The sequence below is a fragment of the Elgaria multicarinata genome, chromosome 13 (assembly GCF_023053635.1).
Source record: "Elgaria multicarinata webbii isolate HBS135686 ecotype San Diego chromosome 13, rElgMul1.1.pri, whole genome shotgun sequence".
NCBI lineage: Eukaryota > Metazoa > Chordata > Lepidosauria > Squamata > Anguidae > Elgaria > Elgaria multicarinata.
The window spans coordinates 23,186,389-23,255,477 of record NC_086183.1 but is presented as its reverse complement, the minus strand read 5'-3'; the positions used below and the strand labels follow the sequence as shown (position 1 = coordinate 23,255,477).

The 69,089-nt window shown below is 44.5% G+C and overlaps 6 protein-coding genes across 8 annotated transcripts in view; all 6 read left to right on the top strand.

The window, feature by feature from the left end:
• Positions 1–5,436, top strand: part of LOC134408489 (sulfotransferase 2B1-like) — a 9,853-nt gene extending 4,417 nt beyond the window's left edge. Inside the window, exons 2-7 of the mRNA XM_063140790.1 lie at positions 1–98; positions 1,732–1,940; positions 2,296–2,422; positions 3,161–3,255; positions 4,055–4,235; positions 5,034–5,436. The exon at positions 1–98 is cut by the window's left edge and continues 115 nt beyond it. Of these exons, the coding sequence (XP_062996860.1) occupies positions 1–98; positions 1,732–1,940; positions 2,296–2,422; positions 3,161–3,255; positions 4,055–4,235; positions 5,034–5,143 (820 nt within the window). The 3' untranslated portion in view covers positions 5,144–5,436. The remainder of the gene's footprint in view (positions 99–1,731; positions 1,941–2,295; positions 2,423–3,160; positions 3,256–4,054; positions 4,236–5,033) is intronic.
• A 10,805-nt stretch (positions 5,437–16,241) lies between these two features.
• Positions 16,242–20,682, top strand: LOC134408364 (sulfotransferase 2B1-like). Its single transcript, XM_063140623.1, has 5 exons — positions 16,242–16,337; positions 16,434–16,560; positions 17,344–17,438; positions 18,862–19,042; positions 20,482–20,682. Exons 1-5 carry the CDS (start codon positions 16,242–16,244, stop codon positions 20,589–20,591), a joined length of 609 nt encoding a protein of 202 aa, XP_062996693.1. The 3' UTR covers positions 20,592–20,682.
• A 1,620-nt stretch (positions 20,683–22,302) lies between these two features.
• LOC134408488 (sulfotransferase 2B1-like) lies at positions 22,303–29,830 on the top strand. Of its 2 annotated transcripts, XM_063140789.1 has the most exons (7): positions 22,310–22,419; positions 23,063–23,218; positions 25,959–26,167; positions 26,536–26,662; positions 27,447–27,541; positions 28,656–28,836; positions 29,532–29,830. In XM_063140789.1, the coding sequence occupies exons 2-7, from the start codon at positions 23,080–23,082 to the stop codon at positions 29,639–29,641; spliced, it is 861 nt and encodes a 286-aa protein (XP_062996859.1). In that variant the 5' UTR covers positions 22,310–22,419; positions 23,063–23,079; the 3' UTR covers positions 29,642–29,830. The 2 variants fall into 2 exon arrangements, with proteins under 2 accessions (XP_062996858.1, XP_062996859.1); XM_063140788.1 differs by lacking the exon at positions 29,532–29,830 and having other exon boundaries at positions 22,303–22,419; positions 28,656–28,983.
• A 2,857-nt stretch (positions 29,831–32,687) lies between these two features.
• LOC134408021 (sulfotransferase 2B1-like) lies at positions 32,688–46,138 on the top strand. The gene is made up of 7 exons (XM_063140083.1): positions 32,688–32,880; positions 33,520–33,675; positions 36,383–36,591; positions 36,961–37,087; positions 43,432–43,526; positions 44,637–44,817; positions 45,960–46,138. The coding sequence occupies exons 2-7, from the start codon at positions 33,537–33,539 to the stop codon at positions 46,067–46,069; spliced, it is 861 nt and encodes a 286-aa protein (XP_062996153.1). The 5' UTR covers positions 32,688–32,880; positions 33,520–33,536; the 3' UTR covers positions 46,070–46,138.
• A 3,793-nt stretch (positions 46,139–49,931) lies between these two features.
• On the top strand, positions 49,932–58,731 carry LOC134408019 (sulfotransferase 2B1-like). Of its 2 annotated transcripts, none has more exons than XM_063140080.1 (7): positions 49,932–50,073; positions 50,713–50,868; positions 54,194–54,402; positions 54,499–54,625; positions 55,464–55,558; positions 56,986–57,166; positions 58,622–58,731. In XM_063140080.1, the coding sequence occupies exons 2-7, from the start codon at positions 50,730–50,732 to the stop codon at positions 58,729–58,731; spliced, it is 861 nt and encodes a 286-aa protein (XP_062996150.1). In that variant the 5' UTR covers positions 49,932–50,073; positions 50,713–50,729. The 2 variants fall into 2 exon arrangements, with proteins under 2 accessions (XP_062996150.1, XP_062996151.1); XM_063140081.1 differs by lacking the exon at positions 58,622–58,731 and adding an exon at positions 57,522–57,672 and having other exon boundaries at positions 49,933–50,073.
• A 1,712-nt stretch (positions 58,732–60,443) lies between these two features.
• Positions 60,444–68,721, top strand: LOC134408363 (sulfotransferase 2B1-like). Its single transcript, XM_063140622.1, has 7 exons — positions 60,444–60,560; positions 61,202–61,357; positions 64,067–64,275; positions 64,645–64,771; positions 65,917–66,011; positions 67,129–67,363; positions 68,612–68,721. The coding sequence occupies exons 2-7, from the start codon at positions 61,219–61,221 to the stop codon at positions 68,719–68,721; spliced, it is 915 nt and encodes a 304-aa protein (XP_062996692.1). The 5' UTR covers positions 60,444–60,560; positions 61,202–61,218.
• The last annotated feature ends 368 nt before the right edge of the window (positions 68,722–69,089 follow it).

Here is a 69,089-nt window from a genome sequence, read left to right as displayed (position 1 = left end):
CCCCAATATTGGATACGATGTGGAAACAATCAAGTTTGTGGAAAATGAATTCCAACTGTTGGACGACGATGTACTAAACGTCACTTATCCTAAGTCAGGTCAGTGGTGCTATTAAGTTCCTGGACTAGTAGTCCTACATGGGCCCTGGCTTGGAAGATTATGTGCATTATTACACCTATGTCAAATGTGAAGCACCCAATAAACTTTGAACAACAAGATATTTGACCTCCTCCAACCCACTCCATGATTTACAGCGGTCATTCCTTATATCCCAATATCAGAGGCCACAAGCCTATATGCACCAGTTGTTGGGGGACATGGTGGAAAGGGTGCTGCTGCATCCATGTCCTGCTTGAAGGTTGCTTGATGGACCCTTGGTCTGATCCAGCATGGTTATTCTTATGTTCTATTCATGGGTGAAAAGGCTACTACTCATGATAACTGTATATTACCCATAGTCATAGAGACAGGTATGCTTCTGAATATCACTTTCTAGGCAGCACACCTGGAAGGGTGTTTACATTTGTGACTTTCCCATTGAGGAATCTGGTTGGACAATGGAACAGAATGCTACACTAGATAGGTCTTTGCTCTGATCCAGCAATACTCTTCTGTTCTTATGACCACCAATGGACCATAGTCATCTGTATTTTTTTTTTCTAGATCTGGATTTGCTTCTACAGCTAATGTATGTCAACCCACTCCCTCCCAGAACTTAATTTCTCTCCCCCTTTCAGGCTTGCTTCTTTACATACAAAGTTCTGTGCACAAAGCGAACTAAGTGCTGAACGTTAACAAAACCAAGAGCGAAATGAGGGAATTTGTTCTCAAACGTCCAGCATGAGGCCCAGTTTCTGGTGATGCTGTGTATCTGTATGTATGGGCAGTATCCAGTAGTACCCCTGCACAGAATAGACACATGGGCCTAGTTTACATAGGACTACCATTGGCTATTGCCCTATGTTTTATTTATTATTTTATTTTATTTATTATTTATTACGTTTTTATACCACCCGCTAACTGAAGCTCTCTGGGTTTTCTTGTACAATGACCCTAAGAACATACAGTAGGAGGCAGCAGAAGAAAATCAGTAGAGCCCTGATGGATCAGGCGAAAAGCTGATACAGACCAGCATTTTTCCCTATGGAAGCCAACCAGATTCCTTTGAGAAAACCACAGGAAGACATCACCCTCTTGCTTGCATTCCCTCGGAAATGGGATTCAAAGGCATGATGTCTCAGATACTGAATGTTGCATTCCTGAGAATACTCAATGAATTTATGCAATCTTCAAAGGTTTTAACTGTTTAAAAGAATCAGGAGGATGCTGAGAGATGCTGAACAAAAGTCAGCCATCTTTGGAAAGAAACATGGTCATGTCAGCAGGGGTTTTATTCAAGGACAGCCATCTCTGAATGTTGATTGCATGATAGAAAAAGATGAGCATCTGTTTGGTACTCTGGTCTCCTTGCTAACATCTTTCCTTGCCCCCAGTGAGAAAGGTATATGCTGAGTTAGACATGGCCTTGTTAATGAGGCATGAATTTAGGGAATCCTGACTTTGTAGAGTTTACAGTAGCTCCTAGCCCTTAACAGAAATTCATTCCAGTTCTTATGATTTTCCATAGACAGGGAATTATGAATGGGCAGTGGAAGGGAAGGTGAAAGTGGGTAAGTGAAAAGGGTATAGGGGAAGAAGAGGCAACCGTATGATTATTGGACTTCCTTCCAGGTACCAATTGGATGACGGAGATCTTGAGCTTAATCTGGCACAATGGGGACCCATCATGGGTTCGCAGCTCATTTGCGTGGAAACGGTCACCATGGCTGGCGTCTAGTAATGGTATGAAGGCTGTATTGGCACATCTTCCACCCAGACTCATGGTTTCTCACTTGCCATTTCAGCTTTTCCCCAAATCGTTCCTCAGTTCCAAGGCTAAGGTAAGACAGAAACAATTCTCACATCAAGCCCACTTTCACTTCCTGCCAGTCTGCAACTCAGCTATATGGGGAGTTCTGAGTCGACTCCCCTTCCATTGATAGGAAGCAAGGAATTTTTATAGAAACCATTTATAGGAGGCAAATACGTTCTATGGATCCATTGCCTCTGCCACTGTTTAACAGTACTCCTGACAGCTTTTTGGCTATGTCTTCCAGGGGAAAAAAAACTTGATCCAGGGCCTTAGGGTAAAACAATAATGCACACGACATGTTCCAGATGAAGTGCATTTGGAGCTTCTTTGTAACAGGGGCGAAATGCTGCCCACTCACAATGTCACCCCTGCCTCTCCTACAGGTGATCTATACTCTGCGTAATCCCAAGGATGTGCTGGTCTCATTTTACCACCTCTCCAAGTTCTACAAGGGAGTCAAAGACCCTGGTACTGTGGAAGAGTTCTTGGAGGAATTCCTGAGTGGGAACGGTATGCAAAGAGTCCAATCAACCATCTTCCTCCATTTGGCTTGTAGGACTCCTCCCCGCCCAAGAGACTCACTGAGAAATATAACCACTGAACTCCACTGCCCTGCAGAAGTTCAGACTTGTAGCTGCAACAGTGTCTTTCATTTGATTATCCTGACTTCTCTGAAGAAATCTCGTACATTTGTCAGAGTGGTGAACTGGACCTGTTATTGTATTTATCCTGCCCTCCACAAGGCTACAAGACTGGGTAGAAGAGTGGAGGAGTTGTCCCATGCTACCCCTCATAATCGTGGTGTGAGCTTAAAGGTAGAAAGGTAGAAATATTGACTGCCACAGACTAGGCCAAAGCCACTCTGTGTATCTCATGACTGAGTGAAGATGGGAAATCCAGTCTCCCCTGGGCTGGTCCAACATGCTATGCCCCACAACATGATGGCTTTCTTCTTACCCCATCCTCATAACCTTATCACAGAACTGTAATTCCCAACAGGGCAAAAGGGAAGGAAGGGGAAATGTGCCACATTAATTAAACTGGTTTCCATTTTTAAAATATAAATAAATGCCATTCACAGGTGGATATGAATCACCTTAAGATGTGGAGGGTGGAGATGGTGAAGCCACAGTTCCACTGTTCTGAGATGATAATGCATATCTGTCTCTGAAGGCAGGAAGTGTAACCTTCCTGCCCCCCCCCCCGGACTGTTGACATGCCACTTGTGGCTGTGCTTTGCTGTTCCAGTGATATTTGGTTCCTGGTTTGACCATGTGAAAAGTTGGCTGGAGGTGAAGGGGAAACCCAATGTCTTCTTCAACAGTTATGAAGAGATGCACCAGGTATGGTTTGACCTTCAGCTATATACACACCCATCCTGGCATACGTTGTTTCTTCAATTCTGCAAGTGAAGGTTTTTTAAAATGGGAAGCTCTTGAGTGCAGAGAGTCTCTAGGAACATAAGATAAGAAGAACTTTGCTGGATCCGGTCAAGTGTCCATCTGGTCCAGCATTCTGTTCACACAGTGGCCAAGCATTTGCTCATGGGAAACCCACAGGCTGGACATGAGTGGAGCAGCACCCCCCTGCCCCTGTTCCCCAGCAACTAGTGTACATAGACATACAATCTGATACAGTACACAGCTCTAGGGTAGTAGCCATTGATAGCCTTTCCCCTTGCTTGCACTGTCAGCTGTCCTCCAAGGTTCCAATTAAAAGCTGCCGTTTCACCTTTTTATGTTAAGCATCAGCAGTCGGGTTTTATTCTGGTTCAAATACAGCCCATCTCTCTTGTACAGGCCCAGCTTGTCCCAAAACATTTTCCAGCACCCTATAAATTTGATACATTCTTCTCTACACCACCATCTCACCCACATATTGAAACTCCTCAATTTTGCCTGCTTAGATGGCCCTGTATTTAGGACAGGGAGCATTTAAGAGAAAGCCACCTTGGCAGTACTGTCCTCCTACCTCACAGACTTATTGTGGTCTCTAGGACCCCCTGTCATGGGAACCATCATAAGCCACCACTACTGACTCCACCTCAGCAATGTCTACAAAGCTATGTAGATGGTGTGTGATGTCCACAAGCCCTGCAGCAGGCAGGAAGTTTCCCAGGCCATCTGCTTGTCTCTCTGCCAGGACCTGCGAGGCAGTGTGGAGAAGATCTGCCATTTCCTTGGGAAGGAGCTGAATAGCCAGCAAATTGATTCTGTGGTGGAAAATGCCTCCTTCCAGAAGATGAAGGACAACCCGAAGTCCAACCTCACCACAGTGCCGGATCATTTTTTCGACCACAAGAAAGGGAAGTTCTTGAGGAAAGGTAAAAGCAGAGCCTCTTGGGTATCTGGTATTGTCACGTGTGCATTTGCTGGAGGTCAGGTGGCAGCCACTGACCAAGGCCGGATCGACACTACTGCTTTAAAGCGCTTTATAACAGTTTTATAGCACTTTAAAGCGCTTTATAACTGTTATAAAGTGCTTTAAAGCAGTAGTGTAGATCCTGCCCAAGAGAGATGGGCGGCAGGGAAGATGTCCCACTGCCTTGAGCTTCCTCACATGTTTCTCTCAACTAGAATTAATGGCGAAGGGTTGCCTTTTCCTGTGCCTGTGGTGGGAGGGGCATTTGTGTGAGATTGGCATTCCTACAGCCCAATCAGCTGTCTTCTGACTTATAAGATCCTGCTCTAATGACAGGTGGCCTTTTGTGAAAAAACCCAACTGGAAATAATTTTGTTTCCATTAAGAGGTTTTAAAATGGAGGTAAATGGCGACCTTGTTGTTGTTGCCTGAGTAGTCTGTGATTCTGCCTGCTTAATCAAGCTTTCCCAAATGGTGCTCTGTGAGTGCAGTTGGGAGAAAGCTATGATCCTACATCCAGCTGGCCCAGGTCATTAAAGAACACAAAAACACCAGCACGAATGGGGCTGGCTCAAAAGAACATCATAGTACGTACGGGAACAGCCAGGTTGGAAGGCTGCCCCTGCTGCCCACCATTATCCCCATCCTAAAGCGGCTTCCTCACACTGCCTAATGGTAGGGCCAACCTTTAAAGCGACACTCATTTCTGTGTGCCAGCTCAACTTCTTTGCATTTATTGCTCCTTCTTGTGGTCTTCCAGGGATCGTCGGGGACTGGAAGAACCACCTGACAGTGGCACAGAGTGAACGCTTTGACCGCGTTTATCAGGAGAAGATGCAGGGAGTGAATGTGACCTTCCCATGGGACTGAAGAAGGCCAGACTGCTGCTTCTGCTGTTCTATTTACTTCCTGTCTTTGCCTCATGTGGCTCACGTTCCTTCTAATAAATCATCTGGCTGTATTAGCAGGGTAGTGTTATTTCTCCAGGTGTGAAGGAAGCTGAGCAGGAATTTCACAGTCCAAACAGGGGAGAAGTGCAAACAGGCCCAAAGCTGCATGAATACATTATACAATTCTAGGCTCACGCCAAGGTTAGCCTTGCTTGCCCCTCAGCTGTCTGGGTGAAGTCACAGACTGAAAATACATTTCTTTTGAAAAACTGACCGCCTTTTGTCATAATTTTTGCATAGTTCCCTAACCTCACTACTCCTCACTGTCCAGAGATTCACAGAGACTAAAGTAGAATACATTCCGAGTAGATTTCCTTGTAGGGTGTGAACTGCGTTACGCAAGCACTAATTCCTACATGGTAACAACCTTTAGGCAGGATCTTTTATGTCTTAATCTTGTTTTTTATTGTCACATTTCTATACATGGAGTTGGGCCCAGACATAATTGGGTCCAGGCTCTGATTTCACTAGAGGCAGTGGTATCAGTTAGTCTGCTCCCATTGTCTTCTTCAATGTCACGAGTCAAGGACATTTGGATAACAACCATTCAGTACAAGAGTAAGAGGAAATGCTTTCATTTGTGGCAGAGCACAGGTTCATGTTATATAATTTGTGACTCTGGACTTGTCTTATGAAGTAGCCTATTTATTTATTTATTTATTTCATTTATGTACCTTCCAATGGCTGAAGCTCTCTGGGTGGTTCACAAAAATCAAAACCGCAAAATGCAGCACAGAATACAAACACAGCCATGTTGTATCAGTTCAGCTGTCATCCAGGCATCCAAAATGTCCCTTCTTCACCATCGCCCTGCTATTCCATATTTCAGAATTGCTTCTGCATGACTGATACTAAAAGGTAAAAAGCAAAAAACAAAGAACCAAGACAAAACATCCAATTGCAAATTTTGATTGAAAAGAAGAAGAAAATACTCCAAAGCGTGTGAAGTTTTGCAATTTAAACTCACTTAGCAAGAATAAAACGGAGTTTGCTTCTGCTGCCCTGTTTCAAATGCAGCCACACCTTGGATGCATTGGCATAATCCAAACTGGTGGCGAACAAGCATGAATGACAACAGCCTGTTCTTTATGGTCCTTTATGGCTCAGTTTGCAAACCAGCAAAAGGTGATAAAAAGGGCTTGGTAGGACCAAGGCCAGCATCAAAGGTAAGTATAGTTGGGCACTTGCCCAGGGCTCCAAACCCCAAAAAGGGCCTACTGACAAATACTAGGGCTGTGCAAAGTGGGTCTTTTTCACCTTGAAGTTCGAGCCAGAGCTCTGTTGAGGTGATTCTCTGCCCCGATTTTGGAGCGGCTCCCCTTATTTCGCCCTGCCAGATGACCCATCGGAGAACCTCCCATTTTCAAATATCTGCTCTAGTCAATGAAATTAGTCAATTGCTTAAAGAGCCTTCATTTTTAAAGATAAAGAGATGAAACTTGGCTCACAAAAATTGAATTAGATCAGTTCATGCTTTGATTTTTAGGAATTTTTAAAATGAAAGTTAACAACTGGATATATCTGCGTAATTTTAAAATATAAAGAGATGAAACTGGGCATGGAGTTAGCTCTTAAGGAATGCTTTTGGTATGCCAAGTTTGTAGCAGATCCATTCTTGCCGATGTTTTAGGAATTTATATTTTCCCCCAAACCATTATCCCCCTTAAACACACACACACACACTAATCCACCCCTGCACATTTATGGAAGGAGCTTTTATCATTTGGTTTGCTGATGCAGAGCTCCACTGCTGATGTCGGAAGTTTTTACCCCAGCCTTCTCCAACCTAGTGCCCTCCAGATCTATTGGGTAAAGCTTTCCCCTGCACTGGAAGCCCAGCCAGCCAACAGGAGTAATAGTTTAACTGAAATAAAGAGCCTGCCTGTACCTGACTCAGGTGTAGAAGCTTTCTCATTCACAATGCTAGCCAGCCCAGCAGCACTTTCACACTGTGGAATTGTGGATGATTGACTTATATGAGTCTGAGCAGAAACATGCTCTCTCTCCTCCTCCATGGCTAGAACCAGCAGCCAATTAGTGCTTCCCACTCTCCTGAAGACTGCGATTGGAGGAGAACGTGGTCATGGACAGCACTGTGGCAATTCCTAATTGGTTAGCCACAGATGTCAATATCAAAGCTACCTGTCACCTCACTCAGCGTCTTCCAAATAGAGAGATATTCAATTCACACACACACACACACACACACACACACACACACACACACACACAAAGAGTATTGACACCTGAAAAACTATCGGATAATTTCGGAGATGCTAGAAGCTCTGATTGGGCACATATTCATTCTGATATGAATTGATGGGTTTGGAAGTGGTCAATTTCCACCCTGGAAGATCGAGTGCTCCATGGATGTTCATGGTTACCAGATAATTCTAGGGTGGAGAGCACACGCCTAACAAACACTCTCTGGAGTTGCTTCTCCTCTTCACTGTTGCAACCTGTTTGCTCACCTGCTTCTTTCTTTGGCCCAGAAAGCAGTGGTGGTGAGAAGGAAGAAGAGTTGCCCTCCTCTAGCATGAGGACCCTCCCATGCCATCCTCTGTGTTACAGGCTTCACGAGCTCTTGCCCTTTAGAGCTGCTCTGTCCTTCTTCACTGTTGCATCCCCAGACTCTGTTGTCACTTCCAACTTCCCCCCCACCTGACTAGATTCACACCACAGGAAAGACTCCCTTTCTTCCCGGCATCAGCTTTTACCGCTCTCCTCCCCTCCCTCACCAACTCTCCAGTCTCTCCTGTTTAACTGTCCAACCTTCTAATTTCCTTAGCAACGGTTGCTGGGAGCCATCCATGTTCTCCCTCTCCCCCTTCCGGACTCATATTCCTTTCAGCTTCCCATAGAAGCAAAACAGCTTTCAATCGAAACAAATAGAAACAATCATTTATTTATTTTTATTAAGTTATTACATTTTTATACCGCCCAATAGCCGAAGCTCTCTGGGTGGTTCACAAAAATTAAAACCATGAAGAGCTTAGTAAAACCATCTAAAAACACAAATACAAAATACAATATAAAAAGCACAATCAGGGTAAAACCACACAGCAGAAATTGTTATTGGATAAAATACGTAATTAAAACAGCAAAGTTTACATTTAAATATGTTCAGACCACATGCTAGTGATGTAAGAACCATTCCCCCCAGCATTCCTTGAAGGCAGATTCTAAGTGCCTCTTAGACAAAGGAAAAACTTTAAACCAATCAGCATCGAATGTAAGCTGTGACGTATGAATTGTATTTACCTTACTTTGTATTGGCAATGTAACCTAGTTTGTTAACAGAGCACGGACCAGTAAAGTCCATTAGCGATAAGAGCACTGACCAATTATGTTACTAACGAGTGATGTAACCAGAGCCTATATATTCCAGAGGATCTCTTTGTTCTGGGAGCTCTTAATTTGCATTTCCCACTGGAGCTCCAATGTTGCAACATTTACGAATAAACTTTAACTTGCTTTCTCCAACCCCGTGTGTTCATTGGCAAAATATACACTGAGGGAGTGGCTCTCGGGTTTAAGGGCTAACACTAGGACATGGTGGTTAAGCACTTTGAGTTAAACATTATGGTTTAGTGCAGTGGTTCCCAAACTTTTTCAGGTCACCGCCCCCTTGGTTACACAAACTCATGCCCAGTGCTCTCTACCCTACCCTATAAAAACCATTATTCAGAATAGCAGTTTTCAATGACCCACTAAGGAAGATAATAACAATAAAATTCAAAACAGTAACGATTAATTCAATACTTTATTCAAAATCCAATTGGTGTGCCTTGCCACGCTGGCTGCAAACAGAGGTGTTCACTCTCTTTTCCCTCCCTCCCTCAGCAAGCCTGGGGTGGGTGCTTCCCATTTAGAGGGGATTCTAGGAGTTGAAGGATTTTTTCTGTCTAAACATGCATAAAATTGTGCCTTTAACTTATCATGTCACACTAGCATGAATACAGGAATCAAATAGGATTTCCTTCTTCAGTGGAACACACTTACTTAGGAGTAAGCACCATTTTGTTATAGGAAAAGATGAGGTATTTTAATTAAAATTTAAAAATAATTATCTGCCACCTGGTACAGAGTTTTCCTATGGAAAACCTGGCCGGGACTGAAGTAGAGGGGCACTAATTTTACTCTACTTATTGTCTTTAAATATAGTTAAATATCCCACAGTTACCTTGCTATTCTGTTTCTACAGTTCATTTTCTCCTGTCTTTTCTTCACCCTCTCTTCGCTTTCAGGCTGAATCCAATGCACATTTACCTCAGAGTAAGTTCTATTGATCTCAGTGGGGCTTACTTCTGAGTAGACATACTTAGGATTGTGCTGCAGCTCTGTTTTTATGGTGTGACAAGATACACACATACTATGTTTACCAATAGTTGGACACCCTGAAATAAGCAAGGGCAGATAGGAATTGTTTCAGCAAGCGTTCTGAAAAAAGGTGCTGCTGAATCTTCTTTAGCCAGGAAGGACCTGGGGAATTGCAATTCTCTCCCTGTCCCCCTTTTCTTTTCTCTCCCAATCCTGTTGTAGTCCAGATTTTTTGGGGGGTGGGAGCACACACACAGCATCTCTCTCTCTCTCTCTCTCTCTCTCTCTCTCTCTCTCTCTCTCTCTCTCTCTCTCTCTCTCTCTCTCTCTCTCTGTCCAACCCCCCCCTTCCTCCAAGCCTCACAATAGCTGCCGGGCTGATTAGGACAGGAGGGCAGCAGCTCAGAGGGGAGATAGCCCCAATCTGCAACTCCTGACAGGGGAAGGGAGCCTGGTGATACCTTGCAGCAGCACAAACAGTCCTGCTCCCCACCCAGCCAGCTGGCCACTGTTCTTGGCAGCTGCTCTGCCACCCGCAGTCCTCCACGTGCTCCTTCCTCTCTGCTGCAGGGCTACTGCTCCCGCCTTGTGCAGCAACTATCGCGAGAGGTCTGCCGGGGCAGCTTGTAGGAGGGAGCAGCTCTGGCCGAGGGAGGGAGCGAGGGAGCAGCGGTGGCTCCAGCAGGAAAGAAGCCCTGGGCCCTCCTAGGCAGGAGAAGAGTGGGCAGAGCCGCTGAATTCACCGCTGTTTCCTGCTCTGCTGCCTTCTGTGGCCACTTCCCCCACCCCCTACTTCTGGTGGGGCCGCTGTGGGCTTGAGATAGGAGGAGGGAGCAGCTGCGTGAGTGAGAAAGTCCTTCCTGAGCAGGAGTGGTGTGGGGAGAGCAGCTGAATTTGCCGCTCTTTCCTGCTTGGTCCTTGGGTTTTAGGACCTTCTGGAGAGACCACATCAAGCACCCCCTTGCTGCCCCTTTGCCTGTTAGTGCCCCCTTTAGCACCCCCTGCCATCCCTTTGCCTCTTAACGCCCCCTATGCAATCCCACTGCCCCCAAGGGGGCAATACCACCCACTTTGGGAACCACTGGTTTAGTGTGTGGTGTGAATCATGACTTACTATGTCGTGTGAAGGATTCCTAACAATACAGGCTACATAACCATAGTTTAAAGATTGAAAGGAAGTTACAGAGCCCTGGAGCAGCCACTGAGAAGGCCCTCTCCTATGTCCCCACTGGGCGTGCCTCTGATGGTGGTGGGACCAAGTGAAGGGCCTTGTAATTATTAATGGGAAAACGTGAGATGCTTTGGAGACTGGTGATGGGCCAGCCGCATGAGTATGGCTATAGTGGGGATGGGGCATGTGTGTCTGCATGCACACCCCACCTACTTGGCTACTTCCTCGATCTTTATGTGTTCGGTGTGAAGATTGGAGAAAGGGCCTTGGAAGCACTGTTGGCCTGCCGAGGACCCAGATGGCAGGAGCTGAATATGCCATGGCCTATGATGTAGGGCTGGGGCATGCAGGCTCTCACACAACCCAGTTCAGCCCCACTCGTATTGTAGGTAAATGCCACCATACATCTTACGGTTTTTTTTTTAAATGTGTTATATAAATGGCTCCAGCAGAGGCAGAGATGGGACTGCAAAGCTCACTTCATCATCTCTAAAGAGAGGACACTGCCAGCCCATTTATTTCTCCTTTCTCTGAGTTATTTTTATGTTATCTAATTGCGTCACTTTGTAACTCTACTGATGCCCCCTTTCCTGTGCTTCCTTTTGTAATCAGTTTTTTATATATATATATATATATATATATATATATATATATATATCCTTAACAAACAGGCTAGGATTGTCTTGTTTGTGGAGCACACACCTCTATAAGGAAGGGAGCAAAGTCCGGAGGCAGTTGATGGGAGACGGTGAAACGCAAGCTGAATTCGTAGGTGAGTGAGGAATCATTTGGGGCTATCGAGGAGGGGGATTAAATATTTGTTTGGGAATGAGGTTGTCCTCTTTCAAAGCCCAGCCTGTCTGGAACCCCAAGAGGTGAGTTCTCCACCTCCTGAAATCATAAATTCAGGAGGTGGAGTCCATCAATTCACACATCTGCATTCTGCATTTTAGGCCGATTCCAAGGTCACAGAGGGAAAGCCAATCCCCAAGCAAATCTTGGTGCGTGTGACAATGGAATGCGGGGGAGCTTTTGGTTGGGATGACAGTATTTATTTATTTATTGCATTTCTATACTGCCCAATAGCCAAAGCTCTCTGGGCGGATCACAAAAATTAAATCCACAAGGTACTACCAAAAGTGTAAAACTGAAACCACAATATTAAAGTACAATATAAAAGAACAAACGAAATAAAACCAAGCAGCAATGTAAAGATTGAGGACCTCCAGTATGCCTGGCGTAAGGACCCTCAGTGGGCTCCCCTCAATCACTAGAGAAGGAGATGGTGATACTCCTCCTCCTACTTCCAGGGCACGGCTGCTGCTGCTTCCACCTGCCTCTGCCAACGGGTCGCTTTGCCTGGCCTCAAAAAGTGACCTGCACATACAGTAGTGGCATAAACAGGCACCTCTGCCTACTGCTTCTGCCCCAGCCAAGAAGGGTGCCTGATAAGTTTCACTGCAGGCGAGAAAGCCTGCCTGCCTACTAGGGGTCTGGAAACAAAGCCCTATGAAGAGAGATGGAAAGAACTGGGCCTGTTTACCTGAAGAAGAGAAGATTGAGGGGAGACATGATAGCACTCCTCAAATACTTAAAAGGTTGTCACACAGAAGAGGGCCAGGATCTCTTCTCGATCCTCCCAGAGTGCAGGACACGGAATAATGGGCTCAAGTTCAAGGAAGCCAGATTCCAGCTGGACATCAGGAAAAACTTCCTGACTTCTAGAGCAGTACGACAATGGAATCAGTTACCTAGAGAGGTTGTGGGCTCTCCCTCCCTAGAGGCATTCAAGAGGCAGCTGGACAACCATTGAGCAGGGGGTTGGACTCGATGGCCTTGTAGGTGCCTTCCAACTCTGCTATTCTATGATTCCATGATTCTAGTAGTGCTGGTCCCACCACTCCCATCTCACCCCCTGCCACACACAGCCTGAATGTGTCTGCTGCTGCTGCTGCGTTTCATGTTGAATATAAAAGACTTTATAAGGCAGTCTTATGTTCTCTATGAGCTGCTTCTCCCTCACACTTGTGTGTGCTTGTGTACACAGGCTGCTTCAGTAACACAGGCAGCCCACCAACACACACAGACACACACAGAAAAAGGAAAAGGAAACGTGGCAGCTGCAAACGCATTCAGGCTGTGCGTGGCAGGGGGCGAGATGAGAGTGGTGGGAACAGCACTACTAGTAGGCAAGCAAGCAGGCAGGCAGGCTGTCTCACCTGCAGTTAAACTTATCAGGTGCCCTTCTTGGCTGGGGCAGCAGCTGCAGGCAGAGGTGGAATATCACCATCTCCTTCTCTAGTGGTTTAGGGGAGCCCCTTGTGGTGTAGCTGGGTCTAGTGGGTCTTACCCACGGACCTATTGCATACTGGTGCCTGGCAATTGCACCAGCCAGCCAGCCTGCCTGCCTGCCTGTGAGCCCAACTGTCCGGTTTTTCTCCTGAAAGATGAGAAAGTAGTGTCTGGATTTTGCTCATCATTTTCCATCATCATCATATGACTGGCTGTGCTTAGAGTTCAGAAAATCAACCCTGAAGGGAGAAACCAAAGGCTTAATCTTCCAAGTACGATCTGATTAAGGGGAGGCGAAAGCATCTCTGATTGTCAACGGTTTTGAAACCACTGTGCCCGCCTTGCTGGGTCAGTTTGTGTTTTTGGCTGCACAACTAAAACTTGAGACAGTCTTGGGCTCACTGAATGCTGCTTCTGACTGCATCTCTGTGTGGCTGCCTCACTGCACTGTGTGCAGTGATCTTGCCCAGTTGTCCAATATTACATTTGTGTCATAGTTAGAGCCACATTAGTGACTGGTCTACTAGTCCCTAACTTGTATTCCTTCACTGCTAATAGTAATTGGAGTCTGAATGGGAACACCCTCAGGCTCTGCTAGCCCATCTTTTACAACACAAAAGAAAGAGAACACTGTGAAGGGGGGATTTGCACTTCAATGGATAGTTTCTGATCTTCTCTTGAATACACAGACCTTCTCTCTTTGCTAAGGGAGACTGCTTGAACTGTTCCTTTGAAAAATCCAATATTTAAAAATTAATTACAACAAAACCTGCAAACAGGTCATTCTCAAAATTTCCACAGATGACAACCATGAACCGATCTATAAGCTCAACGAGGTTCATGTTGATATCTTGAAAAATGAAAAAGTTATAGCACTTTGGATTACCTGAAAAATCCAATTTAAAAAATTAATTGCAACAAAACCTGTCAACAGATCATTCTCAAAATTTCCACAGATGACAACCATGATTCCATCTGTAAACTCAGAAAACGTCATGTTGCTATCTTAAAAAATGAAAAAGTTATAGGTGTTTATTTCTCCCAATGGAACTCTATGGAGAAACGCATCCGAATCTCGCCTCGGATCTGGCTCCGAGGTGGATTGGGGGAGGTCCGGATCGGTCTGAGGTGGATCAGGCCTGATTCAGAAGGTCTGGATTGGGCTCCGAAGCAGATCAGGGGGGTGGTCCATGCACAGCCCTACTAGCCACAGCACATACCATAAGTGATATACATTTTCTGTTCATTGGAGGTGCTAAATTTTTCCTCCATCCTACCTTCAAGGTAATTAACCCCTGCATGTTAGGCAGAAATTCAATACAGGCGATGCATCTGAAACTTCCGTGGGTATACTATTGAGAAGACATTATTCTAGAGACAAAATATTGCTCTTTATTCCTGGGAAGCTCCTATTTCCCCCCAGAACAGAAGTGCTAGTTGGTGTGTGTGTGTGTGTGTGCATGTATCCTCACAATAAATTCATATTCAAAGATGGAGTGGGGGGAGGAAAACATCTACATCTCTCTCTATTTCTCTTCCAAACAGAGTTTTTTCAATGTCATCTGTAGTGTATTTCACCCACAAGGGGACCCTTTTCCCCAATATAGGATATGATGTGGAAACACTCAACTTTGTGGAAAATGAATTCCAACTGTTGGACGACGATGTACTGAATGTCAGTTATCTTAAGTCAGGTCAGTGGTGTTGTTAAGTTCCTGGGCTAGTAGTCTTACATGTGTCCTGGCTTGGATGATAATGTGTTTTATATACCTATGTCAAATGTGAAGCACATAATAAATAATGAACAACAAGATATTTGACCTCTTCCAACTGACTCCATGATTTACAGCTGTCATTCCTTATATCCCAGTATCAGAGGCCGTAAGTCTATATTATACCGGTTGGTGGGGAACATGGGTGAGAGGGTGCTGTTGCATCCATGTCCTGCTTGAGGGTTGCTGGTTGGCTGGTGTGTGAACAGAATGCTGGACTAGATGGTCCTTTGGTTTGATCCGGCAAGACCCTTCCTATGTTCTTATGACCACCAATGCACCATAGTCACCTCTATTTCCCCCCCCTAGATATGAATTTGCTTCTACAGCTAATGTATGTCAACCTCCTCCCTCGCAGAACTTATTTCTCTCCCCCTTTCAGGGTTTCTTCCTTACATACAAAGTTCTGTGGACAAAGCAAACTAAGATCTTAATGTTAACAAAACCAAGAGTGAAATGAGGGAATTTGTTCTCTCATTTCATATGGGGTGTGTGTATCTGTATGTATGGGCAGTATACAATGGTACCCCTCCACAGAGTAGATACATCATAGTGAATGAGCCTAGTGTGCTTGTACAATGACCTTACGATAGGTGGCAGCAGAAGACATACAGACATAAGAAAATAAGAAAAGCCCTGCTGGATCAGGTGAAAAGCTTATTCATACCAGCATTTTCTCCTCATGTAAGCCATCCAGGTTCCTTTGAGAAAACCACAGGAAGACTTCACCCTCTTGCTTGCATTCCCTTGGAACTGGTATTCAAAAGGCATAATGTCTCAGATACCAAACATTGCATCAAAACTACTGCATCAACAAAATCACTGGTGACAAAAGGTTGGGGGAAATAGTACTGGAGCTTGTCTACACGAACAGTGACTTTGCAGTAGAGGCACGTCATCTACATGACGCAGCTGCCATTGCAAAGCCATCCGGGGGCAAACCCTGGAAACTCTGCTCCAAAAAAGTCAGGCACTTAGCCCGACTTTTTTGGCAATGGAGCCAATGGTGCCCCCTGATTGGTCATAATGGGTGGCCCCATGCCAATAATAATAATAATAATAATAATAATAATAATAATAATAATAATCTGCTTTCATAGTGCAATATCCTGCTTGGTGAAGATGTGTCATGGGCCCCAACAGTTGTCAGCGCACTTCAGTACCACTATAAAGCAGTAGTGTAGATCCTGCAGTGCACTTCAATACTGCTATAAAGCAATAGTGTGGCTCCTGACTTTTATATACCGCTTTCAGTGGAATATCCTGCTTGGTGTAGATGAGCCCTCTATTGCAGAACCAAGAGTGGATGGGAAGAAGAGGCAACCGTATGATTATTGGACTCCCTTCCAGGTACCAATTGGATGGGGGAGATCTTGGGCTTGATCTGGCACAATGGAGACCCATCATGGGTTCGCAGCTCAGTTGCGTGGGAACGGTCACCATGGATTGAGGCTAGTGATGGTATGAAGATTGCCTTGGCATCTCCTCCACCCAGACACATCACTTCTCACTTGCCATTTCAGCTTTTCCCCAAGTCATTTCTCCAGTCCAAGGCTAAGGTAAGGCAGCAACAATTCTCATATCAAGCCCACCTTCACCTCCTGAGAAGGGTGAGATGTGGCCCTCTCACAATGTCACCCTTGCCTCTCCTACAGGTGGTCTATACTCTGCGTAATCCCAAGGATGTGCTGGTCTCATTTTACCACTATTCCAAATGCTGCAAAATATTCAAGGACCCTGGAACTGTGGAAGAGTTCCTGGAGGAATTCCTGAGTGGGAATGGTATGGAAAGAGGACAAACAAATGTCTTCCTCCATTTGGCTTGTAGCACACCTCCCCCCCAAAAGACACACTGAGCAATATAACCACTGAACTCTCCTGTCCTCCTTTACCCAGTAGTAGAAGCCAGCAGTTGAGACTTGTAACTACAAGTGTCTTTCATTTGTTTATCCTGACTTCTCTGAAGAAATTTTGTGCATTTGTCAAAGTGCTGAACTGGACCTGTTATTGTATTTATCTAACACTGTATTTTTGTATCCTGCTCTCCACAAGGCCACAAGACTGGGTACAAGACTGGCGGAGTTGTGCCATGTTACCCCTCATAATCATGGTGTAAGCTTAGTGGTAGAAATACTGGCTGCCACAGACTAGTCCAAAGCCACTCTGTGTATCTCATAACTGAGTGAAGATGGGCTGGTCCAACATGCTATGCCCCACACCATGAAGGCTTTCTTCTTACCCATCCTCATAACCTTATCACAGAACTATTAATTCCAACAGGGCAAAAGGGAAGGAAGGGGAAATGTGCCATGCTCATTAACTGCTTTCCTTGAATATATATATATATATATATATATATATATATATATATATATATATATATATATGCCATTCACAGGTAGATGTGAATCACCTGAACATATGGAGGGTGGAAATGACAAGGCCTCAGTTTCAGTTGTGAGACGATAATGCGTATCTGTGTCTGAAGGCAGGAAGTGTATCCCTCCTGTCCCTGTCCCCCTGGACTGTTGACATGCCACTTTTGGCTCTGCTTTGCTCTTCCAGTGATGTATGGTTCCTGGTTTGACCATGTAAAAAGTTGGCTGGAGGTGAAGGGGAGACCCAATGTCTTCTTCAACAGTTATGAAGAGCTGCAGCAGGTATGGTTTGACCGTCGGCTGTACACCCATCCTGGCTTATGTTGTTTCTTCACTTCTCCAAGTGAAGGTTTTTAACAATGGAAAGCTGTTAAGTGCAATGAGCCTCTACGAACATAAGAAGAGCTGTGCTGGATTTGATGAAGTATCCATTTGGTCCAGCATTCTGTTCATACAGTGGCCAACCAGTTGCCCATGGGAAAGCCACAGGCAGGAAATGACTGGAACAGCACCCTCCTGCCCCTGGTCCCCAGCAACTGGTGCACATAGTCATGTTATCTCTGATACTGGAGATAGTATATAGCTATCAGGACAAGGGGCCATTGGTAGCCTTCTCCTCCATGAATCTATCCACTCCCTTTTTAAAACTATCTGAATTGGTGGTCATCACTATATCCTATGTTAGTGAATTCCATAGTTTAACTATGTACTGTATGAAGAGGTCTTTTCTTTTCTTTGTCCTGATTCTCCCACCTATCAGCTTCATGGGATGACTCCATTGTGTTCTAGTATTGTGAAAGAGAAATGTCTCCTTATCCACTTATCCCCACCGCATGTACATCTATCACGTCTCTCCTCAATCATGTTTTCTCTAAGCTAAGCAGTCCCAGATGTTGCAAGCTTTCCTCGTAGGAGGGTTGCTCCAATCACTTGATCTTTTTAGTTCTCTTTTCTGAACTTTTTCCAGCTCTACAAAATCATTTCTAAGGTCTGGTCACTGGAACTGTGCACAGTATTCCAAGTGTGGTCTCACCATAGATGTATTTAAGTGTAATCTTGGCAGGTTTTCTTTTTCATTGGCTTTGTAATTATGTCAAACATGAAATGCTGACCAGCACACTTGGTCAACATTTTCATCGACCTGTTCATCGTAATTAAGAACTCCTTCTTGCTCAGTCAACACTAGCTCAGATCCCATTAGCGTATATGTGAAGTTGGATTTTTTTGCCTCATAATGTGCATCACTTTCCCCTTGCTGTCCTCCAGGGTTCCAACTAAAAGCTGCTGTGCCACCTTTTTAATGTTAAGCATCAGCAGTCGGGTTGTATTCTGGTTCAACTAGAGCCCATCCCTTTTGTACAGGCCCAGCTTGTCCCAAAACATTTCCAGCACCCTAGAAATTTGAAGCCTTCTTCTCTACACCACCATCTTACCCACACATTGAAACTTCTCAGTTTTGCCTGCTTAGATGGCCCTGTGCATGGAACAGGGAGCATTTAAGAGAAAGCCACCTTGGTAGTACGGGATTTCGCACATTTATTGTGGTTTCCAGGACCTGCCTGTCATGGGGACCATTATAAACCAGAACTACTGACTCCACCCCAGCACGATCTACAAATCTGTTGAGTTGGTGTGTGATGTCCACAAGCTGAACCTCCACACTAGGCAGGCAGTTTCCCATGCCGTCTGTTTATTTCTCTGCCAGGACCTGCGAGGCAGTGTGGAGAAGATCTGCCATTTCCTTGGAAAGGAGCTGAATAGCCAGCAAATTGATTCTGTGGTGGAAAATGCCTCCTTCCAGAAGATGAAGGACAACCCGAAGTCCAACTTCACCACACTGCCAGATGACTTTTTAGACCACAAGAAAGGGAAGTTATTGAGGAAAGGTAAAAGCAGACCTTCCTGGGTATTTAGTGTTGTCACATGTGCATTTGCTGTTGTTTATTATTTATTATTATTATTTATTTAGAATATTTATATACCGCTCCCCATTGAAAAATTTCGGAGCGCCCAATAATTTTAGGAAATGTCAACATATTTATAGAGTCAGTTCCCCTTAGATACTATGGCAGAACTTTCCCACCAATCATAATACAGTTCTGAAAATGCAAGAACCAATAAGAAGCCAAGCATTTAGGCATGTACAGAGTATGAGTGCTTCTCTGACTAGAAGATACCACAGTTACAGAAAAACAGCAAAACATCTCTATCTGTTATTTTCTTGGTTATCTTTCGTTGCAGACATCTTCCACCCTCTGACTGCCGGGGTGGACAACGCCTATGTTGTCACGTAGTTTCAGCATCAACTTAACTCTAAAAGCAAAAGCAATTGCAGCATTAAAAATAAGTTTTAAAAGAACAGGAAGCCATGAACTTTATGAACTATAGCTAAGGATGATAGGCCATTTTCTTATACCCATGGGCATAGTAAAAGAACCAGCTACAATTCCACGACAGGTGTACAAGGTAAAATGAAAATAAAAACAGAATAAAACAGTTAAAACAAAATTTAAAAGAAGCAAAAACAAAAATCCAAGGCTGCATGTTAAAGAAAGGCTTCTTGGAATAAAGACGTTTTCAGGAGGCGCCGAAAGGAGTACAAGGTTGGCGCCTGCCTGACCTCCAGAGGCAGGGAATTCCACAGAAGGGGGGCCACCACGCTGAAGGCTCTTCCCCTGGTGGATTCCAATTGGAGGATGGATCTATGTGGAACCACCAGGAGCAGGCCCTCGGGTGACCTCAGTGACCGGGCAGGTTGCTAAGGGAGAAGGCGCTCTCTCAGGTATCCTGGGTGGCAGCCACTGACCAAGAGAGATGGGAGGCAGGGAAGGACAGCCTCTTCCACCGTGCTTGGGAGCAGCAGGCCAGCTGAAGAGATTCAAGGCCGGGTTATTTATTTAGGTTTATTGATATACAAGCCTTTCCACGTGAGAACCCACATGCATTCCACATGATTCACCCAGTTCTCTCCACCAACACTTTGCCAGCTGCTTCATCTAGTGCCTGCTTGGTGCTCACTCAAGGAATTGCTGGAATGCAGCAGAAGTGGTACCGACACATGTTGCCTGAGTAGTCTGTGAATCTGCCTGCTGACTCAATCAAGCTTTCCCAAAGGGTGCTGTGTGAGTGCAGTTGGGAGACAGCTATAATGCGACAGCCAGTTGGTCCAGGGCCCCAGCACTGTAACGGGTCTGGCTCAGAATGACGTCACAGTAGGCAGCTTCCTCACTCTGCCTAAAGGAAGGGCCAGCCTTTAAAGGGACACTCATTTCTGTGTGCTAGCTCAACTACTTTGCGTTTACTGCTCCCTCTTGTGGTGTTCCAGGGATCGTCGGGGACTGGAAGAACCTCCTGACAGTGGCACAGAGTGAACGCTTTGACCGCGTTTATCAGGAGAAGATGCAGGGAGTGAGTGTGACCTTCCCATGGGAATGAAGAAGGCCAGACTGCTTCTTCTGCTGTTCTGTTTTCTTCCTGTCTGTGCCTCATATGGCTCAGGTTCCTTCTAATAAATCATTGGGCTGTATTACCAGAGTATTGTTATTTCTCCAGGTGTGAAGGAAGCTGAGCAGGAATTTCACAGTCCAAACAGGGGAGAAGTGCAAACAGGCCCAAAGCTACATGGATATGTTATGTTCAATTCTAGGCTCACATGAAGCTTGCTCCCCAGCTGTCTGGGTGATGTCACAGACTGAAAATATATTTCTTTTGAAAAACTAACCCCCCTTTCTCATAATTTTTGCTTGGTTCCCTAACCTCACTACTCCTCACTTTCCAGAGATTCACAGAGAGTAAAGTACGATACATTCCAACTAGATTTTCTTGTAATTTGTGAACTGCATTACACAGGCACTATTTCCCACATGATAGCTACCTTTAGGCAGGATCTTCCATTTCTTAATCTTGTTTTTAATCGTCACCTTTCTTTACATGGAGTTGGGTTGAGACTCTGATTTCACTAGAGGCGTTGGAATCAGTTAGTCAGGACCCATGGTCTTCTTCAATGTCACGACTCAAGAATTTGTGGATAACAACCATTCAGAACAAGAGTATGAGAAAATGCTTTCATTTGTGGCAGAGCATAGGTTCATGTCATATAATTTGTGACTCTGGACTTAATGGTCTTATGAAGGAGCCTATTTATTTATTACATTTATATACTTTCCAATGGCTGAAGCTCTCTGGGCGTTTCACAAATTTCATACCCACAAAATACAGCAGAGAGTACAAATATGGCCATGTTGTATCAGTTCAATCGTGAGGCAGGTAACTAAAATGTCGCTTCTTCGCCGTCGCCCTGCTATTCTATATTTTAGAAACGCTTCCGCATGACTGATAAAGCAAAGGGGAAAAAAAAGGAACAAGAACCAAAATAAAACTCCCAATTGCCAATCCTGATTGAAAAGAAGAAGAAAATACTCCAAAGCATGTGAAGTTTTGTATTTTAAATGCACTCAGCAGGAATAAAACGGAGTTTGCTTCTGCTGCCCCAATGCTGAACAGATTACGCACCATTCTTTTTGTAGAAAAATGGAAGGTAGGTCCCAATCCCTGCTTGGGTCCTAATGCCTGTGCCTAGAAGCATAGCAGGAGGGATCCAGTCTAGCTTCCCTGGGAAGGGAGTTCCAGAGCCCTGGAGCAGACACCGAGAAGGCCCTCTCCTGCATCCCCACCGGGCGTTCCTCTGGTGCTGGTGGGACTGAGAGAAGGGCCTTGTAATTATTAATGGGAAAACGTGAGATGCTTTGGAGACTGGCGATGGCCCAGCCACATGAGTATGGCTGAAGTGGGGATGGGGCATGTGTGTCTGCATGCACACTCCACCTACTTGGCTACTTCCTCGAACTTTATGTGTTCGGTGTGAAGATTGGAGAAAGGGCCTTAGAAGCACTGTTGGCCTGCCGAGGACCCAGATGGCAGGAGCTGAATTTGGCATGGCCTATGATTCAGGGCTGCTCTCACACAACCCACTTTCACCCCACTCGTGTCATAGGCAAATGCCTCCATATAACTGATGTGCTCTTTAAATATATGCATTGCTGAGATGGGACTGCAAAATTCATTTAATCAGCTCTAAAGAGAGGACACTGCCAGCCCATTTATTTTCTCCTGACTCTGGAGTGTTTTTATCATATCTAATGATGCCAGAAGAACTTTGGAACTCTAAGTACTGATGCCGGAGTTCCTGTGTTCCCTTTCCTGTGCCAGCAAAGTCCAAAAGTAGTGGATGGGAGAGACCGTAAAAAGCAAGCTGAATTCATTGGTGAGTGAGGAATCATTTGGGGCTATTGAGGAGGGGGATTACGTGTTGGTGTGGGGAATGAGGTTTGTCCTCTTTTAAAGTCCAGCTTGTCTGGAACCGCGAGAGGTGAGTTCTCCACTTCCTGAATTTAGGGAGATCATCAATTCACAGAACTGCATTCTGCATTTTAGACTTTGTGGAATTGTCCTGTAAATGCCAAGGGCTCATGCAGAAGGACCCCTGAGGATTGTCTTAGGGTCTGGGCAGGTACATATGGGAGGAGGCATTCCTTGAGGTAACCTGGCCGCAAGCCGTTGGGCATTGAAAGTACTGTACTACTACTCTCTTTTATTTTAATTGATTCTTTTATTTTTATTATATACACTGTAGTTTCAATTTAGAGAAATTGATTTGTGCTTGAACGGCAATTTAAATGGCAGTTTTCATTTGCTCAAAAGAAAAGAAAAGAAAAGAAAAGAAAAGAATGAAAATCCACTAGCTAGCTGAGTAACTGGTGTGTGTGTGTGTGTGTTTACAAATGGCTTACCTCCCTCATCCCCACTGCCACCACCTGCCTGAGACCTCTTGGCACCAGACGCCTCTGGAAGGACACCAGAGGTGTCTGGTGACAAGATTGCTGCATGTCTCTCTATTTCTCTTCCAGATAAGGTTTTTCCCCCAATGTCATCTGCACTGTATTTCACCCACAAGGGAATCCTTTTCCCCAATAAAGAGTATGATGTGGAAACACTCAACTTTGTGGAAAATGAATTCCAACTGTTGGACGACGATGTACTGAATGTTACTTATCCTAAATCAGGTCAGTGGTGCTGTTATGTTCCTGGACTAGTAGTCTTACATGGGCCCAGGCTTGCATGATAATGTGTGTTATTACACTTATGTCAAAAGTGAAGCATGCAATAAACATTGAACAACAATATATTTTACCTCTTCCAACCCACTTCATGATTTACAACTTTCATTCCTTATATCCCAGTATCAGAGGCTGTAAGCTTATATATACCAGTTTCTGGAGGACATGGTCAAGAAGGTGCTGTTGCATCCATGTCCTGCTAGAAGGTTACTGGTTGACCACTGTGTAAACAGAATGCTGGACTAGATGAAACCTTGGTCTGATCCAGCATGGCTCTTCCTATGTTCTATTCATGGGCAGTAAGGCTACTAGTCATGATGATTGCTATACCCACAGTATCAGTATGCTTCTGAATAACACTTGCTAGGCAAAATACACAGGAGGATGTTATCAATTATTATTATTATTATTATTATTATTATTATTATTATTATTATTATTTTATAAAGCGCCATCAATTTTCATGGCGCTGTTCAGAATAAAACAAAACAAGACAATCTGCTTTATGGCTTACAATTTAAAATTTACGTAACAGACAGGGGAGGGAGGGGAAAAACCAATAGGGGTAGGGACATTAAAACGAAATATAGACTAGTATGACGACGCTACAGTTAAAAAGCTTTCGAGAAAAGAAATGTTTCCAAGCGAGATTTAAAAACAGAAATTGACATTGTGGTCCGCAAATGCACTGGAAGAGAATTCCAGGCATAGGGGGCAGCGAGTGAGAACGGGCGAAGACGAGCGAGAGATGTGGAAACTCTTGGGCAGGTAAGAGACATGGTGTTAATGGAGCGGAGAGCACGAGCAGGGCAATGTGGACTTCCCACTGGAACAACTGTCAGAAAAGATATTTGAGAGAAGGGGAGAATGTATCACACAGAGAACAGCAAAAGCTTCAAAGTATAGCAAAAGCTAGAAAAGTAGGAATGAGTGGAATTATTTTCAGATACATTCAATGTCTCACCTATTCTGTATTCCAGTGATTTTAACATTAAGATGTTATATAGAACAGGTATGTCTTAATTATGTGCTGTGAAATCAGACATGTGACCAAGGCCATATTTGGGTGGGCACGTCCCGTTGTGGGCTGGACATGTTGGGCGTGGCCATGTTATCCTCCTTTTTTGGTTTCCAAATTATGGTCACCCTACTGGTTGAACACTGTAGGAACAAAATGCTACACTAGATAGGTCTTTGCTCCGATCCACAAAGACTATTCTGTTCTTATGACCACCAATGCACCATAGTCATCTCTAGTTTTTCCCTAGATCTGGATTTGCCTCTATAGCTAATGTATGTCAACCCACTCCCTGCCAGAACGAAATTTCTCTACACCCTTCAGGCTTTCTTCCTATCGTACAAAGTTCTGTGGACAAAACAAAGTAAGAACTTAATGTTAACAAAACCAAGAGTGAAATAAGGGCATTTGTTCACAAATGGTCAGTAAGAGGCCCAGTGTCTAGAGATGCTCTGTGTGGTCAGTATCCTGTGGTACCCCTTCACAGAGCAGATACTTCATAGTAAATGGGCCTAGTTTACGTAGGACTGCCATTGGGTACTGCCCTATATTTGCTTGTACCATGACCTTACGATAGGTGGCAGCAGAAGACATAAGAAGAGTCCTGGTGGATCAGGCCAAAAGTTTATGCAGACCAGCATTTCCCCCCCCCCCCATAGAAGCCAACCAGATTCCTTTGAGAAAACCACCGGAAGACATCACTCTCTTGCTTGCATTCCATTGGAACAGGTATTCAAAGGCATAATGTCTCAAATACTGAATGTTGCATCAAAACAATTGCATCAACAAAATCACTGGAGGAAACAGCACTACTCAGTCCTTAGAATGAATATTATTATTATTATTGTTATTATTATTATTATTATTATTATTATTATTATTATTATTATTATTATTATTTACATTTGTATACCACCCCAGAGTCAAAGCTCTCTGGGTGGATTACGTAGGACAACACACTAAAAAACCATATTCAACAATTTAAAATCACAAAAACATACAAATTAAAATCACATAAACGTACAAAAACAAACTCAAGCTAATTACATATTGCTAAATGCCTGGGAGAAGAGAAAAGTCTTGACCTGGCGCTGAAAAGTTAACAACGTCGTCGCCAGGCAGGCCTCTTCAGGGAGATTGTTCCACAATTGGGGGACCATCACAGAAAAGGCCCTCTCATTGCCATCCTCCGAGCTTCCTTCAGAGTAGGCACCCAGAGGAGGACCTTCAAATGCTGTACCTTTTTTAAGGAAGCAGGAGGATTCTGAGAAATGTTGAACAAAAGTCATCCATCTTTGAAAAGAAATATGGTCATGTCAACAGGGGTGTTATTTCAAGATAGACATCTCTGAATGCTGATTGCATTACAGACAAAGATGAGCATCTCTTCAGTTCTTTATTCTCCTTGCTAACATCTTTCCTTGCCGCCAGTCAGAAAGGTGTATGCTCAATTAGACATGACTATGTCGACTTGGTGATGAATTTAGGGAATCCTGGCTTTGTAGAGTTTTAAGTAGCTCCTAGGTCTACAGAAATCCTTTTCAGTTCTCATGATTTTGCATAGCTTGAGAATTATGTGTGGGTGGTGGAACGTAATGTGAAAGTGGGTAAGTAAAAAGGGTGTAGGGGAAGAAGAGGCAACCGTATGGTTATTGGACTCCCTTCCAGGTACCAATTGGATGCAGGAGATCTTGGGCTTAATCTGGCACAATGGGGACCCATCATGGGTTCGCAGCTCGGTTGTGTGGGACCGGTCACCATGGATAGAGCTTATTGGAGGTATGAAGACTGCCTTGGCATCTCCTCCACCCAGACTCATGGCTTCTCACATGCCATTCCAGCTTTTCCCCAAGTCATTTCTCCAGTCCAAGGCTAAGGTAAGACAGGAACAATTCTCACATCAAGCCCACCTTCACCTCCTGCTAGTCTAGAACACAGATATGGGGAGTTCTGAGTTGACTCACCTTCCATTCATAGAAAGCAAGGAATTTATAGGAACCATTTATAGGAAGCAAATACATTCTATGGTTCCATTGCCTCTGCCAGTGTTCCAAGGCTTTAATAGTACTCCTGGCAGCTTTTTCGCTATGATTTTCAGGAAAATAATTCTTGATCGAGGTCCTTAGGGAATCCCAGTTAAAACCGTAATGCACACGACATGTTCCATTTGCAGAGCATTTGGAGCTTCTTTGTAACAGGGGCGAGATGCTGCCCTCTCACAATGTCACCTTTGCCTCTCCTCCAGGTGATCTATACTCTGCGTAATCCCAAGGATGTGCTGGTCTCATTTTACCACTATTCCAAATTCTTCAAAGTATTCAAGGACCCTGGAACTGTGGAAGAGTTCTTGGAGGAATTCCTGAGTGGGAATGGTATGCAAAGAGGCCAATAAACCGTCTTCCTCCATTTGGGTTGTAGCAGTCCTTCCCCATGAGAGACTCACTGAGCAATATAACCACTGAACTCCCCTGCCCTCCTTTACACAGTAGTAGAAGTCAGCAGTTGAGATTTGTAGCTGCAACAGTGACTTTCATTTGATTATCTTGTCTTCTCTGAGGAAATCTTGTGCATTTGTCAAAAGTGGTGAACTGGACCTGTTATTGTATTTATGTAACACTGTATATTTGTATCCTGCCCTCCACTAGGCCACAAGCCTGGGTACATAGAGTTGTCCCATGTTAGCCCTCAGAATAGTGGTGTGAGCTTAGAGGTAGAAATACTGACTGCCACAGACTAGTCCAAAGCCACTCTGTGTTTCTCATGACTGAGTGAAGATGGGAAGTCCAGTCTCCCCTGGGCTGGTCCAACACGCTATGCCCCACACCACGAAGGCTTTCTTCGTACTCGATCCTCATAACGTTATCACAGAACGGTAATTCCCAACAGGGCAAAGGGGAAGGAAGGGGAAATGTGCCATGCTGCTGCTGCTGCTCCCGCTGCTGCTGCTGATTTGCATTTGTATACCGCCCATAGCTGAAGCTCTCTGGGCAGTTCACATAATAAAACTGGTGGAGGGTGGAGATGGCGAGGCCTCAGTTCCACTGCTGTGTGATGATAATGCATATCCACCTCTGAAGACAGGAAGTGTAACCCTCTTCCACCCTCCTTCCCTCGGACTGTTGACATGCCACTTTTGGCTCTGCTTTGCTCTTCCAGTGGCCTTTGGTTCCTGGTTTGACCATGTGAAAAGTTGGCTGGAGGTCAAGGGGAGACCCAATGTCTTCTTCAACAGTTATGAAGAGCTGCAGCAGGTATGGTTTGACCTTTGGCTGTATACACACCCATCCTGGCTTACGTTGTTTCTTTACTTCTCCAAGTGAAGGTTTTTAAAAATGGGATGCTGTTGAGTGCAGAGAGTCTCTAGGAATGGAAGAGCTGTGCTGGATTTGATCAAGTATCCATCTGGTCCAGCATTCTGTTCACACAGTGGCCACCCAGCTGCTCATGGGAAAGCCACAGGCAGGACATGACTGGAGCAGCACCCTCCTGCCCCTGTTCCCCAGCAACAAGTGTACATAGGCATCCTATCTCTGATACGGGAGATGGTACATAGCTATCGACTAGTAGCCATTGGTAGCCTTTCCCCTTGCTTACACTGTCAGCTGTCTTCCAGGGTTCCAGTTAAAAGCTAAAGTTTCACCTTTTTACGTTAAGCCCCAGGGATTAGGTTTTATTTAGGTTCAAATGGAGCGCAACCCATTTGTACGCGGGCCCAGCTAGTCCCAAAACATTTCCCAACACCTTATAAATTTGATGCCTTCTTCTCTACACCCCATCTCATCCACACACTGAAACTCCTCAGTTTTGCCTGCTTAGATGGCCCTGTGAATGGAACAGGGAGCATTTCAGAGAAAGCTGCCTTGGTAGTACTGCCTTTCATCCTCCTACCTTGAATATTTATTGCGTTTTCCAGGACCCCATGTCTCGGGTACCATCCTCTGACTGGAGTCCACCAGGGGAAGAGCCTTCAGCGTGGTGGCTCCCCTCCTGTGGGATTCCCTGCCTCTGGAGGTCAGGCAGGCGCCAACTTTGTACTCCTTTCGGCATCTCCTGAAAACATCATTATTCCAGGAAGCCTTTCCTTAATGTCCAGCCATGACTCATTGTTTGTGCTTCCTTTAAAATCTGTTTTAACTTTTTCATTCTGTTTTTATTTTCATTTTATCTTGTACACCGCTTTGAAATTTTCAATGGGGAGCAGTATATAAATATTGTAAGTAAATAAATATAGTAATAATAATTATAAACCACCACTACTGACTCCACTTCAGCAATGTCTACAAAGCTATGTAGATGTTGTGTGATGTCCACAAGCCCTGCAGCAGGCAGACAGTTTCCCAGGCCATCTGCTTGTCTCTCCGCCAGGACCTGCGAGGCAGTGTGGAAAAGATCTGCCGTTTCCTTGGGAAGGAGCTGAATAGCCAGCAAATTGATTCTGTGGTGGAAAATGCCTCCTTCCAGAAGATGAAGGACAACCCGATGTCCAACTTCACCACACTGCCAGATTACTTTTTAGACCACAAGAAAGGGAAGTTATTGAGGAAAGGTAAAAGCAGACCCTCCTGGGTGTCTAGTGTTGTCACGTGTGCATTTGCTGGAGTTCAGGTGGCAGCCACTGACCAAGAGAGATGGGAGGCAGGGAAGGATGTCCTACTACCTTGAGCTTCCTCACACGTTTCCCTCTCAACTAGAATTAATGGCGAAGGGTTGCCTTTTCAAGTGCCTGTGGTGGGAGGGTCATTTGTGTGAGATGGGCACCCCTGCAGCCTAATCAGATATATTCTGAACTGATAAGATTCTTCTCCACTGACAGGTGGCCTTTTCTGAAAAACCCAGGTGGAAAACTTTGTTTCCTTTGAGAGGTTTTGAAATGGAGGCACTTGGCAACCTTGTTGTTGTTGTGGTTGTTGTTGATGATGATGATTTCATTTCCCAATTTTTTTTAGAACAGCAGACATAGATGCCTCATCCATGAGGGGATCTACACAGCGTACTGGAGGCGCACACAAGCGCCTTTAGTGCGACCCAAAATTGTGTGTGTAGATCCTGCTGGAAGAGGCGGAGGAAGAGGCGGAGGGAGAGGAGGCGGCGGCTGGGGAATCGGGCCGTGTCCTTGCCGCTGCCGCCACCCACCTCCCCGCCGGCCTTGTCCCAGCCACGGGGGAGGGGGGCGAGACCCCCTCCCGCCACGGAGCAGGCTTGCATTCTTTGCATTTACTGCTTCCTCTTGTGGTCTTCCAGGGATCGTCGGGGACTGGAAGAACCTCCTGACAGTGGCACAGAATGAACGCTTTGACCGCGTTTATCAGGAGAAGATGCGGGGAGTGAGTGCGACCTTCCCATGGGACTGAAGAAGGCCAGACTGCAACTTCTGCTGTTCTGTTTTCTTTCTGTCTGTGCCTCATATGGCTCAGGTTCCTTCTAATAAATCATTGGGCTGTATTACCAGGGTAGTGTTATTTCTCCAGGTGTGAAGGAAGCTGAGCAGGAATTTCACAGTCCAAACAGGGGAGGAGAGCAAACATGCCCAAAGATGCATGGATACATTCTATGTTCAATTCTAGGCTCACTTCAAGCTTAGCCTTGCTTGCCCCTCAGCTGTCTGCGTGATGTCACAGTGTGGATCTACACTTCTGCTTATATCAATTTTTTGAGCCCTTGTGACGTTGTAAGTTGTATCGCTACCTTGTGTATACCGTTGCTCAGTAGCGTTACTTACCTTTTCTTGTAACGTTGTTGCGGAGCACACTGTTCGTTGCCCCGTTGTCGGTGTTGTTTCTTCTTCTCGTTTCTCTGAACCTTTCAATTCCCAGACTGTCTTTTCTCTGCGCCTCCCACTTCCTTGTTTTTGTATTTTATGCGCTTCCCTAGCTAACATTCCTTTATGCACATGCTCTTAATTCCAACTCTTTGTGGCGGGAGTTCTTCAGAGAGAGTGGTTTGTGGATTGTTGGAGTTGTCTGTCTCTTGAGGAAAGTGTAGGAATGCCTGGTGAATGGAATGTGTTAAATCTTTCTCATTTTAAAAACATTATTTCTGTGGTATTACATGCAACCTACCTCAAGTGAAAACTTTTTTTGAAACAATATTTTTATTAAAGGATGCGCATATGCACATTTCTAATTAAATTAATTTTTTTAAAAAAAATTAAATTAAGGATGCGCATATGCGCATATGACCCGCCTGTCATTGGGGGTGCTGCTGCTGGTGGGACCGAGAGAAAGGCCTTGTCATTATTAATGGGAAAACGTGAGATGCTTTGGAGACTGGTGATGGCCCAGCCACATGAGTATGGCTGAAGTGGGAATGGGGCATGTATGTCTGCATGCACACTCCACCTACTTGGCTACTTCCTCGATCTTTATGTGTTCGGTGTGAAGATTGGAGAAAGGGTCTTGGAAGTTCTGTTGGCCTGCCGAGGACCCAGATGGCAGGAGCTGAATTTGCCATGGCCTATGATTCAGGGCTGCTCTCACACAACCCACTTTCACCCCAGTCGTGTCATAGGCAAATGCCTCCATATACCATACTACTTTATTGTTATCCATAGATCCATGAGAAAACAAGAATCAAACATGAAATCATACAGTTAGAGATATTATCAACTTTCATCTAATACACAGAGAGCTCTAATCCTGGCCGCCACTGTAAGAAATTTAGCAACAGCCAAAGTTACTCTTGAGGACTTGTCTTCCAACAGAAACTTAACATAAAATTCGTCTGGACTTCTGGACAGTTTACTCAATAATGGGGTGATCATAAGATGGCGGGCCTGATTATAAAAGCTACAGGACAGAAGGATATGCTCCATCGTCTCCACTTCCATATTCTTACAGGGAAACCGTCGTTCCTGATGAGGGACACCAGCATATCCGCCCTGAAGTAATTCAATAGAATAAACATTGCATCTGGCCTTGGAGAAAACAATACAATATTTAGCCACTGACAGGTTCTTTAGATAGTCAGCCAGCTGAAGAGGCCCAACGTAATGAACATGCAATGCACTGGGAGAGTTAGAAACATAAGAGCGAGTACGTAAGTCACAGAAGGCTATATCCCACAACCTTTGTTTGACAGATTTAAAAGCAAAATTCAAGCCCAGATTAAGGAGGAGGGATGAGGAGAGACCGATTGAAGCTGCCTTCCTGGCAAGAAGCTTGGACCAGCTATTCATATAGTTGTCCTGAGCCAAACATGAAAGCAGACCTGAGCCCCTCCCAAAAAGACTAACTTCCATCCAAAATTTTAAGGCAGACCACCAAGCCCTAAGCGAAAGAGAGCTTTCCCCTGGTTTCCAACAAAAGTACGGAATTAGGGACACATTTTGGAAGTTGAAGAAGGGTCCTCAAAAACCTTGTCTGTAGCCTATCTATCTCAGATGTTCACCCCCCTATCCAGATGTTGGAGGCATATAAAAGCTGGGCTGCAGACTTGACATTAAACACTTTGATAGCAGACGGTATAAACATCCCCCTTTAGTAAAGAAAAAGCATGTTATTGCAGCTGAACTGACTGAAGCTTTATTAAGGGTGGCCGATCTATGGGCACTCCAGGACAGGGTATGATGGAATAACAGCCCCAGGTAAGAGAATTTTTTCACCTGTTCCAGGATATGCCCGTCAAGGGACCACCGACGTTGAGAAAATCTATTTTCAAAGAACATGACTTTAGATTTCTCAAAATTAATTTTCAGATCGTTGGTCAAACAAAAGTTGGAGAATTTAATTAAAAGATGTTTCAAACCAGGTCTAGAGCGGGAGAGAATAACAGCATCGTCTGCGTAAAGTAAAATAGGAATTTTCCTTGCGCCAAGTTTGGGCAAATGTCCTTCATGGTCAGACAGGGCCTCCTCAATATCATTTATGTATAGGTTAAATAGCGTAGGTGTTAGGATACAGCCCTGTCTTACTCCTCTAGACATAAGAATTTCATTTGAAAGCTGTCCCTGTGTGCCACATCTAACTCGCATCCTGCTGTCGCTATATAGAACCATTATAAGATTAAGAAGTCTTTTGTCCACCAGGATTTTATCTAATTTCTCCCATAGTTTAGTTCTAGGGATGGAGTCGAAAGCGGACTTCAGATCCATGAAGGCAACAAACAGTTTGTTACGTAGAAATTTAAGAGGTTTCTCCGCTAAGTGAAAAAGAATCAGACCATGATCAGAGGTGGAGTGATTCTTTCTAAAGGCAGCTTGGGCCTCCGTGACAACTTTCACCCCACTCGTGTCATAGGCAAATGCCTCCATATAACTGATGTGCTCTTTAAATATATGCATTGCTGAGATGGGACTGCAAAATTCATTTAATCAGCTCTAAAGAGAGGACACTGCCAGCCCATTTATTTTCTCCTGACTCTGGAGTGTTTTTATCATATCTAATGATGCCAGAAGAACTTTGGAACTCTAAGTACTGATGCCGGAGTTCCTGTGTTCCCTTTCCTGTGCCTCCTTCCCTTCCCATTTTTAGAAATATCCTTAATGAACAAGCTAAGATTGTCTTGTTCATTGAGCACAGACCACTCTAAGGAAGGTAGCAAAGTCCAAAAGTAGTGGATGGGAGAGACCGTAAAAAGCAAGCTGAATTCATTGGTGAGTGAGGAATCATTTGGGGCTATTGAGGAGGGGGATTACGTGTTGGTGTGGGGAATGAGGTTTGTCCTCTTTTAAAATCCAGCTTGTCTGGAACCGCGAGAGGTGAGTTCTCCACTTCCTGAATTTAGGGAGACCATCAATTCACAGAACTGCATTCTGCATTTTAGGCTTTGTGGAATTGTCCTGTAAATGCCAAGGGCTCATGCAGAAGGACCCCTGAGGATTGTCTTAGGGTCTGGGCAGGTACATATGGGAGGAGGCATTCCTTGAGGTAACCTGGCCGCAAGCCGTTGGGGGCATTGAAAGTACTGTACTACTACTCTCTTTTATTTTAATGGATTCTTTTATTTTTATTATATACACTGTAGTTTCAATTCAGAGAAATTGATTTGTGCTTGAACGGCAATTTAAATGGCAGTTTTCATTTGCTCAAAAGAAAAGAAAAGAAAAGAAAAGAATGAAAATCCACTAGCTAGCTGAGTAACTGGTGTGTGTGTGTGTGTGTTTACAAAGGCTTACCTCCCTCATCCCCCCTGCCACCACCTGCCTGAGACATCTTGGCACCAGACGCCTCTGGAAGGACACCAGAGGTGTCTGGTGACAAGATTGCTGCATGTCTCTCTATTTCTCTTCCAGATAAGGTTTTTCCCCCAATGTCATCTGCACTGTATTTCACCCACAAGGGAATCCTTTTCCCCAATAAAGAGTATGATGTGGAAACACTCAACTTTGTGGAAAATGAATTCCAACTGTTGGACGACGATGTACTGAATGTTACTTATCCTAAATCAGGTCAGTGGTGCTGTTATGTTCCTGGACTAGTAGTCTTACATGGGCCCAGGCTTGCATGATAATGTGTGTTATTACACTTATGTCAAAAGTGAAGCATGCAATAAACATTGAACAACAATATATTTTACCTCTTCCAACCCACTTCATGATTTACAACTTTCATTCCTTATATCCCAGTATCAGAGGCTGTAAGCTTATATATACCAGTTTCTGGAGGACATGGTCAAGAAGGTGCTGTTGCATCCATGTCCTGCTAGAAGGTTACTGGTTGACCACTGTGTAAACAGAATGCTGGACTAGATGAAACCTTGGTCTGTTCCAGCATGGCTCTTTCTATGTTCTATTCATGGGCAGTAAGGCTACTAGTCATGATGATTGCTATACCCACAGTATCAGTATGCTTCTGAATAACACTTGCTAGGCAAAATACACAGGAGGATGTTATCAATTATTATTATTATTATTATTATTATTATTATTATTATTATTATTATTTTATAAAGCGCCATCAATTTTCATGGCGCTGTACAGAATAAAACAAAACAAGACAATCTGCTTTATGGCTTACAATTTAAAATTTACGTAACAGACAGGGGAGGGAGGGGAAAAACCAATAGGGGTAGGGACATTAAAACGAAATATAGACTAGTATGACGACGCTACAGTTAAAAAGCTTTCGAGAAAAGAAATGTTTCCAAGCGAGATTTAAAAACAGAAATTGACATTGTGGTCCGCAAATGCACTGGAAGAGAATTCCAGGCATAGGGGGCAGCGAGCGAGAGATGTGGAAACTCTTGGGCAGGTAAGAGACATGGTGTTAATGGAGCGGAGGGCACGAGCAGGGCAATGTGGACTTCCCACTGGAGCAACTGTCAGAAAAGATATTTGAGAGAAGGGGAGAATGTATCACACAGAGAACAGCAAAAGCTTCAAAGTATAGCAAAAGCTAGAAAAGTAGGAATGAGTGGAATTATTTTCAGATACATTCAATGTCTCACCTGTTCTGTATTCCAGTGATTTTAACATTAAGATGTTATATAGAACAGGTATGTCTTAATTATGTGCTGTGAAATCAGACATGTGACCAAGGCCATATTTGGGTGGGCACGACCCGTTGTGGGCTGGACATGTTGGGCGTGGCCATGTTATCCTCCTTTTTGGTTTCCAAATTATGGTCACCCTACTGGTTGAACACTGTAGGAACAAAATGCTACACTAGTTAGGTCTTTGCTCCGATCCACTAAGACTATTCTGTTCTTATGACCACCAATGCACCATAGTCATCTCTAGTTTTTCCCTAGATCTGGATTTGCCTCTATAGCTAATGTATGTCAACCCACTCCCTGCCAGAACGAAATTTCTCTACACCCTTCAGGCTTTCTTCCTATCGTACAAAGTTCTGTGGACAAAACAAAGTAAGAACTTAATGTTAACAAAACCAAGAGTGAAATAAGGGCATTTGTTCACAAATGGTCAGTAAGAGGCCCAGTGTCTAGAGACGCTCTGTGTGGGCAGTATCCTGTGGTACCCCTTCACAGAGCAGATACTTCATAGTAAATGGGCCTAGTTTACGTAGGACTGCCATTGGGTACTGCCCTATATTTGCTTGTACCATGACCTTACGATAGGTGGCAGCAGAAGACATAAGAAGAGTCCTGGTGGATCAGGCTAAAAGTTTATGCAGACCAGCATTCCCCCCCCCCCATAGAAGCCAACCAGATTCCTTTGAGAAAACCACCGGAAGACATCACTCTCTTGCTTGCATTCCATTGGAACAGGTATTCAAAGGCATAATGTCTCAAATACTGAATGTTGCATCAAAATAATTGCATCAACAAAATCACTGGAGGAAACAGCACTACTCAGTCCTTAGAATGAATATTATTATTATTATTGTTATTATTATTATTATTATTATTATTATTATTATTATTATTATTATTATTTACATTCGTATACCACCCCAGAGTCAAAGCTGTCTGGGTGGATTACATAGGACAACACACTAAAAAACCATATTCAACAATTTAAAATCACAAAAACATACAAATTAAAATCACATAAACGTACAAAAACAAACACAAGCTAATTACATATTGCTAAATGCCTGGGAGAAGAGAAAAGTCTTGACCTGGCGCTGAAAAGTTAACAACGTCGTCGCCAGGCAGGCCTCTTCAGGGAGATTGTTCCACAATTGGGGGACCATCACAGAAAAGGCCCTCTCATTGCCATCCTCCGAGCTTCCTTCAGAGTAGGCACCCAGAGGAGGACCTTCAAATGCTGTACCTTTTTTAAGGAAGCAGGAGGATCCTGAGAAATGTTGAACAAAAGTCATCCATCTTTGAAAAGAAGATGTCTATCCTGACATAACACCCCTGTTGACATCTCTGAATGCTGATTGCATTACAGACAAAGATGAGCATCTCTTCAGTTCTTTATTCTCCTTGCTAACATCTTTCCTTGCCGCCAGTCAGAAAGGTGTATGCTCAATTAGACATGACTATGTCGACTTGGTGATGAATTTAGGGAATCCTGGCTTTGTAGAGTTTTAAGTAGCTCCTAGGTCTACAGAAATTCATTCCAGTTCTTATGATTTTGCATAGACAGGGAATTATGTGTGGTCGGTGGAACGGAAGGTGAAAGTGGGTAAGTAAAAAGGGTGTAGGGGAAGAAGAGGCAACCGTATGATTATTGGACTCCCTTCCAGGTACCAATTGGATGCAGGAGATTTTGGGCTTAATCTGGCACAATGGGGACCCATCATGGGTTCACAGCTCGTTTGTGTGGGACCGGTCACCATGGATAGAAAGTACTCATGGTATGAAGATTGCCCTGGCATCTCCTCCACCCAGACTCATGGCTTCTCACATGCCATTCCAGCTTTTCCCCAAGTCATTTCTCCAGTCCAAGGCTAAGGTAAGACAGGAACAATTCTCACATCAAGCCCACCTTCACCTCCAGCTCGTCTAGAACACAGATATGGGGAGTTCTGAGTTGACTCACCTTCCATTCATAGGAAGCAAGGAATTTATAGGAACCATTTATAGGAAGCAAATACATTCTATGGTTCCATTGCCTCTGCCAGTGTTCCAAGGCTTTAAAAGTACTCCTGGCAGCTTTTTCGCTATGATTCCCAGGAAAATAATTCTTGATCGAGGTCCTTAGGGTAATCCCAGTTAAAACCGTAATGCAAACGGCATGTTCCATTTGCAGAGCATTTGGAGCTTCTTTGTAACAGGGGTGAGATGCCGCCCTCTCACAATGTCACCTTTGCCTCTCCTCCAGGTGATCTATACTCTGCGTAATCCCAAGGATGTGCTGGTCTCATTTTACCACCACTCCAAAATCTTCAAAATATTCAAGGACCCTGGAACTGTGGAAGAGTTCTTGGAGGAATTCCTGAGTGGGAATGGTATGCAAAGAGGCCATTAAACCGTCTTCCTCCATTTGGGTTGTAGCACTCCTCCCCCATGAGAGACTGGGGGGGATCCGCACGTCACTCCCAGAGCGCTTCTATGTGGTCCCAGTGCACCCCGAAAACTATAGAGTGACTTCCCTGTAAAAGAAATGACGAAGAGCCGTCCATGGCGCCGCCGCCGCTGCTGAGGAGAGCTCTCCGCCGGCGAGGAGAGCTCAGCAAAAGAAGGCGGGGTGAAAAGTGGAAGAAGCTCTCCACCCCGCCTTCTTTTGCTGAGCTCTCCTCGCTGGCGAAGAGCTCTCGTTGTCGTCGTCGGTGGCATGGACGGCTCTTCGTCGTTTCTTTTACAGGGAAGTCACTCTATAGTTTTCGGGGTGCACTGGGACCGCATAGAAGCACTCTGGGAGCGACGTGTGGATCCCCCCTCACTGAGCAATATAACCACTGAACTCCCCTGCCCTCCTTTACACCGTAGTAGAAGTCAGCAGTTGAGATTTGTAGCTGCAACAGTGACTTTCATTTGATTATCTTGTCTTCTCTGAGGAAATCTTGTGCATTTGTCAAAAGTGGTGAACTGGACCTGTTATTGTATTTATCTAACACTGTATATTTGTATCCTGCCCTCCACAAGGCCACAAGCCTGGGTACATAGAGTTGTCCCATGTTAGCCCTCAGAATAGTGGTGTGAGCTTAGAGGTAGAAATACTGACTGCCACAGACTAGTCCAAAGCCACTCTGTGTTTCTCATGACTGAGTGAAGATGGGAAGTCCAGTCTCCCCTGGGCTGGTCCAGCACTCCAGGTACCACACCACGAAGGCTTTCTTCGTACTCGATCCTCATAACGTTATCACAGAACGGTAATTCCCAACAGGGCAAAGGGGAAGGAAGGGGAAATGTGCCATGCTGCTGCTGCTGCTGCTGCTGCTGCTGATTTGCATTTGTATACCGCCCATAGCTGAAGCTCTCTGGGCAGTTCACATAATTAAACTGGTGGAGGGTGGAGATGGCGAGGCCTCAGTTCCACTGTTAGCCCTCAAACCTGAGGGCTGGACAGGCCGCTCCCTCAGTGTATACTTTGCCAATAAACACACCGGGTTGGAGAATGCAAGTTAAAGTTTATTAGTAAATGTTGCAACATTGGAGCTCCAGCGGGAAATGCAAATTAAGAGCTCCCCGAACAAAGGGATCCTCTGGAATATATAGGCTCTGGTTACATCACTTGTTAGTAACATAATTGGTCAGTGCTCTTATCTTTAATGGACTTTACTGGTCCGTGCTCTGTTAACAAACTAGGTTACATTGCCAATACAAGGTAAGGTGCATACAATTCATACATCACAGCTTACATTCGACACTGATTGGCTGAAAGTTTTTCCTTTGTCTAAGATGCACCTAGAATCCACCATGAAGGAATGCTGGGGGCAGTTCTTAACCTTTCACCTGGAGCATAGACTAATCTCACAGAATGAAATTCCCTTTTACACACATCAAATCCCCCCTTCAAGGTATATATGTTTTTTTTACAAAACAGACTTATATCCCTTGACCATATTTTGCATCTCTAGGAATTTCTTCGCGTCTTCTTTGTTCTTCTGAATTGGGTCCTGGGTAGCTGGTATTGCAAGCAATACACGGTTAGATGAGGTTTAAAGACACTACAACAGATAGGCACACATTGTACTCCACAACAGATCATAAGAAAGATACATATAAAAGCTATAAGGAAGACAAAAAGTTGCTTTAACCATGAGAAATTAGGAAGCCAAGAGGTGAGCCATGAGAAATCAAGTCCTTGATCTTGTGTAATGTGTGACACAATATCGTGTAATTTCCGCACCTTTGACTCTATCAACTGTGAATTGTCAGACAAATTAAAACAACACATCCCTTCGAATTCTTCACACCCATGGTTGTGTCTTAGCAACAAATAATCGATGGCTGCTCGATTTTGCAGGGTTGCAGCTCTTATCCTTTGTATGTCTGCACTTAGAGCTGCAATGGCTTGTGATGTGTAGTTCAGACTTTTTGCCAGGGCATAGGCTACTTTGTTTAACTGCATGCTGTCGGCTACAGCCAAGCCTGGGACGCCCACCAGTGACACGGCCAGAGATACTGTTTCTGCTTTACTCAGTAAATCTATGTTGCTGTCACATGACTCATCCAAAACCACACCCCGCTTTTGGCGATGGAATGGTGTGGTTGGTTGGGGGCGAAGCTGAGGCTTGTTTGGTAGCCATATAGTGAGTCTGCCTATTGTGCAAGGTCCCCCCTTTCAAACAGAAGTGAGATGTATTCACTATCTGCTGAGCAATGTGTACCCACACATTTTGGTGTGATTCAAATTTCTTCATCAGTCCACTTTGTCCAGTTACAGACCACTTTGACAACTATTCTCCTGCTCCCATTAGGCAGAGGAGAACAGTTACTTTCTACATCATTATTGCTTTTTGAACAAGAACTTTAGTCCCTCTATTGGTTCAACTGTCCAATGTTGTCCTGTTTTTGTGCCAGCTTCCGGAGTGGCACTCTTACCCTCTTTTCCTCTGGGCTGAGTGTCTGGAACTGCTTTTATTCTAGTATAATAAATCTATGCTTTTACTCCCTGGACCTTTTTGCTGCATGTGTGGTGAGGATCACTAAGTAAGGCCCTCTCTACTTAGGCTGTAGATGCTCGTCTCTCCATGTTTGGATCAGGACCTCATCTCTAATCTGGAACTTATGGACTGGAGTGTCCAACAGCAAGGGAAGTCACTTGTGGAGATATCTGTGGAGAGAAAACAACACAGCCGAGAGAGAGTGCAAATAACTTTTGACCCACACTACCCTCTTTACATTCATTTGACTCCCATGCACCACCACTGGACTCTGAGGATAGGGTTTTCTATACATTTAATTCAAATGGGCTAACTCCCAATTTAGCTCTAGGGGCAATGTGAACTCTAAATAAAGCAAGGGGTAAAGCTTCTGGCTATTTTAAGTAAGTCTCTTGACAGATTTTTTGCTAACTGTCTTTTCAAGGCTTCTGTCCATCTGGTTAAAGTATCTACAAATACCAACAGGTATTTCAAGTGTCTTTTCTTGGGGACTCCGGAGAAAGTCCACTTGCCACGATTTCATCAGCTAAGAGTCTAGGTCTCCCTGCCCTGGGAGGGGGCTTTGGAGAAACTTTGGGATTGTTAGTACAACAGACAGGCCATCTTCTGTACTATCTGATCGGCAATCTTCTGCATCTTGGGTCTCACTATGACTCTCAGGAGACCTTGGGCCATGGCATCTGCTCTCAGGTGGGTGCTCTGATGGTATTCTTGGATTCACAGGTCTGAGAATTAGCTTTGGCACCAACAGATGTTCTTCTTGGTTAGATCTACTATCTATTTTTCTTTTCCACGGCTCTCAGCTTCTCTGCAAGCTGATTTTCTTTGGTTGTATACTCTGGTGGTTCTTCTGGTAACTTCACTTGGGGCACAAGGGCCAACACTGGGACTTCTTTGGTTCTTCTTTGGGCTGCTTTCTTGCCGCTGCGTCAGCTCTCCGGTTCCCTTTGGTGACCTCACTGTCATCCTTCTGGTGGGCTTTACAATGCACCACTGCTACTTGAGTTGGTTTGGTGACAGCTTCAAGCAAGTTCAAGATTTCTGTCCCATGCTTCACAGGGCTTTTGCTGGCATCTGCTAACTGAAGAGCTCTGGTAAGAGCTATAGGTTCTGCTTTATGTGTAGAGGTGTTGGGAGGCAGAGATTTTGCTTCTATTGTGTCCCACAAAGTGACCACTGCATATCCCGATTTCTGGATTCCATTTTCCATGAAGCTGCTCTCATCAGTATAAAACTCTACATCTGCATTGGGCAGCGGGGCATCTTTGAGATCAGGCCTGCTGGCATAAACACTTTTAATGATCTGGATGCAATCATGTTGCAATCTTTCTTCTTGCTCCACGAGTAGCTGGATTCAGGGTGTTAAGTGGAGATTGGCATTCATGAAGCAGTCTATACAACAGAAACTGCTTTACAATAGCTTTCAGTTCTACTTTGACTGGGGTGGCCCAGCAATCTCTCGATGTAGGTCTTTGTCCCAGCCAGTTGGGTTTTAGAAGGGCCAGGGGCTTTGTTGTGTTCTCACTCGCTGTCTTGCAGCTTCTCTTTGAGTTCCTGCTGGGACTCTTCAAAGGCTTCTTCCAAGCTGGTGATTTGGCACAGCTCTTCTGCTGGCTTTAACTGTAAATGCATCTGGGCTTTCTAAACTTCTTTTGCTGAAACTTTTTCTTAGCATCAACATAATGGCTTTTTCTGCCTGCAGATGGTGCACTCTCGTTCTCTTCTTTCTCTCTGGGTTTTTTTTTTCTTACATTCACTCCATTCTTCTCTCTTTCTGCTACTTGGCTACTTCTTCACTCTCTCATCTTCTACCAAAGCGCTCAGCAAGGCTTGAACATCTGGCCTGGGGCTCATAGTTAAGGCTTGCTTCAAGGGCTTAGCACAGCATCCTTTTCTTTGTCTTTTCTTCTTCTCTCTGGCCACAGGGTGGGCTTTCTCTAACTTCTCTTCTCACAGGGTGGGGGGATGTCTTCTCCCCCTTCCTTTCTTCTACACGTTCTGCCATTCTCACATCCTCTTTCTCTTTCTACAATTGCTGCTGCTGGCAATGACTCCTGTCTCTGCACACGTTTATCTTCTTTTCTCTCTTTTGCTTACTCACGATTTGAAAACACTTTGTATGCAACTTCAATTGACTGGCTAACGTTCATCACTTGCGTGCCTTTTGTCTTCACTTCGCACTCTGGGCGCTGGGGGGGTGTAACTTTTCCTCTGCTTTCGGTGATTCCTTGCCTATTGTCAAATTGCTCTTCTAACCCATCCTCTTGGTTAGAGGCACCTGAAGAGGAATCCAGTAAGTGATTTGACCCCCTCTTCTCCCTGCCTCTGTGGTGCTGCATGGTTCACATCAAGCACCTGAGCTGCACATTGAGGGGTGTGTGTGTGTGTGTGTGTCTGCATCACAGGAGCCAAAGGGGGCACCTAGAATACCACATTTCCCCCCTCCTAAGCTGAGGCAAACCTCGTCACCAAAATACCATCACACACGCTATGCAAAACCATCACTTTCCCTCCCCCACACAAGCCACAAGGCATTTGAGCTGATTCATCACGAAACAAAGACATGAAAACACTTACATACACCATTTCATTCCAATTTTTCTTCAAATACAATTTTAACAGAGTGGACAGAGGGACCTTCGATTGGGCAGTTCCTATTATTTTTTCCGACAGGAGGGCAGTGTTGCTCAGCTTTCAGATTTCCTTCTCTGAATTCAGGTACTCTACCTTAGCGTCTACGCTATCTCCTGTTTAAACGCTTTGATTCTTCCTTAATCAACAAAAGGAGAACAGGGAGGCCTTTCCTCTACTTTTCCGTTCTACCTAAGCGTATGTTCTACAGTGAGATCTGTTTACCACTGCCCCTTCACTTTTCCCTTGGGCCCTTTTTAATCCAGAAATAAAAGGAACTTACCCGTTTCAGAAGATCTCTCTCTCTCTGTCTGTCTCTCTCCCATCAGATTTTAGCTTGCTTCTCCAAGCATACACCTTTGAACTCCTCCCCCCAGCTCCCAGAACGCTGGACAGGAGGAATGTGACCCCAGAAAAGTGTTCTGGTGCGCGCTCGTCATTTTTCCTCATCTCCAAGACAACAGGAGCCGTTGGGAGGAAAACCAAGGTTAGGCCTTCTGAGCAGCTTCTCCTGCCTGGCTCGCCAATTTGTTAGCCCTCAAACCTGAGGGCTGGACAGGCCGCTCCCTCAGTGTATACTTTGCCAATAAACACACCGGGTTGGAGAATGCAAGTTAAAGTTTATTAGTAAATGTTGCAACATTGGAGCTCCAGCGGGAAATGCAAATTAAGAGCTCCCCGAACAAAGGGATCCTCTGGAATATATAGGCTCTGGTTACATCACTTGTTAGTAACATAATTGGTCAGTGCTCTTATCTTTAATGGACTTTACTGGTCCGTGCTCTGTTAACAAACTAGGTTACATTGCCAATACAAGGTAAGGTGCATACAATTCATACATCACAGCTTACATTCGACACTGATTGGCTGAAAGTTTTTCCTTTGTCTAAGATGCACCTAGAATCCACCATGAAGGAATGCTGGGGGCAGTTCTTAACCTTTCACCTGGAGCATAGACTAATCTCACAGAATGAAATTCCCTTTTACACACATCACACTGCTGTGTGATGATAATGCATATCCACCTCTGAAGGCAGGAAGTGTAACCCTCCTCCACCCCCCGGCCCTCGGACTGTTGACATGCCACTTTTGGCTCTGCTTTGCTCTTCCAGTGGCCTTTGGTTCCTGGTTTGACCATGTGAAAAGTTGGCTGGAGGTCAAGGGGAGACCCAATGTCTTCTTCAACAGTTATGAAGAGCTGCAGCAGGTATGGTTTGACCTTTGGCTGTATACACACCCATCCTGGCTTACGTTGTTTCTTTACTTCTCCAAGTGAAAGTTTTTTAAAATGGCATGCTGTTGAGTGCAGATAGTCTCTAGGAACGGAAGAAGAGCTGTGCTGGATCTGGAGAAGAATCCATCTGGTCCAGCATTCTGTTCACACAGTGGCCACCCAGCTGCTCATGGGAAAGCCACAGGCAGGACATGACTGGAGCAGCACCCTCCTGCCCCTGTTCCCCAGCAACTAGTGTACATAGGCATCCTACCTCTGATACGGGAGATGGTACATAGCTATCGACTAGTAGCCATTGGTAGCCTTTCCCCTTGCTTACACTGTCAGCTGTTTTCCAGGGTTCCAGTTAAAAGCTAAAGTTTCACCTTTTTACGTTAAGCCCCAGGGATTAGGTTTTATTTAGGTTCAAATGGAGCCCATCCCTCTTGTACCCAGGCCCAGACATTTCCCAGCACCTTATAAATTTGATGCCTTCTTCTCAACACCACCATCTCGTCCACACATTGAAACTCCTCAGTTTTGCCTGCTTAGATGGCCCTGTATATAGAACATGGAGCATTTCAGAGAAAGCTACCTTGGTAGTACTGCATTTCATCCTCCTACTTCTAATATTTATTGCGGTTTCCAGGACCCCATGTCTCGGGTACCATCCTCTGATTGGAGTCCACCAGGGGAAGAGCCTTCAGTGTGGTGGCTCCCCTCCTGTGGGATTCCCTGCCTCTGGAGGTCAGGCAGGCGCCAACTTTGTACTCCTTTCGGCATCTCCTGAAAACATCATTATTCCAGGAAGCCTTTCCTTAATGTCTAGCCATTAGTCATTGTTTCTGCTTCCTTTAAAATCTGTTTTAACTGTTTTATTCAGTTTTTATTTTCATTTTATCTTGTACACCGCTTTGAAACTTTCAATGGGGAGCCATATATAAATATTGTAAATCAATCAATCAATCAATAAAAATAATTATAAACCACCACTACTGACTCCACTTCAGCAATGTCTACAAAGCTATGTAGATGGTGTGTGATGTCCACAAGCCCTGCAGCAGGCAGAAAGTTTCCTAGGCCATCTGCTTGTCTCTCCGCCAGGATCTGCGAGGCAGTGTGGAAAAGATCTGCCTTTTCCTTGGGAAGGAGCTGAACAGCCAGCAAATTGATTCTGTGGTGGAAAATGCCTCCTTCCAGAAGATGAAGGACAACCCGAAGTCCAACTTCACCACAGTGTCAGATGACACTTTAGACCACAAGAAAGGGAAGTTCTTGAGGAAAGGTAAAAGCAGAGCGTCCTGGGTATCTAGTGTTGCCACATGTGCATTTGCTGGAGGTCAGGTGGCAGATGGGAGGCAGGGAAGGATGCCCCACTGCCTTGAGCTTCCTCATACGTTTCCCGCTCAACTAGAATTAATGGCGAAGGGTTGCCTTTTCATGTGCCTGTGGTGGGAGGGTCATTTGTGTGAGATGGGAACCCCTGCATCCCAATCAGATATATTCTGAAGTGATAAGATTCTTCTCCACTGACAGGTGGCCCTTTCTGAAAAACCCAGGTGGAAAACGTTTTGTTTCCTTTGAGAGGTTTTGAAATGGAGGCACTTGGCAACCTTGTTGTTGTTGAGATTGTTGTTGTTGTTGATGATGATTTCATTTCCCAAATTTTTTTAGAACAACAGACATAGATGCCTCATCTATGTCTTCTGTTAAATGCCTGGGAAGAGGATGGTCGTTACCCAGCACCCAGATGATGACAGTGTCAGCCCCAGTTGGGTGTCAATGCGGAGCTCATTCCATAGTCAGGGCAGCCACCTCTGAGAAGGCCCTCTCCCTTGTTCCCACCTTCTGAACCTCCCTTGTAGCTGGAAATCAGAGCGGGGTCAGTTGTTGATCATAGTGCAGTCTTAGGTAGACCTGTGCTGAAAGGAGCCTGCAAAATGTAAGATATATCGTATTTGTAGAATTTCTGCAGAGGCTTGAGAGTAGCAAGCCAGCAAGACATTCCACATGATACACCGAGCTCTCTCCTCTATCATTTTGCCAGCAGCTTTGCCAGGTGCAGAATCAGCGGCATCAACACGTGTTGCCTGAGTAGTTTGTGAAACTGCCTGCTTACTCAAGCAAGCTTTCCCAAATGGTGCTCGGTGAGTGCATTTGGGAGAAAGCTATGATCTGACAGCAAGCTGGCACAAGCCATTAAAGAATACACATAGGACAAGCACTGATGGGGGGGTGGCTCAGAAGGACATCATAATAGTAGGTGGTGGATCAGCCAGGTTGGAGGGCTGCCCCTGCTGCCGACCATCATCCACATCCTTCCTCACTCTGCCTAAAGGTAGGGTCAGCCTTTAAAGGGACACTCACTCATTTCTGTTTGCCGACTCAACTTCTTTGCATTTACTGCTTCCTCTTGTGGTCTTCCAGGGATTGTCGGGGACTGGAAGAACCTCCTAACAGTGGCACAGAATGAACGCTTTGACCACGTTTATCAGGAGAAGATGCGGGGAGTGAGTGCGACCTTCCCATGGGACTGAAGAAGGCCAGACTGCAACTTCTGCTGTTCCGTTTTCTTTCTGTCTGTGCCTCATATGGCTCAGGTTCCTTCTAATAAATCATTGGGCTGTATTACCAGGGTAGTGTTATTTCTCCAGGTGTGAAGGAAGCTGAGCAGGAATTTCACGGTCCAAACAGGGGAGGAGAGCAAACATGCCCAAAGATGCATGGATACATTCTATGTTCAATTCTAGGCTCACTTCAAGCTTAGCCTTGCTTGCCCCTCAGCTGTCTGCGTGATGTCACAGTGTGGATCTACACTTCTGCTTATATCGATTTTTTGAGCCCTTGTGACGTTGTAAGTTGTATCGCTACCTTGTGTATACCGTTGCTCAGTAGCGTTACTTACCTTTTCTTGTAACGTTGTTGCGGAGCACACTGTTCGTTGCCCCGTTGTCGGTGTTGTTTCTTCTTCTCGTTTCTCTGAACCTTTCAATTCCCAGACTGTCTTTTCTCTGCGCCTCCCACTTCCTTGTTTTTGTATTTTATGCGCCTCCCTAGCTAACATTCCTTTATGCACATGCTCTTAATTCCAACTCTTTGTGGCGGGAGTTCTTCAGAGAGAGTGGTTTGTGGATTGTTGGAGTTGTCTGTCTCTTGAGGAAAGTGTAGGAATGCCTGGTGAATGGAATGTGTTAAATCTTTCTCATTTTAAAAACGTTATTTCTGTGGTATTACATGCAACCTACCTCAAGTGAAAACTTTTTTTGAAACAATACTTTTATTAAAGGATGCGCATATGCACATTTCTAATTTAATTTATTTTAAAAAAAATTAAATTAAGGATGCGCATATGCGCATATGACCCGCCTGTCATTGGGGGTGCTGCTGCTGGTGGGACTGAGAGAAAGGCCTTGTAATTATTAATGGGAAAACGTGAGATGCTTTGGAGACTGGTGATGGCCCAGCCACATGAGTATGGCTGAAGTGGGAATGGGGCATGTATGTCCGCATGCACACTCCACCTACTTGGCTACTTCCTCGATCTTTATGTGTTCGGTGTGAAGATTGGAGAAAGGGTCTTGGAAGCACTGTTGGCCTGCCGAGGACCCAGATGGCAGGAGCTGAATTTGCCATGGCCTATGATTCAGGGCTGCTCTCACACAACCCACTTTCACCCCAGTCGTGTCATAGGCAAATGCCTCCATATACCATACTACTTTATTGTTATCCATAGATCCATGAGAAAACAAGAATCAAACATGAAATCATACAGTTAGAGATATTATCAACTTTCATCTAATACACAGAGAGCTCTAATCCTGGCCGCCACTGTAAGAAATTTAGCAACAGCCAAAGTTACTCTTGAGGACTTGTCTTCCAACAGAAACTTAACATAAAATTTGTCTGGACTTCTGGACAGTTTACTCAACAATGGGGTTATCATAAGATGGCGGGCCTGATTATAAAAGCTACAGGACAGAAGGATAGGCTCCATCGTCTCCACTTCCATATTCTTACAGGGGCACCGTTGTTCCTGATGAGGGACACCAGCAAATCCGCCCTGAAGTAATTCAATAGAATAAAATTGCATCTGGCCTTGGAGAAAACTATATGTCCGGGAAAGCCGCCAAATGGCTTGACAAAGAAAGATAAGACCAGCCGGTAGCTAGGCAATGAAGGTGTTTATTTACAGAAGCTAAACAGTGCAGGGAAAGGAGGGGAAAATGGGGGTTTGACTGCAAAAGTCAAGAAACAGGAACAGTTCAAGGAGCAGGCTTGTAGAGTAGTCAATGTCCAGTCCAAAGTCAAGGGAGCATGGCAAAGAGGAGATTCGATAATGCAGTCCAAGTTCAAACACAGCCAACAGTCAGCGACAAACCAGTAACACAGTCCAGAGTCAGGGGCAACAACAGGCAAGACATAGTCACAAACCGGTCCAAGGTCGAAGCAGGAATCCAGAGTCGGCAGACGTGGTCACGGGGTCCGGGAATCAAGACAGGAATCAGAATCCAGGCGTTAAGGCACAAGGTCACAAGATCCAAGAGCAAAGGCTTCCGCCAGAATGCTCAGATAATCTCTGACAACTTTGCATGGCTCACAGCTGCACTTTTATCCTTAGTCAGAGTGCTGAGTCATGGCCTCTCAGCTGATCCCTAATTGCCTGGTGTTTCTGGTGGAGGCGGCGAGACCGGCATCTGGTTGCCTTCTCCGCCCGCAACTGGCTGAAACCAGGCTTCTCCGCCTCCTCCTCAGACCTCTGCGGCTCCTCCATAGTCTTTGCTGGCATCAGGCCCTCAGAGCTAGCAGAGGTCCCAGCTGGCCTTGGCTCTTCTCCCTGAGGCTCTGCCACAGTCTCTGCCAGTCCAGCCTCCTCACTACCTGAGCTGGGCTTCTCGGTACTAGGTCCAGCCTCTGCCACCTCCTCCTCATCTCCAGACTCCATCTCTATGCAGGGCATGACACTATACAATATTTAGCCACTGACAGGTTCTTTAGATAGTCAGCCAGCTGAAGAGGCCCAACGTAATGAACATGCAATGCACTGGGAGAGCAAGAAACATAAGAGCGAGTACGTAAGTCACAGAAGGCTATATCCCACAACCTTTGTTTGACAGATTTAAAAGCAAAATTCAAGCCCAGATTAAGGAGGAGGGATGAGGAGAGACCGATTGAAGCTGCCTTCCTGGCAAGAAGCTTGGACCAGCTATTCACATAGTTGTCCTGAGCCAAACATGAAAGCAGACCTGAGCCCCTCCCAAAAAGACTAACTTCCATCCAAAATTTTAAGGCAGACCACCAAGCCCTAAGCGAAAGAGAGCTTTCCCCTGGTTTCCAACAAAAGTACGGAATTAGGGACACATTTTGGAAGTTGAAGAAGGGTCCTCAAAAACCTTGTCTGTAGCCTATCTATCTCAGATGTTCACCCCCCTATCCAGATGTTGGAGGCATATAAAAGCTGGGCTGCAGACTTGGCATTAAACACTTTGATAGCAGACGGTATAAACATCCCCCCTTTAGTAAAGAAAAAGCGTGTTATTGCGGCTGAACTGACTGAAGCTTTATTAAGGGTGGCCGATCTATGGGCACTCCAGGACAGGGTATGATGGAATAACAGCCCCAGGTAAGAGAAATTTTTCACCTGTTCCAGGATATGTCCATCAAGGGACCACCGAGGTTGAGAAAATCTATTTTCAAAGACCATGACTTTAGATTTCTCAAAATTAATTTTCAGATTGTTGGTCAAACAAAAGTTGGAGAATTTAATTAAAAGATGTTTCAAACCAGGTCTAGAGCGGGAGAGAATAACAGCATCGTCTGCGTAAAGTAAAATAGGAATTTTCCTTGCGTCAAGTTTGGGCAAATGTCCTTCATGGTCAGACAGGGCCTCCTCAATATCATTTTTGTATAGGTTAAATAGCGTAGGTGCTAGGATACAGCCCTGTCTTACTCCTCTAGACATAAGAATTTCATTTGAAAGCTGTCCCTGTGTGCCACATCTAACTCGCATCCTGCTGTCGCTATATAGAACCATTATAAGATTAAGAAGTCTTTTACCCACCAGGATTTTATCTAATTTCTCCCATAGTTTAGTTCTAGGGATGGAGTCGAAAGCGGACTTCAGATCCATGAAGGCGACAAACAGTTTGCTACGTAGAAATTTAAGAGGTTTCTCATCTAAGTGAAAAAGAATCAGACCATGATCAGAGGTAGAGTGATTCTTTCTAAAGGCAGCTTGGGCCTCCGTGACAACTTTCACCCCACTCGTGTCATAGGCAAATGCCTCCATATAGCTGACGTGTTCTTTAAATATATGCATTGCAAAGATGGGACTGCAAAATTCATTTAATCAGCTCTAAAGAGAGGACACTGCAAGCCCATTTATTTCTCCTGACTCTGGAGTGTTTTTATCATATCTAATGATGCCAGAAGAACTTTGGAACTCTAAGTACTGATGCCGGAGTTCCTGTGTTCCCTTTCCTGTGCCAGCAAAGTCCAAAAGTAGTGGATGGGAGAGACCGTAAAAAGCAAGCTGAATTCATTGGTGAGTGAGGAATCATTTGGGGCTATTGAGGAGGGGGATTACGTGTTGGTGTGGGGAATGAGGTTTGTCCTCTTTTAAAGTCCAGCTTGTCTGGAACCGCGAGAGGTGAGTTCTCCACTTCCTGAATTTAGGGAGATCATCAATTCACAGAACTGCATTCTGCATTTTAGACTTTGTGGAATTGTCCTGTAAATGCCAAGGCCTCATGCAGAAGGACCCCTGAGGATTGTCTTAGGGTCTGGGCAGGTACATATGGGAGGAGGCATTCCTTGAGGTAACCTGGCCGCAAGCCGTTGGGGGCATTGAAAGTACTGTACTACTACTCTCTTTTATTTTAATGGATTCTTTTATTTTTATTATATACACTGTAGTTTCAATTTAGAGAAATTGATTTGTGCTTGAACGGCAATTTAAATGGCAGTTTTCATTTGCTCAAAAGAAAAGAAAAGAAAAGAAAAGAATGAAAATCCACTAGCTAGCTGAGTAACTGGTGTGTGTGTGTGTGTGTTTACAAAGGCTTACCTCCCTCATCCCCACTGCCACCACCTGCCTGAGACCTCTTGGCACCAGACGCCTCTGGAAGGACACCAGAGGTGTCTGGTGACAAGATTGCTGCATGTCTCTCTATTTCTCTTCCAGATAAGGTTTTTCCCCCAATGTCATCTGCACTGTATTTCACCCACAAGGGAATCCTTTTCCCCAATAAAGGGTATGATGTGGAAACACTCAACTTTGTGGAAAATGAATTCCAACTGTTGGACGACGATGTACTGAATGTTACTTATCCTAAATCAGGTCAGTGGTGCTGTTATGTTCCTGGACTAGTAGTCTTACATGGGCCCAGGCTTGCATGATAATGTGTGTTATTACACTTATGTCAAATGTGAAGCATGCAATAAACATTGAACAACAATATATTTTACCTCTTCCAACCCACTTCATGATTTACAACTTTCATTCCTTATATCCCAGTATCAGAGGCTGTAAGCTTATATATACCAGTTTCTGGAGGACATGGTCAAGAAGGTGCTGTTGCTGTTTAATTATACTAAAAAAGAAGAGAAAGATTGGGAAGAAAGGGGAAGAGAAATGAGAGTTAAGACTCAGATTAGATATTTGGGAATAAAAATTACGGAGAAGTTAGAGAGTTTAGAGAAAGAAAATTTAAATGTTTTTAAAAAAGAGATTTTAGTAAAATTGGAAAAATATAAAAGGTTAAATTTATCCTGGTTTGGAAGAATAGCATTAATAAAAATGAAGATTTTAGCAAAGATAAATTTTGTGTTTAGGATGCTACCAATAAAAATTTCAGAACTAGAGTTAAAAAGTTGGCAAAGGATTATAAATAACTTTTGTAATGGTGATAAGAAAGCGAGGGTAAATAAAAGTAAATGGTATTTGAGTCAAAAAAAGGGAGGATTGGGTCTCCCGAATATTACATTATATTATGTAGCCAATAGATTAAGCTATATAGTGGAGGCAATTTTAGGATTAGGGAACTTAGATTGGATGGAAGAAAAAAACATGAGTAACATAGAGACTAAATTAGAAAATTTTTTTTTATGGAAGGAAAAAAAAATGGGTGGAAGGTATAAATAATCCGCTTTTGAGGTCTCACTGGGAAATTTGGAGTAAATATAAAGGGGCGCTGCTTCCGAGCAGCTCTCCCTTGTCACCGGTAATATTGTTGAAGAATTTCCCGGAGGAATTAAAGAGTAGATTAAGCAAAGTTTTAATAGAAAAAAATAAAATGAAATTAAGAGATTGGTTAAGAGGAATGGGTACAAGAGAGGATATAGAAGAGGTCTTGAAGGATAAAAAGTTAACTTGGTTAAATTATAGGCAATTAGAACAATGGACTAAAAAGTGGGTAAGAGATAATGGAGAGTGTAGAGAATTAACAAAGTTTGAAGAATTAATAGATAAGAAAGATAAGGAAAGGGGGAAAAGAACAGTGTTAAAAGGGTTGATGAGCGAAATATATAGAATATTGGTGGAGAAAGGGACAATGGATAATTCGGGTAAAACGGTTTGGGAGACAGATTTGAAGGTACAAATAGGACAACAGGTATAGCTAAATCAAATGATTTTGAAGGAATTTGGAAACAGTTCCTAATATTTGTATTTTCTAAAGGGAGTGGGAATCCACCAGCAGAAGAAAGTATGAGATTCTGGAATCAGGAATGAGATCCCGTGGTGGGGGGTGCACTGTAGGTGTATTGATTATGTTATTAAGATAAGATATTGTATTCAACTGAATTATGTAGTATGTTGTGTGTTTTTTATGTGATGTAATGTGTATGTTTATGTATTGTAGAAAATAAAAAAAATTATATAAAAAAGAAAAGAAGGTGCTGTTGCATCCATGTCCTGCTAGAAGGTTACTGGTTGACCACTGTGTAAACAGAATGCTGGACTAGATGAAACCTTGGTCTGATCCAGCATGGCTCTTCCTATGTTCTATTCATGGGCAGTAAGGCTACTAGTCATGATGATTGCTATACCCACAGTATCAGTATGCTTCTGAATAACACTTGCTAGGCAAAATACACAGGAGGATGTTATCAATTATTATTATTATTATTATTATTATTATTATTAATTTATAAAGCGCCATCAATTTTCATGGCGCTGTACAGAATAAAACAAAACAAGACAATCTGCTTTATGGCTTACAATTTAAAATTTACGTAACAGACAGGGGAGGGAGGGGAAAAACCAATAGGGGTAGGGACATTAAAACGAAATATAGACTAGTATGACGACGCTACAGTTAAAAAGCTTTCGAGAAAAGAAATGTTTCCAAGCGAGATTTAAAAACAGAAATTGACATTGTGGTCCTCAAATGCAATGGAAGAGAATTCCAGGCATAGGGGGCAGCGAGCGAGAACGGGCGAAGACGAGCGAGAGATGTGGAAACTCTTGGGCAGGTAAGAGACATGGTGTTAATGGAGCGGAGGGCACGAGCAGGGCAATGTGGACTTCCCACTGGAGCAACTGTCAGAAAAGATATTTGAGAGAAGGGGAGAATGTATCACACAGAGAACAGCAAAAGCTTCAAAGTATAGCAAAAGCTAGAAAAGTAGGAATGAGTGGAATTATTTTCAGATACATTCAATGTCTCACCTGTTCTGTATTCCAGTGATTTTAACATTAAGATGTTATATAGAACAGGTATGTCTTAATTATGTGCTGTGAAATCAGACATGTGACCAAGGCCATATTTGGGTGGGCACGTCCCGTTGTGGGCTGGACATGTTGGGCGTGGCCATGTTATCCTCCTTTTTGGTTTCCAAATTATGGTCACCCTACTGGTTGAACACTGTAGGAACAAAATGCTACACTAGTTAGGTCTTTGCTCCGATCCAATAAGACTATTCTGTTCTTATGACCACCAATGCACCATAGTCATCTCTAGTTTTTCCCTAGATCTGGATTTGCCTCTATAGCTAATGTATGTCAACCCACTCCCTGCCTGAACGAAATTTCTCTACACCCTTCAGGCTTTCTTCCTATCGTACAAAGTTCTGTGGACAAAACAAAGTAAGAACTTAATGTTAATAAAACCAAGAGTGAAATAAGGGCATTTATTTAAGGGAAGGAAGGGGAAATGTGCCATGATGATGATGATGATGATTTGCATTTATATATCGACTCATAGCTGAAGCTCTCTGGGCAGTTCACATAATAAAACTGGTGGAGGGTGGAGATGGGGAGGCCTCAGTTCCACTGCTGTATGATGATAATGCATATCCGTCTCTGAAGGCAGGAAGGAGCCAATGGTGCCCCCTGATTGGTCGTAATGGGTGGCCCCATGCCAATAATAATAATAATATTATTAATAATAATAATAATAATCTGCTTTCATAGTGCAATATCCTGCTTGGTGAAGATGTGTCATGGGTCCCAACAGTTGTCAGCGCACTTCAGTACCACTATAAAGCAGTAGTGTAGATCCTGCAGTGCACTTCAATACTGCTATAAAGCAATAGTGTGGCTCCTTACTTTTATATACCGCTTTCAGTGGAATATCCTGCTTGGTGTAGATGAGCCCTCTATTGCAGTACCAAGAGTGGATGGGAAGAAGAGGCAACCGTATGATTATTGGACTCCCTTCCAGGTACCAATTGGATGGGGGAGATCTTGGGCTTGATCTGGCACAATGGAGACCCATCATGGGTTCGCAGCTCAGTTGTGTGGGAACGGTCACCATGGATTGAGGCTAGTGATGGTATGAAGATTGCCTTGGCATCTCCTCCACCCAGACTCATGGCTTCTCACTTGCCATTTCAGCTTTTCCCCAAGTCATTTCTCCAGTCCAAGGCTAAGGTAAGGCAGCAACAATTCTCATATCAAGCCCACCTTCACCTCCTGAGAAGGGTGAGATGTGGCCCTCTCACAATGTCACCCTTGCCTCTCCTACAGGTGGTCTATACTCTGCGTAATCCCAAGGATGTGCTGGTCTCATTTTACCACTATTCCAAATGCTGCAAAATATTCAAGGACCCTGGAACTGTGGAAGAGTTCCTGGAGGAATTCCTGAGTGGGAATGGTATGGAAAGAGGACAAACAAATGTCTTCCTCCATTTGGCTTGTAGCACACCTCCCCCCCAAAAGACACACTGAGCAATATAACCACTGAACTAGATTGTAAGCCTATGCGGCAGGGTCTTGCTATTTACTGTTTTACTCTGTACAGCACCATGTACATTGATGGTGCTATATAAATAAATAATAATAATAATAATCCTGTCCTCCTTTACCCAGTAGTAGAAGCCAGCAGTTGAGACTTGTAACTACAAGTGTCTTTCATTTGTTTATCCTGACTTCTCTGAAGAAATTTTGTGCATTTGTCAAAGTGCTGAACTGGACCTGTTATTGTATTTATCTAACACTGTATTTTTGTATCCTGCTCTCCACAAGGCCACAAGACTGGGTACAAGACTGGCGGAGTTGTGCCATGTTACCCCTCATAATCATGGTGTAAGCTTAGTGGTAGAAATACTGGCTGCCACAGACTAGTCCAAAGCCACTCTGTGTATCTCATAACTGAGTGAAGATGGGCTGGTCCAACATGCTATGCCCCACACCATGAAGGCTTTCTTCTTACCCATCCTCATAACCTTATCACAGAACTATTAATTCCAACAGGGCAAAAGGGAAGGAAGGGGAAATGTGCCATGCTCATTAACTGCTTTCCTTGAATATATATGCCATTCACAGGTAGATGTGAATCACCTGAACATATGGAGGGTGGAAATGACGAGGCCTCAGTTTCAGTTGTGAGACGATAATGCGTATCTGTGTCTGAAGGCAGGAAGTGTATCCCTCCTGTCCCTGTCCCCCTGGACTGTTGACAAGCCACTTTTGGCTCTGCTTTGCTCTTCCAGTGGTGTATGGTTCCTGGTTTGACCATGTAAAAAGTTGGTTGGAGGTGAAGGGGAGACCCAATGTCTTCTTCAACAGTTATGAAGACCTGCAGCAGGTATGGTTTGACCGTCGGCTGTATACACACCCATCCTGGCTTACGTTGTTTCTTCACTTCTCCAAGTGAAGGTTTTTAACAATGGAAAGCTGTTAAGTGCAATGAGCCTCTATGAACATAAGAAGAGCTGTGCTGGATTTGATCAAGTATCCATTTGGTCCAGCATTCTGTTCATACAGTGGCCAACCAGTTGCCCATGGGAAAGCCACAGGCAGGAAATGACTGGAACAGCACCCTCCTGCCCCTGGTCCCCAGCAACTGGTGCACATAGTCATGCTATCTCTGATACTGGAGATAGTATATAGCTATCAGGACAAGGGGCCATTGGTAGCCTTCTCCTCCATGAATCTATCCACTCCCTTTTTAAAACTATCTGAATTGGTGGTCATCACTATATCCTATGTTAGTGAATTCCATAGTTTAACTATGTACTGTATGAAGAGGTCTTTTCTTTTCTTTGTCCTGATTCTCCCACCTATCAGCTTCATGGGATGACTCCATTGTGTTCTAGTATTGTGAAAGAGAAATGTCTCCTTATCCACTTATCCCCACCGCATGTACATCTATCACGTCTCTCCTCAATCATGTTTTCTCTAAGCTAAGCAGTCCCAGATGTTGCAAGCTTTCCTCGTAGGAGGGTTGCTCCAATCACTTGATCTTTTTAGTTCTCTTTTCTGAACTTTTTCCAGCTCTACAAAATCATTTCTAAGGTCTGGTCACTGGAACTGTGCACAGTATTCCAAGTGTGGTCTCACCATAGATGTATTTAAGTGTAATCTTGGCAGGTTTTCTTTTTCATTGGCTTTGTAATTATGTCAAACATGAAATGCTGACCAGCACACTTGGTCAACATTTTCATCGACCTGTTCATCGTAATTAAGAACTCCTTCTTGCTCAGTCAACACTAGCTCAGATCCCATTAGCGTATATGTGAAGTTGGATTTTTTTGCCTCATAATGTGCATCACTTTCCCCTTGCTGTCCTCCAGGGTTCCAACTAAAAGCTGCTGTGCCACCTTTTTAATGTTAAGCATCAGCAGTCGGGTTGTATTCTGGTTCAACTAGAGCCCATCCCTTTTGTACAGGCCCAGCTTGTCCCAAAACATTTCCAGCACCCTAGAAATTTGAAGCCTTCTTCTCTACACCACCATCTTACCCACACATTGAAACTTCTCAGTTTTGCCTGCTTAGATGGCCCTGTGCATGGAACAGGGAGCATTTAAGAGAAAGCCACCTTGGTAGTACGGGATTTCGCACATTTATTGTGGTTTCCAGGACCTGCCTGTCATGGGGACCATTATAAACCAGAACTACTGACTCCACCCCAGCACGATCTACAAATCTGTTGAGTTGGTGTGTGATGTCCACAAGCTGAACCTCCACACTAGGCAGGCAGTTTCCCATGCCGTCTGTTTATTTCTCTGCCAGGACCTGCGAGGCAGTGTGGAGAAGATCTGCCATTTCCTTGGAAAGGAGCTGAATAGCCAGCAAATTGATTCTGTGGTGGAAAATGCCTCCTTCCAGAAGATGAAGGACAACCCGAAGTCCAACTTCACCACACTGCCAGATGACTTTTTAGACCACAAGAAAGGGAAGTTATTGAGGAAAGGTAAAAGCAGACCTTCCTGGGTATTTAGTGTTGTCACATGTGCATTTGCTGTTGTTTATTATTTATTATTATTATTTATTTAGAATATTTATATACCGCTCCCCATTGAAAAATTTCGGAGCGCCCAATAATTTTAGGAAATGTCAACATATTTATAGAGTCAGTTCCCCTGAGATACTATGGCAGAACTTTCCCACCAATCATAATACAGTTCTGAAAATGCAAGAACCAATAAGAAGCCAAGCATTTAGGCATGTACAGAGTATGAGTGCTTCTCTGACTAGAAGATACCACAGTTACAGAAAAACAGCAAAACATCTCTATCTGTTATTTTCTTGGTTATCTTTCGTTGCAGACATCTTCCACCCTCTGACTGCCGGGGTGGACAACGCCTATGTTGTCACGTAGTTTCAGCATCAACTTAACTCTAAAAGCAAAAGCAATTGCAGCATTAAAAATAAGTTTTAAAAGAACAGGAAGCCATGAACTTTATGAACTATAGCTAAGGATGACAGGCCATTTTCTTATACCCATGGGCATAGTAAAAGAACCAGCTACAATTCCACGACAGGTGTACAAGGTAAAATGAAAATAAAAACAGAATAAAACAAAAATTTAAAACAAAATTAAAACAAAATTTAAAAGAAGCAAAAACAGAAATCCAAGGCTGCATGTTAAAGAAAGGCTTCTTGGAATAAAGACGTTTTTAAGGAGGCGCCGAAAGGAGTGCAAGGTTGGCGCCTGCCTGACCTCCAGAGGCAGGGAATTCCACAGGAGGGGGGCCACCACGCTGAAGGCTCTTCCCCTGGTGGATTCCAATCGGAGGATGGATCTATGTGGAACCACCAGGAGCAGGCCCTCGGATGACCTCAGTGACCGGGCAGGTTGCTAAGGGAGAAGGCGCTCTCTCAGGTATCCTGGGTGGCAGCCACTGACCAAGAGAGATGGGAGGCAGGGAAGGACAGCCTCTTCCACCGTGCTTGGGAGCAGCAGGCCAGCTGAAGAGATTCAAGGCTGGGTTATTTATTTAGGTTTATTGATATACAAGCCTTTCCACGTGAGAACCCACATGCATTCCACATGATTCACCCAGTTCTCTCCACCAACACTTTGCCAGCTGCTTCATCTAGTGCCTGCTTGGTGCTCACTCAAGGAATTGCTGGAATGCAGCAGAAGTGGTACCGACACATGTTGCCTGAGTAGTCTGTGAATCTGCCTGCTGACTCAATCAAGCTTTCCCAAAGGGTGCTGCGTGAGTGCAGTTGGGAGACAGCTATAATGCAACAGCCAGTTGGTCCAGGGCCCCAGCACTGTAACGGGTCTGGCTCAGAATGACGTCACAGTAGGCAGCTTCCTCACTCTGCCTAAAGGAAGGGCCAGCCTTTAAAGGGACACTCATTTCTGTGTGCTAGCTCAACTACTTTGCGTTTACTGCTCCCTCTTGTGGTGTTCCAGGGATCGTCGGGGACTGGAAGAACCTCCTGACAGTGGCACAGAGTGAACGCTTTGACCGCGTTTATCAGGAGAAGATGAAGGGAGTGAGTGTGACCTTCCCATGGGAATGAAGAAGGCCAGACTGCTTCTTCTGCTGTTCTGTTTTCTTCCTGTCTGTGCCTCATATGGCTCAGGTTCCTTCTTATAAATCATTGGGCTGTATTACCAGAGTATTGTTATTTCTCCAGGTGTGAAGGAAGCTGAGCAGGAATTTCACAGTCCAAACAGGGGAGAAGTGCAAACAGGTCCAAAGCTACATGGATATGTTATGTTCAATTCTAGGCTCACATGAAGCTTGCTCCCCAGCTGTCTGGGTGATGTCACAGACTGAAAATATATTTCTTTTGAAAAACTAACCCCCCTTTCTCATAATTTTTGCTTGGTTCCCTAACCTCACTACTCCTCACTTTCCAGAGATTCACAGAGAGTAAAGTACGATACATTCCAACTAGATTTCCTTGTAATTTGTGAACTGCATTACACAGGCAATATTTCCCACATGATAGCTACCTTTAGGCAGGATCTTCCATTTCTTAATCTTGTTTTTAATCGTCACCTTTCTTTACATGGAGTTGGGCTGAGACTCTGATTTCACTAGAGGCGTTGGAATCAGTTAGTCAGGACCCATGGTCTTCTTCAATGTCACGACTCAAGAATTTGTGGATAACAACCATTCAGAACAAGAGTATGAGAAAATGCTTTCATTTGTGGCAGAGCATAGGTTCATGTCATATAATTTGTGACTCTGGACTTAATGGTCTTATGAAGGAGCCTATTTATTTATTTATTACATTTATATACTTTCCAATGGCTGAAGCTCTCTGGGCGTTTCACAAATTTCATACCCACAAAATACAGCAGAGAGTACAAATATGGCCATGTTGTATCAGTTCAATCGTGAGGCAGGCAACTAAAATGTCGCTTCTTCGCCGTCGCCCTGCTATTCTATATTTTAGAAACGCTTCCGCATGACTGATAAAGCAAAGAAAAAAAAAGGAACAAGAACCAAAATAAAACTCCCAATTGCCAATCCTGATTGAAAAGAAGAAGAAAATACTCCAAAGCATGTGAAGTTTTGTATTTTAAATGCACTCAGCAGGAATAAAACGGAGTTTGCTTCTGCTGCCCCAATGCTGAACAGATTAGGCACCATTCTTTTTGTAGAAAAATGGAAGGTAGGTCCCAATCCCTGCTTGGGTCCTAATGCCTGTGCCTAGAAGCATAGCAGGAGGGATCCAGTCTAGCTTCCCTGGGAAGGGAGTTCCAGAGCCCTGGAGCAGACACCGAGAAGGCCCTCTCCTGCATCCCCACCGGGCGTTCCTCTGGTGCTGGTGGGACTGAGAGAAGGGCCTTGTAATTATTAATGGGAAAACGTGAGATGCTTTGGAGACTGGCGATGGCCCAGCCACATGAGTATGGCTGAAGTGGGGATGGGGCATGTGTGTCTGCATGCACACTCCACCTACTTGGCTACTTCCTCGAACTTTATGTGTTCGGTGTGAAGATTGGAGAAAGGGCCTTAGAAGCACTGTTGGCCTGCCGAGGACCTAGATGGCAGGAGCTGAATTTGGCATGGCCTATGATTCAGGGCTGCTCTCACACAACCCACTTTCACCCCACTCGTGTCATAGGCAAATGCCTCCATATAACTGATGTGCTCTTTAAATATATGCATTGCTGAGATGGGACTGCAAAATTCATTTAATCAGCTCTAAAGAGAGGACACTGCCAGCCCATTTATTTCTCCTGACTCTGGAGTGTTTTTATCATATCTAATGATGCCAGAAGAACTTTGGAACTCTAAGTACTGATGCCGGAGTTCCTGTGTTCCCTTTCCTGTGCCAGCAAAGTCCAAAAGTAGTGGATGGGAGAGACCGTAAAAAGCAAGCTGAATTCATTGGTGAGTGAGGAATCATTTGGGGCTATTGAGGAGGGGGATTACGTGTTGGTGTGGGGAATGAGGTTTGTCCTCTTTTAAAATCCAGCTTGTCTGGAACCGCGAGAGGTGAGTTCTCCACTTCCTGAATTTAGGGAGACCATCAATTCACAGAACTGCATTCTGCATTTTAGGCTTTGTGGAATTGTCCTGTAAATGCCAAGGGCTCATGCAGAAGGACCCCTGAGGATTGTCTTAGGGTCTGGGCAGGTACATATGGGAGGAGGCATTCCTTGAGGTAACCTGGCCGCAAGCCGTTGGGGGCATTGAAAGTACTGTACTACTACTCTCTTTTATTTTAATGGATTCTTTTATTTTTATTATATACACTGTAGTTTCAATTTAGAGAAATTGATTTGTGCTTGAACGGCAATTTAAATGGCAGTTTTCATTTGCTCAAAAGAAAAGAAAAGAAAAGAAAAGAATGAAAATCCACTAGCTAGCTGAGTAACTGGTGTGTGTGTGTGTGTGTGTTTACAAAGGCTTACCTCCCTCATCCCCCCTGCCACCACCTGCCTGAGACCTCTTGGCACCAGACGCCTCTGGAAGGACACCAGAGGTGTCTGGTGACAAGATTGCTGCATGTCTCTCTATTTCTCTTCCAGATAAGGTTTTTCCCCCAATGTCATCTGCACTGTATTTCACCCACAAGGGAATCCTTTTCCCCAATAAAGAGTATGATGTGGAAACACTCAACTTTGTGGAAAATGAATTCCAACTGTTGGACGACGATGTACTGAATGTTACTTATCCTAAATCAGGTCAGTGGTGCTGTTATGTTCCTGGACTAGTAGTCTTACATGGGCCCAGGCTTGCATGATAATGTGTGTTATTACACTTATGTCAAAAGTGAAGCATGCAATAAACATTGAACAACAATATATTTTACCTCTTCCAACCCACTTCATGATTTACAACTTTCATTCCTTATATCCCAGTATCAGAGGCTGTAAGCTTATATATACCAGTTTCTGGAGGACATGGTCAAGAAGGTGCTGTTGCATCCATGTCCTGCTAGAAGGTTACTGGTTGACCACTGTGTAAACAGAATGCTGGACTAGATGAAACCTTGGTCTGTTCCAGCATGGCTCTTTCTATGTTCTATTCATGGGCAGTAAGGCTACTAGTCATGATGATTGCTATACCCACAGTATCAGTATGCTTCTGAATAACACTTGCTAGGCAAAATACACAGGAGGATGTTATCAATTATTATTATTATTATTATTATTATTATTATTATTATTATTATTTTATAAAGCGCCATCAATTTTCATGGCGCTGTACAGAATAAAACAAAACAAGACAATCTGCTTTATGGCTTACAATTTAAAATTTACGTAACAGACAGGGGAGGGAGGGGAAAAACCAATAGGGGTAGGGACATTAAAACGAAATATAGACTAGTATGACGACGCTACAGTTAAAAAGCTTTCGAGAAAAGAAATGTTTCCAAGCGAGATTTAAAAACAGAAATTGACATTGTGGTCCGCAAATGCACTGGAAGAGAATTCCAGGCATAGGGGGCAGCGAGCGAGAGATGTGGAAACTCTTGGGCAGGTAAGAGACATGGTGTTAATGGAGCGGAGGGCACGAGCAGGGCAATGTGGACTTCCCACTGGAGCAACTGTCAGAAAAGATATTTGAGAGAAGGGGAGAATGTATCACACAGAGAACAGCAAAAGCTTCAAAGTATAGCAAAAGCTAGAAAAGTAGGAATGAGTGGAATTATTTTCAGATACATTCAATGTCTCACCTGTTCTGTATTCCAGTGATTTTAACATTAAGATGTTATATAGAACAGGTATGTCTTAATTATGTGCTGTGAAATCAGACATGTGACCAAGGCCATATTTGGGTGGGCACGACCCGTTGTGGGCTGGACATGTTGGGCGTGGCCATGTTATCCTCCTTTTTGGTTTCCAAATTATGGTCACCCTACTGGTTGAACACTGTAGGAACAAAATGCTACACTAGTTAGGTCTTTGCTCCGATCCACTAAGACTATTCTGTTCTTATGACCACCAATGCACCATAGTCATCTCTAGTTTTTCCCTAGATCTGGATTTGCCTCTATAGCTAATGTATGTCAACCCACTCCCTGCCAGAACGAAATTTCTCTACACCCTTCAGGCTTTCTTCCTATCGTACAAAGTTCTGTGGACAAAACAAAGTAAGAACTTAATGTTAACAAAACCAAGAGTGAAATAAGGGCATTTGTTCACAAATGGTCAGTAAGAGGCCCAGTGTCTAGAGACGCTCTGTGTGGGCAGTATCCTGTGGTACCCCTTCACAGAGCAGATACTTCATAGTAAATGGGCCTAGTTTACGTAGGACTGCCATTGGGTACTGCCCTATATTTGCTTGTACCATGACCTTACGATAGGTGGCAGCAGAAGACATAAGAAGAGTCCTGGTGGATCAGGCCAAAAGTTTACGCAGACCAGCATTTCCCCCCCCCCCATAGAAACCAACCAGATTCCTTTGAGTAAACCACCGGAAGACATCACTCTCTTGCTTGCATTCCATTGGAACAGGTATTCAAAGGCATAATGTCTCAAATACTGAATGTTGCATCAAAATAATTGCATCAACAAAATCACTGGAGGAAACAGCACTACTCAGTCCTTAGAATGAATATTATTATTATTATTGTTATTATTATTATTATTATTATTATTATTATTATTATTATTATTATTATTATTTACATTCATATACCACCCCAGAGTCAAAGCTGTCTGGGTGGATTACATAGGACAACACACTAAAAAACCATATTCAACAATTTAAAATCACAAAAACATACAAATTAAAATCACATAAACGTACAAAAACAAACACAAGCTAATTACATATTGCTAAATGCCTGGGAGAAGAGAAAAGTCTTGACCTGGCGCTGAAAAGTTAACAACGTCGTCGCCAGGCAGGCCTCTTCAGGGAGATTGTTCCACAATTGGGGGACCATCACAGAAAAGGCCCTCTCATTGCCATCCTCCGAGCTTCCTTCAGAGTAGGCACCCAGAGGAGGACCTTCAAATGCTGTACCTTTTTTAAGGAAGCAGGAGGATCCTGAGAAATGTTGAACAAAAGTCATCCATCTTTGAAAAGAAGATGTCTATCCTGACATAACACCCCTGTTGACATCTCTGAATGCTGATTGCATTACAGACAAAGATGAGCATCTCTTCAGTTCTTTATTCTCCTTGCTAACATCTTTCCTTGCCGCCAGTCAGAAAGGTGTATGCTCAAGTTAGACATGACTATGTCGACTTGGTGATGAATTTAGGGAATCCTGGCTTTGTAGAGTTTTAAGTAGCTCCTAGGTCTACAGAAATTCATTCCAGTTCTTATGATTTTGCATAGACAGGGAATTATGTGTGGTCGGTGGAACGGAAGGTGAAAGTGGGTAAGTAAAAAGGGTGTAGGGGAAGAAGAGGCAACCGTATGATTATTGGACTCCCTTCCAGGTACCAATTGGATGCAGGAGATTTTGGGCTTAATCTGGCACAATGGGGACCCATCATGGGTTCACAGCTCGTTTGTGTGGGACCGGTCACCATGGATAGAAAGTACTCATGGTATGAAGATTGCCCTGGCATCTCCTCCACCCAGACTCATGGCTTCTCACATGCCATTCCAGCTTTTCCCCAAGTCATTTCTCCAGTCCAAGGCTAAGGTAAGACAGGAACAATTCTCACATCAAGCCCACCTTCACCTCCAGCTCGTCTAGAACACAGATATGGGGAGTTCTGAGTTGACTCACCTTCCATTCATAGGAAGCAAGGAATTTATAGGAACCATTTATAGGAAGCAAATACATTCTATGGTTCCATTGCCTCTGCCAGTGTTCCAAGGCTTTAAAAGTACTCCTGGCAGCTTTTTCGCTATGATTCCCAGGAAAATAATTCTTGATCGAGGTCCTTAGGGTAATCCCAGTTAAAACCGTAATGCAAACGGCATGTTCCATTTGCAGAGCATTTGGAGCTTCTTTGTAACAGGGGTGAGATGCCGCCCTCTCACAATGTCACCTTTGCCTCTCCTCCAGGTGATCTATACTCTGCGTAATCCCAAGGATGTGCTGGTCTCATTTTACCACCACTCCAAAATCTTCAAAATATTCAAGGACCCTGGAACTGTGGAAGAGTTCTTGGAGGAATTCCTGAGTGGGAATGGTATGCAAAGAGGCCATTAAACCGTCTTCCTCCATTTGGGTTGTAGCACTCCTCCCCCATGAGAGACTGGGGGGGATCCGCACGTCACTCCCAGAGCGCTTCTATGTGGTCCCAGTGCACCCCGAAAACTATAGAGTGACTTCCCTGTAAAAGAAATGACGAAGAGCCGTCCATGGCGCCGCCGCCGCCGCTGAGGAGAGCTCTCCGCCGGCGAGGAGAGCTCAGCAAAAGAAGGCGGGGTGAAAAGTGGAAGAAGCTCTCCACCCCGCCTTCTTTTGCCGAGCTCTCCTCGCTGGCGAAGAGCTCTCGTTGTCGTCGTCGGTGGCATGGACGGCTCTTCGTCGTTTCTTTTACAGGGAAGTCACTCTATAGTTTTCGGGGTGCACTGGGACCGCATAGAAGCACTCTGGGAGCGACGTGGGGATCCCCCCTCACTGAGCAATATAACCACTGAACTCCCCTGCCCTCCTTTACACCGTAGTAGAAGTCAGCAGTTGAGATTTGTAGCTGCAACAGTGACTTTCATTTGATTATCTTGTCTTCTCTGAGGAAATCTTGTGCATTTGTCAAAAGTGGTGAACTGGACCTGTTATTGTATTTATCTAACACTGTATATTTGTATCCTGCCCTCCACAAGGCCACAAGCCTGGGTACATAGAGTTGTCCCATGTTAGCCCTCAGAATAGTGGTGTGAGCTTAGAGGTAGAAATATTGACTGCCACAGACTAGTCCAAAGCCACTCTGTGTTTCTCATGACTGAGTGAAGATGGGAAGTCCAGTCTCCCCTGGGCTGGTCCAGCACTCCAGGTACCACACCACGAAGGCTTTCTTCGTACTCGATCCTCATAACGTTATCACAGAACGGTAATTCCCAACAGGGCAAAGGGGAAGGAAGGGGAAATGTGCCATGCTGCTGCTGCTCCTGCTGCTGCTGCTGATTTGCATTTGTATACCGCCCATAGCTGAAGCTCTCTGGGCAGTTCACATAATTAAACTGGTGGAGGGTGGAGATGGCGAGGCCTCAGTTCCAGTGCTGTGTGATGATAATGCATATCCACCTCTGAAGGCAGGAAGTGTAACCCTCCTCCACCCCCCGGCCCTCGGACTGTTGACATGCCACTTTTGGCTCTGCTTTGCTCTTCCAGTGATGTATGGTTCCTGGTTTGACCATGTGAAAAGTTGGCTGGAGGTGAAGGGGAGACCCAATGTCTTCTTTAACAGTTATGAAGAGCTGCAGCAGGTATGGTTTGACCTTTGGCTGTATACACACCCATCCTGGCTTACGTTGTTTCTTTACTTCTCCAAGTGAAAGTTTTTTAAAATGGCATGCTGTTGAGTGCAGAGAGTCTCTAGGAACGGAAGAAGAGCTGTGCTGGATCTGGAGAAGAATCCATCTGGTCCAGCATTCTGTTCACACAGTGGCCACCCAGCTGCTCATGGGAAAGCCACAGGCAGGACATGACTGGAGCAGCACCCTCCTGCCCCTGTTCCCCAGCAACTAGTGTACATAGGCATCCTACCTCTGATACGGGAGATGGTACATAGCTATCGACTAGTAGCCATTGGTAGCCTTTCCCCTTGCTTACACTGTCAGCTGTTTTCCAGGGTTCCAGTTAAAAGCTAAAGTTTCACCTTTTTACGTTAAGCCCCAGGGATTAGGTTTTATTTAGGTTCAAATGGAGCCCATCCCTCTTGTACCCAGGCCCAGACATTTCCCAGCACCTTATAAATTTGATGCCTTCTTCTCAACACCACCATCTCATCCACACATTGAAACTCCTCAGTTTTGCCTGCTTAGATGGCCCTGTATATAGAACATGGAGCATTTCAGAGAAAGCTACCTTGGTAGTACTGCATTTCATCCTCCTACTTCTAATATTTATTGCGGTTTCCAGGACCCCATGTCTCGGGTACCATCCTCTGATTGGAGTCCACCAGGGGAAGAGCCTTCAGTGTGGTGGCTCCCCTTCTGTGGAATTCCCTGCCTCTGGAGGTCAGGCAGGCGCCAACTTTGTACTCCTTTCGGCATCTCCTGAAAACATCATTATTCCAGGAAGCCTTTCCTTAATGTCTAGCCATTAGTCATTGTTTCTGCTTCCTTTAAAATCTGTTTTAACTGTTTTATTCAGTTTTTATTTTCATTTTATCTTGTACACCGCTTTGAAACTTTCAATGGGGAGCCATATATAAATATTGTAAATCAATCAATCAATCAATCAATCAATAAAAATAATTATAAACCACCACTACTGACTCCACCTCAGCAATGTCTACAAAGCTATGTAGATGGTGTGTGATGTCCACAACCCTGCAGCAGGCGGACAGTTTCCTAGCCAATCTGCTTGTCTCTCCGCCAGGATCTGCGAGGCAGTGTGGAGAAGATCTGCCTTTTCCTTGGGAAGGAGCTGAACAGCCAGCAAATTGATTCTGTGGTGGAAAATGCCTCCTTCCAGAAGATGAAGGACAACCCGAAGTCCAACTACACCGCAGTGTCAGATGACATTTTAGATCACAAGAAAGGGAAGTTCTTGAGGAAAGGTAAAAGCAGAGCGTCCTGGGTATCTAGTGTTGCCACATGTGCATTTGCTGGAGGTCAAGTGGCAGATGGGAGGCAGGGAAAGATGCCACACTGCCTTGAGCTTCCTCATACGTTTCCCGCTCAACTAGAATTAATGGCGAAGGGTTGCCTTTTCATGTGCCTGTGGTGGGAGGGTCATTTGTGTGAGATGGGCACCCCTGCATCCCAATCAGATATGTTCTGAACTGATAAGATTCTTCTCCACTGACAGGTGGCCCTTTCTGAAAAACCCAGGTGGAAAACGTTTTGTTTCCTTTGAGAGGTTTTGAAATGGAGGCACTTGGCAACCTTGTTGTTGTTGAGATTGTTGTTGTTGTTGATGATGATTTCATTTCCCAATTTTTTTTAGAATAACAGACATAGATGCCTCATCTATGTCTTCTGTTAAATGCCTGGGAAGAGGATGGTCGTTACCCAGCACCCAGATGATGACAGTGTCAGCCCCAGTTGGGTGTCAATGCGGAGCTCATTCCATAGTCAGGGCAGCCACCTCTGAGAAGGCCCTCTCCTTGTTGCCACCTTCTGAACCTCCCTTGTAGGTGGAAATCAGAGCGGGGTCAGTTGTTGATCATAGTGCAGTCTTAGGTAGACCTGTGCTGAAAGGAGCCTGCAAAATGTAAGATATATCGTATTTGTAGAATTTCTGCAGAGGCCTCTTGGAAGCGGCAATATGAGAGAGCAATCGGGGCCTTCCCATGGCATTTTCTCAGCCTGCACAGGGGAGTGTCCACTCTCTGCATTCCATGGAAAGAAGCTGCCTAGACTGGCAGTTGAATCGGACTTGAATGCTGGCAACCAGACAGCCTCCTCCACCACGCTTGAGAGCAGCAAGCCAGCAAGACATTCCACATGATACACTGAGCTCTCTCCTCCATCATTTTGCCAGCAGCTTTGCCAGGTGCAGAATCAGCGGCATCAACACGTGTTGCCTGAGTAGTTTGTGAAACTGCCTGCTTACTCAAGCAAGCTTTCCCAAATGGTGCTCTGTGAGTGCATTTGGGAGAAAGCTATGATCTGACAGCAAGCTGGCACAAGCCATTAAAGAATACACAGAGGACAAGCACTGATGGGGGGGTGGCTCAGAAGGACATCATAATAGTAGGTGGTGGATCAGCCAGGTTGGAGGGCTGCCCCTGCTGCCGACCATCATCCATATCCTTCCTCACTCTGCCTAAAGGTAGGGTCAGCCTTTAAAGGGTCACTCATTTCTGTTTGCCGGTTCAACTTCTTTGCATTTACTGCTTGCTCTTGTGGTCTTCTAGGGATCGTCGGGGACTGGAAGAACCACCTGACAGTGGCACAGAATGAACGCTTTGACCGCGTTTATCAGGAGAAGATGCGGCGAGTGAGTGTGACTTTCCCATGGGACTGAAGAAGGCCAGACTGCTGCTTCTGCTGTTCTGTTTTCTTTCTGTCTGTGCCTCATATGGCTCAGGTTCCTTCTAATAAATCATTAGGCTGTATTACCAGGGTAGTGTTATTTCTCCAGGTGTGAAGGAAGCTGAGCAGGAATTTCACAGTCCAAACAGGGGAGGAGAGCAAACATGCCCAAAGATGCATGGATACATTCTATGTTCAATTCTAGGCTCACTTCAAGCTTAGCCTTGCTTGCCCCTCAGCTGTCTGCGTGATGTCACAGTGTGGATCTACACTTCTGCTTATATCGATTTTTTGAGCCCTTGTGACGTTGTAAGTTGTATCGCTACCTTGTGTATACCGTTGCTCAGTAGTGTTACTTAC

Coding starts and splice junctions, on each gene's coding strand:
- LOC134408021 (XM_063140083.1), top strand. CDS start 33,537: ATGTCATCTGCACTGTATTTCACCCACAAGGGAATCCTTTTCCCCAAT. Junction 37,088..43,431: donor GGAATTCCTGAGTGGGAATG/GTATGCAAAGAG, acceptor TTGCTCTTCCAG/TGGCCTTTGGTTCCTGGTTT. Junction 43,527..44,636: donor GTTATGAAGAGCTGCAGCAG/GTATGGTTTGAC, acceptor TCTCTCCGCCAG/GATCTGCGAGGCAGTGTGGA.
- LOC134408364 (XM_063140623.1), top strand. CDS start 16,242: ATGAAGATTGCCTTGGCATCTCCTCCACCCAGACACATCACTTCTCAC. Junction 16,561..17,343: donor GGAATTCCTGAGTGGGAATG/GTATGGAAAGAG, acceptor TTGCTCTTCCAG/TGATGTATGGTTCCTGGTTT. Junction 19,043..20,481: donor AGGGAAGTTATTGAGGAAAG/GTAAAAGCAGAC, acceptor GTGGTGTTCCAG/GGATCGTCGGGGACTGGAAG.
- LOC134408019 (XM_063140080.1), top strand. CDS start 50,730: ATGTCATCTGCACTGTATTTCACCCACAAGGGAATCCTTTTCCCCAAT. Junction 50,869..54,193: donor TGTTACTTATCCTAAATCAG/GTCAGTGGTGCT, acceptor ACTCCCTTCCAG/GTACCAATTGGATGGGGGAG. Junction 57,167..58,621: donor AGGGAAGTTATTGAGGAAAG/GTAAAAGCAGAC, acceptor GTGGTGTTCCAG/GGATCGTCGGGGACTGGAAG.
- LOC134408363 (XM_063140622.1), top strand. CDS start 61,219: ATGTCATCTGCACTGTATTTCACCCACAAGGGAATCCTTTTCCCCAAT. Junction 66,012..67,128: donor GTTATGAAGAGCTGCAGCAG/GTATGGTTTGAC, acceptor TCTCTCCGCCAG/GATCTGCGAGGCAGTGTGGA. Junction 67,364..68,611: donor CACATGTGCATTTGCTGGAG/GTCAAGTGGCAG, acceptor GTGGTCTTCTAG/GGATCGTCGGGGACTGGAAG.
- LOC134408488 (XM_063140788.1), top strand. CDS start 23,080: ATGTCATCTGCACTGTATTTCACCCACAAGGGAATCCTTTTCCCCAAT. Junction 26,663..27,446: donor GGAATTCCTGAGTGGGAATG/GTATGCAAAGAG, acceptor TTGCTCTTCCAG/TGGCCTTTGGTTCCTGGTTT. Junction 27,542..28,655: donor GTTATGAAGAGCTGCAGCAG/GTATGGTTTGAC, acceptor TCTCTCCGCCAG/GACCTGCGAGGCAGTGTGGA.